Genomic DNA, 69,031 nt, shown 5'->3' with positions numbered 1-69,031 from the left:
TCCTTCAACTTGGGCTTGTCTGCTGTTTCCTCATGATTATTTTTGGCAGGAATACTTCATAACTGATTCTGTATCCTTAGTGTGTAGTATCAAGAAGCACATGTCAGTACATCCCATTATTGGTGATATTAACTTTGATCATTTGATTAAAGTGATATTTGCCAAGTTTCTCCAGATTTGTGGGTTTTTAAGTTCTCACTAGCTGCAGTAAGTAGAAAGGAATGGAGGTGGCCAGAATGTGGGGGGTCTTGAAAGTATCTGGGTGAGAGATGATGGTAGTTTTGTTTAGGGAGATGGTATTGATTTGCCTAAAGCGCATTGTTTTATTAGAGCCAGAACTAGGACTAGAACACAGGTATCCAGATACCTAGTTCTTCTCCCACATCACCAGTTATAGAATCCCTAGTGCCATTAAATCAGGGTTAAAAAGATAAGGGACCAATATTTTAGAAAATCCAGGCTAAGGGAAATTACTGTCCTGCAAACCCCTACATGTGATCAAGGACTCTCCCAAATATATCAGTACATAATGTTTCCCTGAATCCCTCCAGCAGAGTTATTTACTCCCATAATGCCTCATCTAAACTACATACTCCCCCCCCCGCCCCGCCAAAAAAAATAAAAAACAACAACAACCACACAATAATAAACTACATGTTACAAAACCATGTGTAAATTATAAGAACAGGGTCTAAAGTTCATTCATCTTTGGTTCTACAGTTCCTAAAAGGGCCAGGCTCAGTATTTATGAAATGAGTGAATCAGCTCTGAGCTTGTCATAGCAACCAAGTCATGAAGGGAAAGATGTATTTTGTGGCTCGGCTTCCTTGTCTAATCAAAGGAAGCAAAACTGCTTGGTGTTAAATGTTTCTAGAAGAGCAAATATGAGCCAGACTAAAATATTGATGGCATACTTGTTATATTCCCACCTCTGATTTGAAGGAAGAGAGTAAGATTGAGAAGATGGTAATGATCAGGTTCTGTAGCAAGTCACATGGAGAGGCATTTGTTGAGCAACCTCAGAGGCTGTGCTGGGTGGGCTTACCAACAGTGGGAATAAACTGAGGAGGCCATTCCCCAGACAACAAGATCTCAGGAAATTATTCTTTTTATCTGGTAAAATATCCATAACATAAAATTTACCTTTTTTTTTTTTTAGTGTGTGTGTTTTGTTTGTTTGTTTGCTTCTTTTTGTTATGTTTTCCCTTTTTTTCCTGCATTTTAACATTTTAAAAAATCTTTATCATATACTAGAGCAGTGAATGGCGAACCTATGACACGCGAGTCAGAGGTGACATGCAAACTCATTTTTTTGGTTGATTTTTCTTTGTTAAATGGCATTTAAATGTATAAAATAAATATCAAAAATATAAGTCTTTGTTTTACTATGGTTGCAAAGATCAAAAAATTTCTATGTGACACGGCACCAGAGTTAAGTTAGGGTTTTTCAAAATGCTGACACGCCGAGCTCAAAAGGTTCGCCATCACTGTACTAGAGGCCTGGTGCATAAAATTCATGCACTGGGGTGGAGGGGGGGGCGTCCCCTCAGCCTGGCCTGCACTCTCTCGTAGTCCGGGAGCCCTTGGGGGATGTCCGGGACCCCTCGCTTCTTACTGCCCACCTGCTCGCTGCTCCTTAGTGCTGCCTCAGAGGTGGGAGAGGCTCCGCCACCACCACTGCGCTCGCCAGCTGTGAGCCCAGCTTCAGGCTGAGCAGCACTGTTTGTGGGAGTGCACTCACCACCAGGGGGCAACTCCTGCATTGAGCATCTGCCCCCTGGTGGTCAGTGCACATCAACCTGTTGTTCTGGTCATTCTGCCATAACGGCCGCTTAGGCTTTTATTATATAGATTCCTGTGGCATTAAACACAGTCATAATGTTGTGTAACCATCACCACCATCCATCTCCAGAACTTTTTCATCTTCCCAAACTGAAACTCTACCCATTAAACACTAACTCCCCATTTCCCATGCCCCCAGTCCCTGGCAGCCACCATTCTCCTTTCTGTCACTATGTTACTATTTTAGATATTTCATATTTGTTCTGTTATGTCAGGTTTATTTCACTTAGCACAATGTCTCGAGGTTCATTTGTATTGTAGCATGTATCAAAATTTCATTCCTTTTCAGAGCTGAACAATATTTCATTGTGTGTGTACATCACGTTTTATTTTATTCATTCGTCCATCAAGGGACCTTTGGGTTGTTTCAAACTTTTGCTTATTGTGAACAATGCTGCTGTGAACATTTGTGTATACATATATGTTTAAGTTCCTGTTTTCAGTCCTTTTGTATATACCCAGAAGTGGAATTGCTGGATCATATCATAATTCTATGTTTACTTTTTTTAGGGACCACCAGACTTTTCCACAGCAGCTGCGTTATTCTGCATTCCCATCAGCAATGCACAATATTTGTTAATTGAGTGAATGAATGAATCTAATTTCTCTACATTCTCTCCAATGCTTGTCACTTTCTGTTTTATTGTTTGTGTGTGTGTGTGTGTGTGTTTTTCCCCCCAGTTGTAGTCATTCTAATGGATTTGAAGTCCCAGGAGATTTGGACATGTAGGTTAGACCAGAGAGAGAACTTGCTTCTTGGGGAGGAAGGGAACACTAGAGGGTCTGTAGGCACACTTGGGTCTGTCCACATCACAGGCCTCTCAGAAACCAGAAATCTAAAGCTCCTCACATCAGCGCAGGAGCTTGCCCCTCATCTCTGATCCTGACTCCTTCCTGGTCTCTCCCCACAGGTGTCTGGCTACAGCAAACCATGTAATGAGCCATGCCCCGCCCTGGACACCCCCGCCCATCATCTGGGCCCCCACGCTTGGGACCCTGGGAGCGGCCAACAGAGCTATGTTTGGAGACCTATGATGAGCCATCTCAGCCCCCACCAAGCCGCCGCACTAGGAGGCCAGACCCCAAGGATCCTGGCCACCATGGGCCCGAGAGCCTTACCTTCATCTCTGGCTCTGCTGAGCCTGCTGCTGAGCCCCCAGCATGCTGCCTGCTTTGGCGACCTTGGGTGTGGGACTGGTGCCTGGCTGCCTTCTGCTTCCGCCGCTGCCGGGATTGCCTCCAGCGCTGTGGAGCCTGTGTACGGGGCTGCAGCCCTTGTTTGTCCACCGGGGACTCCCCTGATGGGGCTGCCGAAGCCAACTGGGCCAAGGAGCACAATGGAGTGCCGCCCAGTCCCGACCGTGCACCCCCCAGCCGGCGGGATGGCCAGCGGCTCAAGTCAACCATGGGTAGCAGCTTCAGCTACCCTGATGTCAAGCTCAAAGGCATCCCTGTATACCCCTATCGCAGTAACACTGCCCCGGCCCCTGATGCGGACTCCTGCTGCAAGGAGCCACTGACCGAACCCCCACCCATGCGGCACAGCCTGCCGAGCACCTTTGCCAGCAGCCCCCGGGGCTCTGAGGAGTACTACTCTTTCCATGAGTCGGACCTGGACCTACCTGAGATAGGCAGTGGCTCCCTGTCGAGCCGAGAGATCGATGTGCTTATCTTCAAGAAGCTGACAGAGTTGTTCAGTGTACACCAGATCGACGAGCTGGCCAAGTGCACGTCAGACACTGTGTTCCTGGAGAAGACCAGTAAGATCTCAGACCTTATCAACAGCATCACCCAGGATTACCACCTGGATGAGCAGGATGCTGAGGGTCGCCTGGTACGCGGCATCATTCGCATCAGTACCCGAAAGAGCCGTACCCGCCCGCAGACCACAGAGGGGCGCTCAACCCGGGCTGCTGCCCCTGCTGCCATGGCTCCTGACAGTGGCCATGAGACCATGGTGGGCTCTGGGCTCAGCCAGGATGGTATGTGGGGTCCCCTAGGGCTGAAGGGCAGAATGGAGGAGGTTCTGGCCAAGGGAGGGCAACACTGGGGTCTTTGGCCACTATGGGTCCACCCCTCAACCAATCCCTGCTCTTCCTCCTCCTCTTCCTCCTTTTTCTCAACTCGTCTGCATCCCCTAACACGCTCCTTCTATCCCTTGCTACCAACGGTCAGAGTAGCTTCCAGGTCTTGCAGGGTTAACAAGACTCAGGAACCCTTATGAATTTGGACTCTGACCTGTCCAGGCCTAACCAATACACCCACCACTGTGCGTACCCATGAGCACATGCACAAACACACATTTTCTGTCTTTGTTTTAAACAGTTTCTCTAGTCTGGCTAGAGTAGCTCAGTGGTTGAGCATCAACTTATGAACCAAGACATGGTTCGATTCTCGGTCAAGGCACATGCCCAGGTTGTGGGCTAGATCCCCATTGTGGGGCATGCAGGAGGCAGCTGATCAATGATTCTCTCTCATCATTGATGTTTCTATCTCTCCCTTTCCTTTCCTCTCTGAAATCAATTTTTAAAAATTCCACACACACACACACACACACACACACACGGTGAATTGGCCCCATTGTGCTGGGGGCAAAAGTGGGAACTGAAGTTGAAAACTTGTGATAATGACCACTGCCCCCCTCATGTTCCCTTTCTAGAACTCACTGTGCAGATCTCCCAGGAGACGACTGCAGATGCCATCGCCAGGAAGCTGAGGCCTTTTGGAGCCCCAGGTTTGGTCCTGACCTGATGAGGAGTGTGTTGAGGAGAGGGGAGCGCCCTAGGAGCCCCCACATGTCCCTCTCCCAGCTTCCTCCTGGGGTGGGTGAGGATGGGATCAGAAAGGGACGAGAAGCCTGAGAAGCCACAGATGCCATCCCAGTCCTACAAGCTAGCTTAAAGGGTTCACTTGGGAGAGATTCAGGGGCCTGCCCCTGAAGCAGCAGGAGGATGGTTCCCAGAACAGGCAAGCTGGAAGTGATGGGACCCCAGCCTCTAAGCTCCAGGCACTGGGGAAGAAAGTGGAGAGCAGAAGGCCATCCAGCCTGGTGCTGAGGGCACTCTGTGATTTCTGCTGCTGTCTTCTAGGCCTTCACAAGCTCTTGGGAGTGGGGTGGTTACCCTTTTGCAGAGGAAGGTTGGGGCTCAAAGCTTAAGAAGCTGAGTGGGTCGCCCAGCCAGGATCAGACTAACCCAGGCTTAAGTCCATTCTGCTGCTTCTCAGGGGGTTTCTCCCTGCCCCTGGGACCTGGATGAGCTTCCTCCCCTCAGTCTGTTTCCTCCTCTCCTCATCCTCAGGATACCCAGCCAGCCACGACTCATCCTTCCAGGGCACCGACACAGACTCCTCAGGGGCACCCCTGCTCCAGGTGTACTGCTAACCCCCGCTGGGCCCAGTGGCCGCAACCTCTTCTGAGAGAAGCACAGCCTGCAGAATGAAGCGGGGGACCAGGACCCCCTTTGGGAGAGGCAGAGTCCACTCTGGCTCCTCCAACCTTGGCTGACTGGTTCCTGGACCATGTGCATTTCACTGGGCCATGGTGCCCACACTGCCCTGGACCCCCAGCTGGCCTGACCTGTCCCTTTCTTCAGGGGGTCCAGGGGCCATGGAAAGCAGACTTAGGAATTACCTTCTGGGATTGAATCTCTGCTCTACCCCTATAACCTGCCATCCTAACCAATCATGCAGACTTCCCCCTCCCTGTGAGGGGGGAGAGGATGACAGCTAAAAGCAGTTTATCTTAAATGGATTGTGTTAGGGGGCAAGAGGGCCTCTGTTGAATTCGGTGGGCAGTGCCTACTCCATGTTTCATTCTGTTGAGCAGTTTGTTTCTTCATTGATGTTCTACATGCTAACATGACCAATAGTTACAAGGACCTAGAAAATAAAGCTGTCTACCTTACCTTGGCTGTGATATTGCCCTTTCTGTGGTTCAGTTACCTTCTTGATATTCCCAACAATACTGGAGTGGGATCCTTTCACAGAGAGGTCAAGAAATTTAATGGGTCACAAAGCTAGTAACTGGACCTGGACCTGGATTTCTGCCCTCAAGTTGGCAAACTGACCTGCTTGGGGCAGAAGCAGGGTCCTGGAGACCAGCTGGGTACAGAAGGATCCTACTTACCTACTCATACAGAATCTTTCAGCAGTGAGGCCAGAGCAAATCCACCAGGCCAGTTGACTGATGAACAAACTAGGTGTCTGTCCAGGACCTCTGCCCCCACCTCACCTACAGTCCACACAGTCCTTTTTATTGTCCTCATGGGCATCCATTGGAAAGTGACAACTAGACAAACTGTACTTATCTATCCAATTTCCTGTTGGACACACAGGATGGTCCCTTGGAGTTATCATCACTGGGCCCAGTATGTGATAAAACCGGCCCCTTAAGTTGTCTCATCCAGATCAAGGCCTCTCCAAGATTGAAAATGACCACAGTACACTGGAGCCCAGGGATATCACAGAACATAGGACTCCACAGTCCTTCTACCCTACCCTTCACTCTAGAGCACAATTTTCCAAACACAGCCTTGGGAACCACTACTGGCTTTCTCAAAAAAAAGGGGGTGGGGATGGGCTAGCTGGTTTGGCTCAGTGGATAGAGCATCAGCCTACAGACTGAAGGGTTCCAGGTTCAATTCCAGTCAAGGGCACATGCCTAGCTAGGCTGTGAGCTCGATCTGCAGGAGGCAGCTGATCAATGATTCTCTCATCACTGATGTTTCTCTCCCCCTTACTCTCTGAAATCAATTTCTAAAAAGGAGGGGATTGTCATGTTTGGGAAACAGACAAAGCTAAGTACTGCACAGCCTCTTGAAGTCTTCAACAAGCTATGCTGAAATGTCGAAAGGATATACTGTGTTCCAGAAATTCAGGGGTCCCCTTCATCCACAGAGCAAAGTACTCTGGGCGAGTCAACCTAGACCTTCCTGCTGGAACCATAACCTCTGTGGCTACTATACTCAATGACCTCCATTCTCTGGCCAAAGTCGGGTAGGGTGAACTCCAGGGACTGGATTTGGGCAGAGGCAAGCACCTCTCCAGCCCTGGCACTGCCCTGGCAGGTGACTGCGAAGTCCTGAAATCTGTAGAGGTCTGGGTCAGAGGCACAAACAGGGCCCCACTGGACTTTGCTCTGCCCTCCAGGTCAGGTGTCTGTACCACACTTAGAGCAGACTTGAGCCTGGTCGTCCCCCCAGCCTTTTGTGGCTCTCGGCCCCTGGGAAACAACAGTGTGTAGTTTCAGAAACACTTGATCCAGGCTGGAGGACCCACTGCAATTGGAAGTTGTCTTAAAAATGAAAATGGAATCAAGTCCCTGGTCTTAAACTCTGCTGAATCATGGGCACCTATGAGAATCAGACATATGTTCTGGTCCTGTAGCCAGGAAAACTCACCTTTGCTCAGAATTATACACAAACTAAGTCTTGTTTTATTCCTCCCTTTAAGCAATGAGAAACAGCCCCAGAGAGGGGCAAGGACTTGCCCTAGGTCAGTGGTCGGCAAACTGTGGCTCGCGAGCCACATGCAGCTCTTTGGCCCCTTGAGTGTGGCTCTTCCACAAAATACCACGTGCGGGCGCGCACATACAGTGCGACTGAAACTTCGTGGCCCATGCGCAGAATTCGGTATTTTGTGGAAGAGCCACACTCAAGGGGCCAAAGAGCCCCATGTGGCTCGCGAGCCGCAGTTTGCCGACCACTGCCCTAGGTCACATGGCAGAATCACCTAGAAGACAAGCCCCCAGCTCCCTGCAGCAGCCATAGGAGGCCTGACACCCCACCCCCCAGGAAAGACTACAGCAAGCATGTCAAACTCAAAGGCTAACACGGGCCAAATAAATGAGGCATGTGGTCCCCGGGCCGTGAGTTTGACATGCTTGGACTAGAGGGAAGAGAGAACACAGGTGAAATTGGGTAAACAGTTTTAATGTGTAACAGTGTGTCAATTAGTGAAGACAAGACCCCCAAAAGCCCCAGCCCTTCTCCCATGGTGCCTTGGAACATCTGTGCCTGGACCAGTCCCATGCCTGTCCCAACTCTGAGGCCCTTAACTCCCAGGGAAGGGTGGAAAAGGAAGGTGGATGGCTGAAGGCTCAGCTCCAAGAGTTCAGGGAGACAAACAGGCTAGTTGAATTTGGCCTTAGAAAAATCCATCTCTGGATGCTGATCCATGAACCTGGGAAGGGAAATAGGAAGATAGTGAAACAGACTGTCCCTCTCCCCTAAAGTTAGTCCCTTACTCCTAGCCTCCCATGTGAGGTCTAATCTCTTTAGAAACCTGAGCAACCGGAGCCAGGCCAGGCCGGGTCTCTGAGGCTGGAAGCTGAGGTGCCAATATTCGTACTTTTTACCTGTAGATGGCAATGACCATCTATTACCTTCCTTCTTTCCTATCTTCAGGTGGCCTTGGCCTCAAAATTACCTCAGCAAATGATTAGGGTTGGCAAGCTAAGGCTATAAAGCCATAAACTTGGCAGCTCATTCTGGAAGGGGCAGGGCAGCTCCTGTGTCCTACTCAGTGACCCACTTGCAGGTGTCACCCAGATCCAAGCCCCCCAAACCCCCATCTTTAAAGTACTCACTTTTTCAGAATTTCCTGTTTCTTCTGCTCATCTGAGGTGGGCAGCCCCATGGACTTCTGTCTCTGGTCATACATCATCTTTTCCACCATGCTGCGCGTCTCACTGTCCAGGTCTGACAGCTGGGGGCAGGCAGCAGCAGGGACAGGTGAAGCTCTTGGGCCACCTGGGCCTCTCATCTCCCAGTTGAAGCTCCCCCAACCAACCAGGGCTCACCTTGGAGTTCTCGGGGTTGATCTTCTTGGTATTGATCTCAGGATCACTGGACACCAATCGGCTCCACCACTCCATCTTGTTGATCTGTGAGGAGACCCACCGGTCGCTCATTCTATAGCCTAGGAACCCCCCACCAACCCTCTCCCACCCACATCCTACACTTAGGCCCAAAGCAGGGCTATGCTGGGACCTGAGGTATAGAGGAGCAAGACCTCTCTCCTCCACAGCGGCTGGCATGGCTGAGAAGACTGACCCGAATAGTCACAAATCAGAAGCAAAATAAAGCACAGAGGAAGATACCATCCAGGGTGAAGGGAGAGAAGTTACAGAGTGACACCTAGCTGGGACAGGCAGTTTACCAGACTAAAAATTCAGGGAAGGACATTCCAGTTGAAAGGAAGAGCAAGGGTGACTGAGAGGCAGCCATGGTCCGTCAGGTAGGCTGGGACAGGCCTCCTGTGCCATGGGGAGCTCTCCTCGGATGTTTGGCACTTTACAGAGACCATCTTCATTTACTGGTGTTTGTGTCGCATATCGCTTTTTGAGGGAAGGGGAGAACATAGGTGGTCCTGAGGGTTGTTTTCTACGTTTTGTTCATTGTTCTCTCTCCAGTATATAGAACAGTGCCTGGCACATAGTAGGTGTTCAAGTGTTTATTAAACTGAGTGTCGACCTATGAACCAGGAGGTCGTGGTTCGATTCCCAGTTAGAGCACATGCCCAGATTGTGGGCTCATTCCCCAGTATGGAGCATGCAGGAGGCAGCCAAACAATGATTCTCTCTCATCATTCATGTTTCTCTCTCTCCCTCTCCCTTCCTCTCTGAAATCAACAAAAAAATATATTTTTTAAAATGGGACAGCCCTAGCCAATTTGGCTCAGTGGATAGAGCATCGGTTTGCGGACCAAAGGGTCCCGGGTTCAGTTCAGGTCAAGGACAAGTACCTTGGTTGCAGGCTCCTCCCCGGCCCAGGATGGTGCAAGAGGCAACCAATCGATGTTTCTCTCACATCGATGTTTCTCTGTCTTTCCCTCTCTCTTCTACTCTCCCTAAAAAAATCAATGGAAAAATATTCTCAAGTGAGGATTAACAAAATAAATCAATTTTTAAGGGGGGGGGGGGGGAGACAGACATATTTTAAGTATTATGGGATTAAATAAGAAATGTCCACCAGGTCTTCAGCATGGTCCCCGACTGAATGAGCAGGAACCCCTCCCTCTTTCTTCATTAAGACGCAGGCCAGGAGCCTGGGTCTCTTCGCACCTTCTCTAGATGCACCGTCACCACCTTGCCGTCCTCAATGAGCCAGGAACTCTCCTCCACCTTCACCTCGTTGTAGAGCTCCCCATCAATGATCGCAGGCTGCCCCTTGAGCCCCACCCGGAGGTGCTTCCGCTGGATGTCCACCACTACATCCTTCCCCTTCAGCCGGAAGTTCACACGGAAGGGCACTGCCAGCTGCATGGGACAGAGACAGTCAGGAGGGGCCCCCGGCTGGCTCCCTCACCTCTGCCCTGGCCCTGTCACTCACATCCAGCTCCGACAGGGTCTGGGTCCAGCGATAATTGGACAGGTCTGCCCCATTGCCGAGGTTGGGCTTCAGTTTCCCTTTGTCCTTCTCGTCCTCCTCCTCATCGTCCTCAGTCTCCTGCTCACAGTCGAAGTGCTCAGCTACTTACTTGACAGACACAGACTGAAACCCTCTGGGCCAGGCCCAGGACTGGCACTGGACATACAACCACAAAATGAAACAGACCTGTCCCTGCCTACTCCATGGCCCACTGGGAGCCATAGGTGAAATGTGCTTCTGATCTCTGAGAGGAGCTCAGGCTGTTATAAGCATGTGATAAAGGACACAGCTGGGGGGCCATGACAGTCAGAGATAAACCCATAGGACCCAGCTGGGGGTGTCAAGCCAAAGGACTTGGAAAGAAAGCCAAGGAAAACAAAAGGTCACAAGTGACCATGAGCAGGATTGTCCTAAAATAAAACCATGCACGCCCAGCTGGTGTGGCTCTGTGGTCGAGCATCGACCTATGAACCAGGAGGTCACAGTTCCATGCCTGGTGAGGGCACATGCCCGGGTTGCAGGTTCCATCCCCAGTGGGGGCATGGCGTGCAGGAGGCAGCCGTTGATGTTTCATCATTGATGTTTCTCTCTCTCTCCCTTCCTCTCTGAAATCAATAAAAACATTTAAAACAAATTTAAAAAATAAAATAAAACCAGGATGCCTAATGATCAACATCTTTTTTCACCTCAGAACCTCTGAAAAGCCAAATGAATGCCCCAAAAATCGTTTGCGAATCTGGATCTGAGTAAGTGGGAGAAGCTCTGAGGGGCTTGTTGCGCAGATGTGTCAGAGTGACCCACCACAAAGGCCCAGGCTGGACCCCCATACCCCAGGCCACCCGAATGGCACCTGCACAGGCACTGACTGCCCTCTCTTGCTTTGGGGCTTTCTTGCAAAGGCTTAAAGTCAGTGTGTTTTGGGTGTTTTAAACACAAACCCTTTGGTCCAATATCTCTGAGTGAGATCTTGAAGTATGGGGAGGATCACAAAGCTGAGGGAAGGAGGGGAGGGGAGGGCATCCTGGAGACAAGGTAAGGCTATAGCGTCCCTGGAAGTTCCCAACCCCTGGCTAGTCCCAAGCATCCCCAGTCCATCTCACCTGCTTCTCTGGTGAGCCAAGGCTGCCATTCTTGAGCTGGGCCTCATGATTCTCTGCATCCTTTTTCTATGGCAAAGGGCAAAGCAGATGGCAAGAGGGTCCCCTCTTCTAGTGCCAATGGCTGAGGGCAGGGGAGGGAAGCCCACTCTTACCTGGTCAATCTCCAGCTGCAGCCTCTCTGCTTCCTCATCAGTCAGCTCCTTGATCTGAGGCCCAGAGCTCTCTGACTTGGCCTCCTTGGCCAGCCTAGCTGCCCGCTCCGCCTTCTCCCGCCGCTCAGTCTCCTGCCGACTTCTCTTTTCCCGCCGGGCCTTCTGTGCCAGCTGGTTGTGGTGGTTGAAGGTCTGTGTGATGAGCTAGGGACAGAAGTGAAAGCAATGAGCTATCAAGATAGGGACAGTATCCCAAAAGCACAGTCCCATCTCTATCTGCTGGGTGCCTAAGCACGGCACTGCACTTAGAACCCCAGTTTCCTCATCTAGAAAATGGTAAAATACATATCTGATAGAGTTATAACAACAATATCTGCAAATACCTGGCTCAATAGACAGTGGCTACTTTAAGACAACAAAACAGACTTGGCCTGGCTGGTGTGGCTCAATTGGCTAAGCATTGTCCTGTGCACCAAAAGATCGCAGGTTCGATTCCTGATCAGGGCACATACCCAGGTTGTGGGTTCAATCACCGGTAGGGGTGCATATGGAAGGCAACCGATTGATGTTTCTCTTTCCCTCTCTCTCTCTCATCAATAAAAATGTATTTTTTTTAAAAAAACATTCTAACAATTAAGAGTATGAACACTAAAGTTGGACAACCTGGGTTCTAATCCTGGCTTTGACACACACTAGCTATTGAATTTTTAGCAAATTATTTAACCTCTAAGAGCTTCAAAACCTTCATCAGTGAGGATGACTCCCACTCACAGGGTTGTTGTGCAGACGAAATGATCAGTGCTCTGGAAGTCCTTCACTAGACAGCGAAGCTATTAGAACTCCAGACTCAACCCCTCTAAGAAGCTTTTCCTGAGCTCAGGCCCACGGACCCACTTGCTCGGACTGATCTGTCTTCCTCCTGCGTACTGTCCCCAGGACTGCAGCCCCAGCTGTGCAGCACTCCGCACGATGCCCAGCACTGCCACATTAGCAGAAGTCAGAGAGAGCTTTCTTTCTTTTTATATTTTTATTGACTTCAGAGAGAAAGGGAGAGGGAAACACCAATGATGAGAATCATTAATTGACTGCCTCTTGCACGCCCCCTACTGGGGATGGAGCCAGCAACCTGGCATGTGCCCTTGTCTGGAATTGAACCTGGGACCCTTTAGTCCGAAGGCCAGTGCTCTAGCCACTCAGCCAAACGAGCTAGGGCGAGAGAGCTTTCTTGAGGGAAGAGGAGCCTCTTCCTCTCCTCAGCCTGCAAGCTATCCATTTCAAATCCCTCCTCCCACTATTCCTTCCTAGGATGTTTCCAACCCATAACCTGCTAGCTGGCCTCCCTGCTGCCCAACAGCTACCCCAATACTACTGCCACCTGTCACTGCCTGTCAGTGTGGCGTTGGACAAGTGAACAACTTTGACATTTTCTAAGCCTGTTTCCTCACCTGTCATGAGGATCAAATATGACCGACATTTCCTAGAGCCTGGCACAGACCTTGCCTGGATGAGGCTAACCCAATGGCAGCTTTGAGGGCCTGGGAGAAGTATTTTCTCTGCAATAAAAACACAATGGGAGCAATGGCTCCACCTCACTGTTATACTAGTAGCCCTCAAAGTATGGTTTCCTCAACCTGCAGCATCAGTATCACCCAGAATTTGTTAGAAAAGCTAAATCTTAGCCCCCCCCCCAAAAAAAATAATTTAAAAATAAATAAATCTTAGGCCCCACTCCAGACTTAATGAATCAGAAATTTTGGAGGTTGGCCCAGCAGCCTATATTTTTAACCAACCTTCCTGGCTAATTCTCATATACACTGGAGAGTCACATCTGGATTTGAGTTCCTGGTCTACTTCTTTTACCTGTGTGACCCTGGGGAGCATCTTTCTCTGTGCTTCTATTTTTGTCTAAAACTGGTTTTTAGGCTCTGGCCAGGTAGCTCAGCTTCGTCCCGATATGCCAACATTGTGGGTTTAATCTCTGGTCAGCACACATATAAGTCAGCCAACAAATACATAAGTAAGCGAGAGAGAAAAAGTTCTCTCTCTCCCCCTTCCTTCCTCTCTAAAAATCAATCAATAAAAATTTAAAATAAATAAAATAAAAGTAGTCTTGCACAGCTGTTCTTTGCCTAGAATGTCCTTGTTCCTACTCCCAGGTCACCTGGCAAACTCCTACTCATCCTCCAGGACCAGTTCAAATGTTTCCTGAGTTTCACCTCTTCATCTTCGGCAGGCCCAGAAACATACTCAACTCTATGTTGACCCACACACCTGGAGGCCTCACAGGCCACCCACCACGTGATCAGTGGTCAATAAACCATCTTTCAAGAATCTCTGGGCCCGAGATAGAAGGATGAAGGGGTCTGCAAAAGCTGAAAGGACCTTGAAGTACTCCAGGTCACCAAAGTCACCCATGAGCTCCTGATCGAAGGCTCTGACAAATGCTCTGTGACGCCTCATTCATTTGATGCCAATTCCTCTGGCCACCCCCAAATTCCCAGACCCATGCCATACTATAGTAGCTCTGTACTCTACAAAGTTAAAAGGGCACTAGACCCCCCAAACCAACTGGGTTAATAAAATGGGGTGTTTGAGAGAGAGAAATGAGCCACCTGAAGGCCATTTAATATAATTAGTCATGAGACAATTACACCAGCAGAGGCTGTTCCACCACAGGGCCTTGATCCCAAGTCCCTAATCGGGGAGACCTTGAACTCAAGCCATTTGCTAACCAGTAGCCAAGGGTAGGCGGGAACAGGGTCCTGCCCTCTCCCAGCCCCAGTGAATCATGTTACATCCCATCCGTCCTCTTCATTCCTAGCTGTGAGGTTAGGTGAGGGCAGAGCTTAACCACAGGGCAGAGTCAAGACCAATCACAGCAGCCTCTGAAGCTGCCTCCCGGTCTCCTCCCACCATCTTTACCAGTCCCAGCCCCAAGCAGAGACCCTAGGGGTGTGTAGCCTACAGAGGTGCCAATTGACAGGCTGTCACAGTGTTTGTGTGTGTGTGTGTGGGGGGGGGGGGTCAGGGAGGGGGGTAGACACATCTGAAGATAACACACTCCTATTCTAGAACTTCATATAAATGGAATCTTACAATGTATTTCTTTTGTATGCTCATCTTCCTTTAAAAGGCTAATAATATTCCATTATATGTATATATGATGTTTTGTTTATCCATTCATCATCAATGGATGGTTGGGTTGCTTCCACCTGGTGGCTATTATGAACAGTTCTGCTATAAACAAAACTTTCTCCAAAGCCTTGCTTTCAATTCTTCTGGATATATCCCCAGAAGTGAGACTGCTGGATCATATATATAGTTCTAGTCTAATTTTTTGAGGAACGGACACAGTTTTCCACAGCCACACCATTTTACACTCGCACCAATAGTGCACAGGCCTCCATCTCTCCACATCCTCACAAACACTTGTTAGTTTGTGGGGTTTTTTGACGTAAGACATCCAAATGGGTATGAGGTGGTGTCTTTTGGTTTTGATTTGCATTTCTCTGATAATTAGGAAACTTGAGCATCTTTTATAAAAGTTTTTAAAGAGCTACAACAATTCACTTTTACCAGCAATGTCCAAAGAGCAGCCTTTTCCCACATCCTTACAAGCAATTTTTTTGGAAATTTGTGATAGGAAGAAAAGAGCATCTGTTTCTTTAATTTACATTTCCTTGACTACTGTGAATTTGAACATCTGTTCAAATGCTCTTTAGATTTGCTCTTTTTTTTTAAAATATATTTTATTGATTTTTCACAGAGAGGAAGGGAGAGGGATAGAGAGTTAGAAACATCGATGAGAGAGAAACATCAATCAGCTGCCTCCCGCACACCTCCCACTGGGGATGTGCCCGCAACCAAGGTACATGCCCCTGGCCGGAATCGAACCCGGGACCCTTCAGTCCGCAGGCCGATGCTCTATCCACTGAGCCAAACCGGTTAGGGCTAGATTTGCTCTTCTTGTAATTGCCCATTTTTTGTTTATCCTTTTCTTGGCAATTTATAAGAGTTCCTGCATACTAAATCAGCTATTAAATTTTATCTGTCCTCTGCATTGCATTTTCCCAAATCTATTGTTTTTCAGTTGACTTTATATGTCAACATCTCTTTTGCCATACAAGTTTTCAATCTTTGAAGAGACAGATACCTTTTCTTTCATAGCTTCTAGGTTTCTACTTGCAAGCCTTCCCCACACAAGATTATACATAGTTTTGCAGATTTCTTTACAAGACTCTGCTTGATCTGCACTTTATTACAGTTAAACAGATGGAAAATTTTGTTTTTTTACAAATAGCCACTTGTAGCAGTATGACTCATTATATCATCCTTTGCCTACAGAAATGAATTGCCCTATTAGACACATATTAAGCCCTCATATATGCTAGACTTTTCTAGGTTCTCTTTTCTGCTTCACTGGTATAGTTCTCTTTCTGTGCCCATACCATATTGATTTGATCATTATGGCTTTACTCAAATCTACAATCTCTTCTCCATAATTCCTAGCCCCCAAAAGCTACAAAAACTAAAAGTGTTTCTGTACTTTTTGTAAATTTGTGGCATGAAGGTATTTATAGTCTCTTATCTCCCATTTGGAATAAATATTGATAGACATTTCTCTGCAGAAATGTAAATGTGCCCTGGCTGGTTGTGGCTCAGTTGGTTGAGTGTCATCCCATGCACCAAGAGGTCACAGGTTCAATTCCTGGTCAGGGCACAGGCCCTGGTTTCAGGCTCAATTCCCAGAAGGGGGCATGAAGGAGGCAGCTAATTAATGTTACTCTCTCCCTCTCTCTCTAAAATCAATAAAAACTTAAAAAAAAAAAAAGAAATTTTAATGTGCTTGATACTGCTCCTGACCTCTGGATTGTATGAAATGTAGAGTATACACTGTATTGCCTCCTAAAGTCTCAAGAATTCTAAATCCCCAAAGCATCTGGCCCCATACTTATTGAACAAATGAACGACTGCTGGTATTATAAGGTAGTTTGGCCCGCAGAAAAAATGGGAGGTGCTAGTGCTAATACAAAAGAATTTTTGAGATAGAACAGGTCCTATAGATCAGAGTCCACCTTTTCCCATTTTACAGATATGAAAATTTGACAAGACAAGAAAACTGGTGGGAAGTCAACCAAACAACACAAGTAGGCCAAGAACCTGGGACTCCTAGCCCCATGTCTGCAAGATACATTATAGTGCATTCTAGCTCCTGAGAGCCCTGAAGCTACAGAAAAGGTTTGCAAAATGTCTTCTTGTCACTATGTCTCTTAAGTTTAAGTGAAAACAAGTATGGTTATAAAAATCATAGTTCATTGAAGGTGATACCATGATTTACCAATCTTCAAAAATGTACTTACAGTGTGGACTCTCTCTGGAGCATGCCCACCTTTCCCCCCCTCCACCCCCCAGGCATGTTCCTCTTACCTTTCTTTTTAAAAAATCCAACTGGGGGGGGGGGGGGGAATATCCTCACCTGAGAATATGTTTCTATTGGCTTTCTAGAGAGGAAGGGAAAGTAGAAACATCAATTGGCTGCCTCTTGCACATGCCCCGACTGGGGTTCAAACCTGCAACTAGGTATGTGCCCTGATCAAGAGTCGAAGCTGCGCCCTAGCCGGTCTAGCTCAGTAGACAGAGCGTCGACCTACGAACTGAAAGGTCCCAGGTTCTATTCCGGTCAAGTGCACATGCCCAGGTTGTGGGCTCGATCCCCAGTGGGGGACTTGCAGGAGGCAGCCGATCCATGATTCTCTCTCATCATTGTTGTTTCTATCTCTCCCTCCCTCCCTCTTCCTTCCTTTCTGAAATCAGTAAAAATATATTTTTAAAAAAAAAAGAAAAAGAAAAAGAAAAAGGAAGAAACTGTGACGTTCCAGTGCATGGGACGATGTTCCAATCTACTGAGCCACACCAGCCAGAGCTGCCTTTCTTTTCCCTAAACTATAAGGGCCCTTCTTTTGCCTCTGTAACTATTTCCTGAGCCCACGTAGCCTGGTTGGCTCACATCTTCCACAGCTCACTTCCTTTACCTTTGTGACTTTATAAACAAACTTTTGCTTGTAAAAAATAACTTATAACCTAAGGAATCAGAAGGAAGTTCAAGGTCTTTGAACCTCTTACCACAAAATACAATTACCAAATCCTTGAACTTTGGGTCACAATCACTAGGAAGACTGGGATTGGTTGGCTTTGAATTTTCCTATATTTCTGTCTTCTAAGCTCAGTTTCTAACATTTGCCCACTCTCATCTCCCACCAAGGTAATTAGATAAAACCTACACAGTGGAAAAGGAATCAGGAGGCAGGGTGTCAGGGGCAGAAGGCAGTTTTACAACTGCTTTGGCTCTCCCGCAACTCCGCTCAAGACTTTGGCTACCAAAGTGCCACACACCCCAGAGCCAATTTCCTCATTTGTCAAGTGAGGATAGTAACATCTACCCCTTTGGAACTGCTAAAGGATCATGAGAAATAGGGGAGATTAAGCATCTGGCAGGAAGGGCTTCAATAAATGAAGCTTGCTCCCCTTCCCTGACTCTTTGCTCTTGGCATTTTACTTCTGCTCGAGTTGTTCTTATGCTGAAGGAAGGCCAGGTGAGCTTTTCTTCTGAATAAACAGAACTACCAAGGGAACAGCAGCGCCCAATACTCACCTTCTCTGCCATCCCCTCTTCTCCTCCAACGAAAAAGTCTGTTTTGCGTCGTAAGAAGCTGAAGAAAGTGTTCACAAGCTGAAAGACAGAAGACTGGAGCTATGGAGATGTCCAACTGGGAGCACGGCAACTGCACAGAAATCAACTTCCTTAGTCTACGAGGGAACTTAGAGCTTGACTATTTCATCCCTGAGCCTCTCAACTGAGAAATCCTCCCAAACAGGCCTAACCTTAGTCACTTCTGCCAGAAAGCCCAACTTAACCTTACCCATATCACGGGAAAGGCAGATTCTCACTTCTCATGTGTATGTGTGCGCCTGTTTCACATTCCTATGGCCCTAGAGGCAGCCTAAGGATAGGGAGGACTCCTCCTGCATACAGGGCTTAAAAAGCCTGGAGACTTGACTTTGGGTGGTGAACACACAATACAATATACAGATGATGTATAATAGAACTGTACACTTGAAACCTATATAATTTTTTTTAAAATATATTTTATTGATTTTTTACAGAGAGGAAGGGAGAGAGATAGAGAGAGTTAGAAACATCGATGAGAGAGAAACATCGATCAGCTGCCTCCTGCACATCTCCTATTGGGGATGTGCCTGCAACCCAGGCACATGCCCTTGACCGGAATCGAACCTGGGACCTTTCAGTCCACAGGCCGACGCCCCATCCACTGAGCCAAACCGGTTTCGGCTCAATAATTTTTTTTTAAAGAAAGAAACTGGTCTTGTTATAGAGCAGTAATCCTCAAGATGTGGTCCAGAGATCTCAGGACCCAGAGAGACATTAATTTGTCTTTTTCATCTCATTTCCTCACAAGTGTATATACTGTGGAGTTTTCCAGAGGCTACATGACATGTGATATTGCAAGACTGAATGAAGAAGCAGATATGAGAATCCAGCAAAATCTGTTTTCGATTAAACCAAACATTAGAGATTTAGCCCTCAAAAAGTAAAATAATGCTTCTCACTAAATTTGTTTTAGAAACAGTAGTTTTTCATAAAGAATATGTTAACATTAGCATGCAATGAGTTTACTAGTATTGGTGTTATTTTTTTCCAATGAATTAATAAACAAGTTTTAAAAAAAAGCCTGGGGCTAGCTTTCCTCTCCCAAGAGTAAAAAGCCCAAGTACAGTGGCAACCGCTGAGTTATTAGGGCAGAGCCAGGAGGGGAGCAAATGAAGCCACTTCAAAGAAGGTTAAGACCAACAAACTCTGGCTGAGGCACCAGTGTAGCAAGTGAATAAGCATGGGTTTGAGTAGCAGATTGGCATATATTATGTCTGTGACCTTGGGGAAGTTTCTTAAGTCTGAAACAGAAATAGCAGCAGGACCTATTTCTAGGTACCTTGTAAGGATCAAATGAGATGTTGGAGGTGAGGGCCTTCACAGTGCCTGGCCGGGAGCAAGAGCCCTGCTGCTACAGTAACTCACAAATAAGCACCACGAACCAGGGCTTATTCTGTCTACATCCCCAATGCCTGGCACCAAATCTGGCCGAGTACATGCTTAGTAAAACTTTTGCTGAGTGAAAAATCGAGTGGTCACCTAGGGTAAGCACATGTAAGCCCTTTTATTTGCCCAAATGAATGATTCCAAATCTGATGCTACAACTTATTTTAATGGTTTCAACTCCTGCTTCTAATCTAGACACTTTAAATTCATTCAAAAATGAGTTCAGACCCAAATTCAGTTTTGTGTCAACAACTTAGGGGGGAGGAGGGAGAGAACCTTTCCCACTTGCAAATTGGTAACTCTCTTCCCACCTCAGAGGGCTTAGGAGTCTTTGGTCACCATAGGCACCTGGGTGAAAGATGGGCATGGAAAGCTCAGTGAAAACTTGTCCCAGTGAGACAGAGAATCAGCAGCGAACTGTAGAAAGCACACGGGCCTAAGGAGTGTGGTCCCTTTAGGTCAGGAATCTGTTGGATAATCTTGAGCAAGTTCTCTTGGTCTCTCTCTTTTTTTTTTTTTAAACATATTTTATTGATTTTTTACCGAGAGCAATGAAGAGAAATAGAGAGTTAGAAACATTGATGAGAGAGAAACATCGATCAGCTGCCTCCTGCACACTTCCTACTGGGGCTGTGCCCGCAACCAAGGTACATGCCCTTGACCGGAATCGAACCTGGGACCCTTGAATCCACAGGTCAATGCTCTATCCACTGAGCCATACCGGTTAGGGCTCTTGGTCTCTTCACAGAACGAGAGTTCTGGACTGATCTTAATGGGCTTTTCTACCGCTAACTTTCCATGTTTCTGGTCCAAAATATCCAACTCCAGAAGCAATACTAGTTGGTCCATATTGTTCATACACTAAAAATAACTGTGTGCTATTTTGTGTGGTCACTAGGTATGAATTATGCTTTTGAAAAGCTCTAGTAAGCTCCATCAGGCCAAGGAGAGGTTTTTGCTCGGGTCTGAATCCCCAGGTCCCAATCCAATGAGTGTCTGACACACATCAATCATTCAACAAATTTCACTTCAAGACACCACTCTCCTACAAAGATCCAGAAAACAGGGATTCACAACTCTTTTTACGAACACAAAGAAACCGAGGCTTGGAGACATGTAAGGGTCCCAAGTAGGAGTGGTGGAAATCAATTGTGAATCCAGGCCTTTAATTCCCCATTCAAGGCCTAAAAAAAAACACACGCGTTAACATCACCCCGCCCCCCTACCCCTACCCCACACACTCCTCGGCTCGCTCCAAGTCGGTAGCTGCAAATCTCAATGTCTGGAATGGTTCTTGGGGTATTCTTTGCAGGCAGCCATCAGAGAGGAAACGTGGCCCTAAGAATGTGTGAGACTTGGCGGAGGGGAATCGCCCGGCTCTGGGGGTTTTCCAGGGCCGCCGGAGTTGCTAAGACAGGAACTACTGAGCAGGGCCCGGGACTGATGCGAAGGGGACTACACATTAGGCCGGGAGGCCAGACCGGAAGCTGGGGCGCGGGGAGAATGTGGGGAGGGGGGAGCCCTGAAGCTCGGAAGGCCCCAGCGTGAATCTCGGCCCCTGAAGACGGAGAAAGGCTGAGGGAGCCTGGCGAGGGCCGCCGGGGTGGGCGGGCGCCGATAAAGCAGGCCCGGCCGATGCCGCGCGGGCCGTTACCTCCTGCACGCCGCCCTCGTGCTGCTGCGCCATGGCCAGCAACATGCCGTCGAACCGCTCTTCCTCCTGCTCTCCGCCCATCGTGCCGGCCGCTAGCCACGCTCCGAGATACGAGCTCCGCACTGGCGTCTAGCGTCCTCCCAGCTCCTACGTTTCGCGTCCGACCCAACGACTCCAGTCCTCCGCCTTCCGCAGCGGAGCCGGAAACACGCACGCGTCCCGCCGCTCCGGCCCGCCGGCTCGCCCTCTCTTCCCGCCTTCTTCTCGGCTAGCGACCACTGAGCGCGCGGCCAACAGCCCGCTTCGCCGACCATTGGCCAACTTGCTGAGCCAATCAACGAGAGCGTCCAGGAAGCGGAGGGCGGGACCGAGGGCCCGGGAGTTTGGAGTGAGTTGCTATGGTCACCAGACGCTTTGGAGCCTTCGAGAAATCCATGAGCTAAAAGGGGGTGAGGGGAGTGTTCGAAGTTAAAAAGGGACTAACTTTATTCGCCCGCCTTGAGAGTGACCTCCCAGTTTGTAGAATGGTTGAGCTGAAAGTGTCAGTCACCTCTTCCAGTCCCAGAAAGGAGAAGGGACCTGCCCGAAGAACCTGCCTACCTCCGTCATTACAAACTCCGCCATAGGCATACACAAGGTTCAGAAGCACTGGCCCCTGGCTTAAAAGGGCTCTGTGCTTAGTTTAATGCTCTTCTGTTGCAGTCCTGAAATTCTTAATACTTTTTAAACAAGAAACCTCACATTTTCATTTTGCACTAGGCCCTGCAAATTGAGTGTTGTATTCCACCTTCACGCCTGTCTTTCAGGGTCTCTACCCTGATTATTATCCTGTCTTTAACTCTGGTCTCACAAATTTGTTTCCTCTGCATCATTCCCTTCAACTTATTAATATGCTTTAATGTCACTTAACTTTTTACTATTATGTGACCCACTTTCTCTTTCTACCACCACAATTCACAGAAAAACTTGAAAAGATTGCTATATTTGTTTCTCCACTTCCTTACTTTCCATCTCACCTTAGTTTAATCAGCCTTTTCTTAAAAGCCACTGAACAATGTTATAATGATTTCCATCCATGCCAAGTCAATGGACCACTATAATTTTTCTCAGCTGCATTTGACACAGTTGACCCCTTCCTTCTTCCTTAAGAAAACACTTTTTTAATTTTTTAAAATGTATTTTTATTTATTTCAGAGAGGAAGGGAGAGGGAAAGAGAGATAGAAACATCAATGATGAGAATCACCTATTGACTGCCTCCTGCACACCCCCTACTGGGGATTAAGCCCGAAACCCTGGCATGTGCTCTGACCCGGAATGTGACCTCCTGGTTCATAGGCTGATGCTCAACCACTGAGCCACACCAGCTGGGCAACACTTTTTTCCTTAGGCTTCTGTTATGGACAGAATTATGTTGCCCCCAATTCATATGAAGCCCCAATGTGACTGTTTTTGGAGATAGGGCCCTTGAAAGAGGTAATTAAAGTTAAATGAGTTAATAAGGGTGGGGCCCTCATTCGATAAAACGAGTGTCCTTACAAAAGAGAAAGCGATCACAGAGGAAAGATCACATGAGGCAGTTGTCTGCAAGCAGAAGAGAGTGGACTCAGGAGAAAGCAAACACCTTGATCTTGGACTTCTAGCCTCTAGAACTGTGAGAAAATAAATTTCTGTTGTTTAAGTCACTCAGTCTGTGGTATTTTGTTATGGCTGCCCTAGCAAACTAATAGAGTCTGTGTCACCACACTTACCTGGTTTCCTTCCGGCTCACTAACACTCTTTCTCAGTGCCCTGTCTTAACCAGACTTGTAAATGTTGGAGGCTCTGTCCTTTGCTGTCTCCTCTTTTTCTCTCCATACTTTCTCCATTGGTGATCTCACGATATCTCTGGCCTAGACCTCTCCTGAGCTCCAGATTCATCTGACTACCTCCTGGACAACTCCATTTGAATAATTAACAGATATCGCAAAACTCACATGGCTCTGGCTGGCGTGGCTCAGTTGGTTGGAGTGTCGTTCCATGCATTGAAAGGTTGCCAATTCAATTCTCGGTCAGGGCACATACCCAGGTTTCGGGTTCAACCCCTGGTGGGGGTGCACAAGGGAGGCAACCTATATATGATGTTTCTCTCATATTTCCATGTTTCCCTCCTCCCTACCTCTCTCTTTAAAATCAGTAAAACATATCCTCGGGTGAGGATAAAAAATATCACATGGCTTTGAGAAGATGAAAAAGTTCCAGTGATCGATGGTGGTGATGGTTGAACAATGTGAATGTTCTTCATGCCAATGAACTGTACACTCAAAAAATGGTTAAAATAGTAATTTAATGGTATGTATGTTTTGCTGCAATAAAAATATAACTTTATGAAACAATTTGTAATTTTAACTCTGACTAGATATTTGATTTTATTCAAGAATTTTTTAAAAATTAACATGGCCAGCCGAAACCGGTTTGGCTCAGTGGATAGAGCGTCGGCCTGTGGACTGAAAGGTCCCAGGTTCGATTCCGGTCAAGGGCATGTACCTGGGTTGCGGGCATATCCCCAGTGGGGGATGTGCAGGAGGCAGCTGATCGATGTTTCTCTCTCATCGATGTTTCTAACTCTCTATCTCTCTCCCTTCCTCTCTGTAAAAAATCAATAAAATATATTAAAAAAAAATAAAAAAAAATTAACATGGCCAACATCTTTACACCCATACACAAAAATTAATTCCTCCCAAAGTCTTTCCTAATGCCCTCGTCAAGCACACATTGGCCAAAGCCCAAACGTCCACTCATCCACTTATTTGCACAAGCCAAAAATCTAGTCTCATGTAATCCATTAGTAAGTCCTGTCAGCTCTTCTTCTAAAATATCATCTGATTCCACCCCCTCTCACCTGGCTGTCTACATCATCATCATCTCTTGCTTAAATAATACTCCTACAGCTTCCTAACTGGTCTTACCTCCTTTCTTATCCCTTTATAGTCCATCCATTCCTACTCCATCCCACCCCGCCCCCCCAGCAGTCAGAGCAATCTTTTTTTTTTTTTTAAATATATTTTATTAATTTTTTACAGAGAGGAAGGGAGAGAGACAGAGAGCTAGAAACATCGATGAGAGAGAAACATCAATCAGCCGCCTCCTGCACACTCCCCGCTGGGGATGTGTCCGCAACCAAGGTACATGCCCCCGACCGGAATCGAACCTGGGACCTTTCAGTCCGCAGGCTGACGCTCCATCCACTGAGCCAAACCGGTTTCAGCAGAGCAATCTTTTTAAAGGATAAGCCAGACCTGTCGCTTCCTTGCTTAAAATTAGCCCTTCATGGATTGCCATTGCATTCAAGATAAATTCCAAAGTACTGACCATGGCTTCCAAGGAGTAACATCATTAGGGCCTTGTCCCCCTCTCGATTCCCCGTCAAGGCATATGCCCGGGTTGCAGGCTCGATCCCCAGTCGGGGGTGTGCAGGAGGCAGTTGATCAATGATTCTGTCTCATCATTGATGTTTCTATCTCTCTTTCCCTCTCCCTTCCTCTCTGAAATCAAGAAAAATATATTTTTATAAAAGAAAGGCACTATTAGAGGCAGACTTTCTGTAAAGCTAGTGAAACTCGAACTTTAGGGCCTTGTACTTGCCTGGGCCCATTCAAGACACTAGGAGAGGCCCCAGCACTGTCTTCTTAAGAGTCATGTGTATATTTTTCATTTTTCTTTTTAAATATATTTTTACTGATTTCAGAGAGGAAGGGAGAGAAAGATAGAAATATCAATGACAAGAGAGAATCATCGATCAGCTGCGTCCTGCATGCCACACACTAGGAATCAAACCATGACCTCCTGGTTCATAGGTCGACGTTCAACCACTGAACCATACCAGCCAGGCTATGTTTTTCTTTTTAATTTGAAAAAATAAAATTATAAAACTACAATTGGCTCAGACCACTGTGTCTTCCCACTCTAATCCTGCTTCCCAATATGAATGATTCTCAAGACACCTGGAAGTATGTGGGTAGTAGAGGAGCAACAAGGATATGTGTGGAACAAAAGCAAAGCTGTGAAAAATCCTATCAATTATCACATTTCATATTGAGATCAACTAAAAAAAATCTCTCTTATAAGGAATATGCAGCATATACAATTATAAATGCAGCATGCTCTGTTTTGCTTTTGCTTTTGCTTTTTTGTAGGAATTACACAAAGTAGAATTTATCAAAATTCCTGCTACAAACCTATAAGCAGTATTACAAGTGGCATATTCATCTATGTGTGAAATGGCATGTTTATGTATCCTGACTATTAAGAATGAAATATTTTTATCAAGCATGCAAGAGAAAAGAGAGATTCATCTATTCTCACTGGAGAAATTTATTTTTAAAAATCATTGACAGTTTGCCCTAACCGGTTTGGCTCAGTGGATGGAGCATCGGCCTTCGGACTCAAGGGTCCCAGGTTTGATTCCGGTCAAGGGCATGTACCTTGGTTGTGGGCACATACCCAGTGGGGAGTGTGCAGGAGGCAACTGATCGATGTTTCTGACTCTCTCTATCCCTCTCCCTTCCTCTCTGTAAAAAATCAATAAAATATATTTTAAAAATTTAGATAAAATTGACATAAAGCTAATCATTAAAAAAAAGATCATTGACAGTTTTACCTCCTCCTCTTCCTTTCTCGTCCTGAAAATTTTCTAAAAATACATTTTATTGATTTTTTACAGAGAGGAACGGAGAGGGATAGAGAGCTAGAAACATCGATGAGAGAGAAACATTGATCAGCTGCCTCCTGCACACCCCCCACTGGGGATGTGCCCGAAACCAAGGTACATGCCCCTGACCGGAATCGAACCTGGGACCCTTGAGTCCGCAGGCCGAAGCTCTATCCACTGAGCCAAACTGGTCAGGGCTCATCCTGAAAATTTTAGTCCTAAAACTATTAGGTAGGGCAGAATAGGGTAGAGGTATGTGCCAGAGGGGGAAGGAGCCACAGTGGCCCAAGTGGAAGTCAGAGCCCCAGCAGGGTGAGGAGGGCGTCCACGAGGAGCGGTGACCTGGCATGGGGTGACAGGGACTCAGCAGGGTGAAGAAGGGGACCCTGAGTGGGAGGGGGCAGCCTGACCCAAGATATCAGAGCCCAAGTGGGGTGAGGTAGGTAATTCTCATGGGATGGGGTGGGCCAGAGATGAGAGATTGGTTACAAAGAGGGGCTTGATCCAACAAGTTAATAAATTAAAAATAATGGAGGCCGGATTTCTCAGTGTCAGAGAAGGGAGGTGTAAATACAGAAAGGTGAAAACTGGAATAAATCCTATTATGGTGATTTAGCATTGCAGATAATAGTCTGACCTCATGTATTTTATTTTATTTTATTTTATTTTATTTTATTTTATTTTATTTATTTTATTTTATTTTTCTGGTTAATCCTCACCCAAGGATATTTTTCCATTGATTTCTAGGAAGAGTGGAAGAGAAAGGGAAAGACAGAGAGAAACATCAATGTGAGAGAGAAACACATCAATTGGTTGTCTCTTGCATATGAGAAGCCTGCAACCAAAGTACGTGCCCTTGATCAAAATCGAACCCGGGACCCTTTGAGTTCGATTTTGTAGGAATTACACAAAGTAGAACTTATCAAAATTCCTGCTACAAACCTATAAGCAGTATTATAAGTGGTCTGCAGCCGACCTCCATCCACTGAACCAACCTGACTAGGGCTCATGTTTTTTATTACATATATGTATAGGTATAGAACTAAATAGAAATGTGTGTGTGTGTGTGTGTGTGTGTGTGTGTGTGTGTGTGTGCAAGCACATGCACCTACATTCCTTAGCTCTGGGAGGGTCTGGGAGCAGATACACCATAAAAGCAATGAGCAGATCTTGGTTTTTAAATACTATTCTCCACTAAAAGATTAAATTAGAGCTTCTTGGAATAGTGGTTGACTTCAGGGGCTGGAAAAACGACATCTTGTTATACCAGAAAATAAAGGGTGTTCAGAGAATGATGGGGAATGTCAAAAGGATATAGACTCCAGCTTGAATGGGACTCCCATTGGCCAAATCTGTGACAACCTGGCATCAAAATAAATAAGGATAATAACAGATTACATACCACTGAATAAAATAGGAGACCATGAGTTCATACCTAAATACATGCACGCATATGTCCATCTAGCTGGGCCAGGGTCTGCACAGGAGCATTGGGTCACCCCTGGGGACAACATGGCCAAATCATTGCAGCCAGCTTCTGCCCAGGCTACAGCTGATCTCTGCTTGGCCTGGAGCAGGTCGGCTCAGCAAAAGCATGTCTTCGAGGAGTCCAGCGATGTCAACATCTCCAATGATAGGGCGAAAGAAGAGGTTCCCCAAGCAAGCTGGGTGGAATGGACTTGAGGGTGGAGGCCATGAGGAGGACACGGGCCAAACGGCCTTGGCCTGCTGGGCACCAGGGCTCCAGGACCTTACATAGTGCTCGATGAGCCTCCTGCTGCAGATGCCAGATGTGGGAGGAGGCATGGAGGCCTGGCATGTCTGTAGGCAGAGGGTAAAGAGGGGTGATGAGCTCCCCACTCCCTGCCACCACAGTGAGACTGGCCCCAGACCTGAGGCCACAGCTCAGCCTTTGAGGCCCATTACTACCTCCTCTATTTACTTATTTATCATTTTGTTCATCCATCCATTTATGGAGGGGCAGTATAGAGTAATGGTGAAGAGCCAGGCTGCCTGTGGCTAGTGGCAGAACAACATTTCTGCCTAGATCATAGGTGGGCAACATCTTCAGACAAGGCAGTATCAAGGTGGGGGCCCAGGTAGCCACCAACTCTGAGGAACTCAGGCCACACAGCTCTGCCTGCACAATTGGGCCAATGGGTCCAGAAGATCAAGCAAGGACTTTGAAATCAGACAGATCTGGGCTCTCACTCTTCTTAGTGGCATGACCTTGGGCAATTCACTTCACCTCTTTGAGTCTTAAAACGTAAAAATCTTACTTGTGGGGAAGCCCTGAATATTCGAGTAGAAAGTTCCTGGCACATAGTAGGTATTCAATAAACAGCAGCCACATTTTATTATCATTCTGCAAGGGCTTCTCAGCAAATACAGCCTCTCAGGAGTTCTAGGAATCCAGACTGGGGAAAGAGAGTTCTTAAGGATCTCATTTCTGCAGGGCCCCCAGAACTGGAGTTAGAGGAAGGGGCCTCCTAAACTGCACAGTGGGCAAAGTCCTTCCAGCCCCCCAGGATCCTGGCTCCCTTCCCTGTAGCCTGTTCCTTACCAAAAAACAGGAGCTGAGCCCCAAGGTTAGGCAAACAAGCTAATGATAAGGCACTTCCAGGTTGGGCCTTGTATTCAAGGCTTGTCTAGCTCTGGAGCTGACAGCACAGCTTAGCAAGGGTCCTGCAGGCACCAGCAGGGACACCTGCCATGGCCACCTGCTGAATGTGCACCTGAGGCCTTGGTGCCCTGGTACAGCTTGGGTTAATGACCCTGTTTATCCACTTGAGTCATCCGATAAGGGATAGCCGGGACAGCGAACGGGCGGCCCCGTGCCCTGCACCATCCACTTCATTGACTAAAGTGATATCAGGGCCACGTGGAGCTTCCAAGTCCCCTCCCCCAGCACTTCCCCACCAGTCCTGCCAGGGTCAGTGTGTGGTGGTTGTTTTTTTTTTTTTTTTTCAATGAACATGACTTTCTAGAGTCAAGGTTGTTGAACCATTCCCCCCTCCTACCAGTAGGGATATAAATAGCACCCACAGCACAGATCAGAGGGCGGGAGAGCTGGGAGGAAGGAGGAACAGATTCTCAACCATGAACTCCAGCCAGCCGGGGACCTGTCCATGCCAGCATGCTGCAGGGCGCCCAGCCATTCTGTATGCACTTTTGAGCCCCAGCCTCAGGGCCAGGCCTGCTGTGCCCCCAGCCCGTATGCATTGCCTCTGCAAGCAGCACCGGCCTGTCCAGCTGTGTGCTCCTCATCGCACCTGCCGGGAGGCCTTGGACGTTCTGGCCAAGACAGTGGTCTTCCTCAGGAACCTGCCATCCTTCTGCCAGCTGCCCTTCCAGGATCAGCAGCAGCTGTTGCGGGACTGCTGGAGCTCCCTCTTCCTGATTGGGTTGGCCCAAGACACTGTGACCTTCGAGGTGGTAGAGGCCCCGGTTCCCAGCATACTCAAGAAGATCTTGCTGGAGGAGCCCAGCAGCAATGCAGGCAGCGGCCAGCAGCAGGATCTGCCTCGGCCCTCCCTGGCTGCGGTGCAGTGGCTTCAGTGCTGCCTGGAGTCCTTCTGGAGCCTGGAGCTGAGCCCTAAGGAGTATGCCTACCTGAAAGGGACCATCCTCTTCAACCCTGGTGAGCTCCTGGACACTCCAGGATGAGGGCCAAGGCTGGAGGGGGGCAGGGCCCAGCCAGGGAAGGCACCTTCTAAGGGTTTGGCATTTGTTATCTCTTTGTGTCCTTATTACAGCAGTCATCTCATGAAAGAGGCTCAGAGAGGCTAAGTGACTTGCTGAAGGTCACAGCCAGGTAGGGGCAGAAATCAGGTCTGTTCACACCAAAGACTGGCCCTTGCCATTCTGCCCCCCAAAATTTTCCCTGACCCACAAGGAGGGTAGGAGTAGGAGAGGGGCAGGGGGCAGATTCAGCTGTGCTTCAATCACAGGTAATCGGTGGGTTCAGAAAGATCATATAGAGGAATGAAAGTGAGTGGATGTGCGGGGGGAGAGGTAGGAGCCTTTATAAAATTTGGCGAGGAGAGCAATGGATAGAGGTAGTGTTCTTTGTAATCTGGAGAGCATCTAGATGATAAGTCCTCACCACGCACCACGAGGCCCTTAAGAAATGTGTAAATTATAGTAATTAATTATAATAATAGTAGGGAAATACTCCTACTACACTTACCATATGTTAGACTCAATTCTATGGTTTTACATATACAGCTCATAACAAGTCTAAGAGACAGGTATTTATATCCATTTTATTTTATTTTATTTTTAAAATATATTTTTATTGATTTCAGAGAAGAAGGAAGGAGAGGGAGATAGAAACATCAATGATGAGAATCATTGATCGGCTGCCTCCTGCACGCCCCCTTACAGGGGATTGAGCCGCAACCCCGGCATGTGCCCTTGACTGAAATCAAACCCGGGAGCCTTCAGTCTGCAGGCTGATGCTCTATACACTGAGCCAAAATGGCTAGGCTGTACCTATTTTACAGATGAGGAAAACAAGGCACAGAGATGACATAATTTGCCCGAGGTCACACAGCTAATAAATGATAGCCTGGGATTCAAACTCAGGCAGCCTGGCTCTTCACCATTACTCTATACTGCCTCTCCATAAATGGATGGATGAATAAAATGATAAATAAGTAAATAGAGGAGGTAGTAATGGGCCTCAAAGGCTGAGCTGTGGCCTCAGGTCTGGGGCCAGTCTCACTGTGGTGGCAGGGAGTGGGGAGCTCATCACCCCTCTTTACCCTCTGCCTACAGACATGCCAGGCCTCCATGCCTCCTCCCACATCTGGCATCTGCAGCAGGAGGCTCATCGAGCACTATGTGAGGTCCTGGAGCCCTGGTGCCCAGCAGGCCAAGGCCGTTTGGCCCGTGTCCTCCTCATGGCCTCCACCCTCAAGTCCATTCCACCCAGCTTGCTTGGGGACCTCTTCTTTCGCCCTATCATTGGAGATGTTGACATCGCTGGACTCCTCGAAGACATGCTTTTGCTGAGCCGACCTGCTCCAGCCCAAGCAGAGATCAGCTGTAGCCTGGGCAGAAGCTGGCTGCAATGATTTGGCCATGTTGTCCCCAGGGGTGACCCAATGCTCCCAGAGGAGGCAAGCCTGTACCGACCCTGGCCCAGCTAGATGGACTGCATGAATCCTCACTCAGCCACACCCCATTGGTTTGGACATAGTGCTCCAGCTGTCTGGCTGGCCCTTGGTAGTCCCCAGATGCTCTGGACCAAGACTCCTATCCTCTCCTGGAATGGCAATGGAAGCTTAGACTGCCCATTGGGCAGACATCCTACTGACTTTGTACAAAACTGACTTAAGTTATTGGTTTTTGTAATAAAAGGTTTTACATCCATGGAGCTGACACTGTGGAAGGGACCTTTGTGCATGTGGAAGGGACCTTCTCATCTCAGCCCCCAGCTCCCAGCCCCTATCAGAGGGAGCCCAAGAGGAAGGAACCATGAGGGATGCAGGAGCCAGGCCTCAGAGAACTGGGATATTAATTTCAGAGTAGATGATTTCATTTCTGGGGATATTTATTTTGCATGGGTCTGAATCCAGAGGATAGGATCAGTTCAGGACCCCATCACCTTCTTGTCTTTATCTTTGGGGGGAAGGGGTTTCTCTTTGTCCACAAACCCCTCACTGATCCATCCCCTCCCTCAGCTCCTGCCCCCTGCAGGCTCCCTCTCACCTCAGCAAGTGTCAGATCATAGCCAATAAAGAAAACTGAAACAGACAAGGTCACTGGAATTTCTGTAGTTTGGCATCATTCACTTCCCCCATGCCTCTAGACAACAGAAGAGGATGGTCCTTTGTTCTCCCCATGGGAGGGGTCAAGGACACCCAGGGCTGGCCTGGCAGCTGCTCAAAGGTCAAGGCAAGCAGAGATTTAGCTGCACATTAGCTGTTAAAGTCTGAAACATTTCCATGACAGCTGGTTCACAGACACTGCCCAAGCTCCCCCAGCTCCCTTGCACTGCCCCTGTATCCCTCCCAGTCCTTCTCCTGGAATCCGTTCCCATTGTCCAGCAACTAGAGAGACAATGGTTGGCATGGCATGGCCTCCAGGACTGCTCCATTCAGGGCACGGCTTGTGTCTGGACTGGTCAATCTCTATTCCTCACTGGTTGCTAAATATTTTGAATAGCATCCAGGACAGGGTGACTGACCTGCAGGGTGGACAGGAGGGAATGATAACAACACACATGCTTATAGGACCCCCTTTCAGACCTCCTCCTTTCTCTGGCAATAAGGCCTGCCTCAAACAGGTCCCACCCCCTTCACCAACACAGTTTGAATTCTTCTCACGGGGACAAGTTAATTATTGCCCAATGAGAGGTCATTCACTCAGGGACAACAGTCTAGGAGCGGAGCAGCTGAATTGGCCCTGTATGCATTATAGACAGCCAGTGGCAACGGCAAGGCCCCCCTGTCCCTTACCCTATCACCCACTCACCACTCAGAAACCCAGAATGAGACAGAAACACACAGTTCAGATCCCACACACAACTCAGACACACACGAAGACACATACAACTCAGATCTATAGCTCTCTCTCTCTCTCTCACACACACATACACTAAGACGTACAACTCAGACACACCTACACAGATCCATAAAATAGACCCTCCATCTACCCACACACAGCATGGAAATACAGACACACTTACTCAATGACATACAACAGACCCAACCAAACACGTTCACACCACAGAGAAATGCACCCAGGCCAGATGATCACACATACACCCCTGCACCCAAGGGTGGGACACACAACATAGAGACACCCTCACATCAGGATGTGTTCTCCATCTTTTTTGTGTCACAGTAAAAGGAAAAGTGACCCCAAAATAGGCAGACCTGCATCTGCACATCTACCAGGTCTGCTCAGAGGCTGCAAATCCAGGCCAAACTGCTCTGCCTGGCATTTTGGGCCTCCACTAACCAATCACCCCCTTTCCCTATGGTGACCCCAATATCCACTCTCCTCTCAACCAGATCATGCCCTGTTCAACAGCTCCTCCTAGCCAGGACCTAATCAAATCCCCAAATGGAAACATCCTTTAGAGCCCAGAACGAGTCCTGCATCTCCCCAACCCCTTATCCCCCTCCAGACACCCCAGACCCAGACCTCAGGCCCTTCAAGCACTTCTCTCTGCCCTGCCCTTACCAACATTTTGGCACACACCACCCCCTCTCACCTTGCAGATGCAGGAGGCCATTCTTTCCAGAGCAGACGCCTTGTCTCCCCATAGGAGTTTAGGGATTTGGGGCCATGTTATTGTTTATGTCCCTTCACTACCTGATCCCATGAATTTACTGTTGCACCTCTTCGAACCCTCAGGCTGAGTCTTCGGCCTCTTCCTCTCCTCCAACCTTGAACAGTCATTAATTAGAAGGCACTCCTCTCCACCTCCCACCCCAGCCTTTCCCCCTCAACTTATGTTTCCATCATCCAAATAACTTCCCTTATTAACCCTACCTTGCCCCTTTTCAAATTTCTTCCCTACCCCTCCCTGTGATTTGGGAGCTACACTTAAGTCTGTTTCTTGTCTGTATCTCCAGTCACTTCTGACACCATTCCCAAGCTACCTGGGAGAAACACAAAGACAAATATAGCAAAACTAAAGAGAGAATTGTAGGACAAGGCAGCACGGAAAATAATGCTTCCTCTGTGAAACTGAAGGCTTTCCAAAGGTGGGGGACTGTCTCTCCACTATCAGCATCTTCGGAGTGGGACCTGTGTCTCATCAACCAGGGAGAGTAAGAAGGAAGCAGGCTCAGACAGGGTTGAAAACTTATTCAAGTCCCGCTGATATGTCTCTGTGGTTGAGCATTGACCCATGAACTAGGACTGTGATGGCGAACCTTTTGAGCTCCGTGTGTCAAAATTTTGAAAAACCCTAACTTAACTCTGGTGCCATGTCACATATAGAAATATTCATAATTTTTTTTTATATTTGCAACCACAGTAAAAAAAAATTTATATTTTTGATATTTATTTTATATATTTAAATGCCATTTAACAAAGAAAAGTCAACCAAAAAATATGTATAAAATGAACAAAAACAGAAAAACAACGTACATTTAGGAAAAAAAATTATAATAAAAACAATGATAATCAAATGGTACGAAAACTAGAAATTAGTGACTTTTTTGGTGCTGAAGTTTGTCTAATTCTTCGATTGCAGGTTCGTACTTGGTGCACTTCAAGGCCAAGCAAGCGCCACTAACTTCATCTGTTAGCCAGTTTCTTTTGTTTGTTTTAATATTATTTAATGCTGAGAACAAAGTCTCACAAAAATATGTTGATGACAAATTGTTAGCAAAGCCATTGCTAGATTTTTTATGTCGCTAAAAGTGTCAGGTACTCTGTTCCAAGCACTCAAAATTTCTTGTTCGTAGTTGCACTCTTCTTCTTTATTCAAACGATTTCGTTCCAGATTTTCAAGTTTCAACCTTAAGTCGACACACACATGTCCAAATGCTACCTTGAAAATCTGCAAGTTGCATCTCTAAATCATCAATTTGCATCCATTGGAAATCCTTTAATTCCAAAGTACTGTAAACAACTACATCCGGATACTTAATTATTTTAATGGTCTGTTCTAGGCTTCTAAATTGGTCGAATCTTTCGCTGAACTGTTCAAATAACGAGTTTACTATATTCTGGTACATAAGTATGGACTCCATTACACCTGCCGTAGTGGCCTTCTTAAAATACTTTTTTATACGAAGAAAATACTTATAAGTTTTAGTTTCAATATCTCGCTTCAAAATTTTAAGTTTACTTTCAAAAGATTTGATGTATACAAACATAACGTCAATACTTTTGCCAAAACCTTGTAATTTTAAGTTAAGTTCATTCATATGAACAGAGAGATCTGTAAAAAACATCAAATTGCTGACCCACTTATGATCACTGATCTGAGGAAAGTTTGCCAGATCCTTATTCTCAATAAATACCGTAATTTCTTCAAAGCACTCCACAAATCGCTCAAGTACTTTACCTCGACTCAGCCATCTCACATTATTGAACATCAGTAGTCCACTGTAGGTTGAATCAACTTCCTGTAAAAGTGCAGAAAATTCTCGCTTGTGAAGGGGTCAAGAAGCTATAAAACTTACAATTTTTGTTACAACTGACATTAAATCATTCAATTCTGAGAATCCCGATTTGGCACACAACACCTCCTGATGGAAAATGCAATGAAAAGGTACAAGTGGAGCTCTAACCGATTTGGCTCAGTGGATAGAGCGTAGGCCTGCGGACTGAAGGGTCCCAGGTTCGATTCCAGTCAAGGGCATGTACCTTGGTTGTGGGCACATCCCCAGTAGGGAGTGTGTAGGAGACAGCTAAATTGATGTTTCTCTCTCATCAATGTTTCTAACTCTCTATCCCTCTCCCTTCCTCTCTGTAAAAAAAATCAATAAAATGTATTTTTTTTTAAAAAAAAAGGTACAAGTGGATGTCTAATAGCTTCCATAAACAATTTCAGGAAGCCCACATTTCTTCCCACCATATTTGGTGCCCCATCTGTTGTGACTGACACAATTTTAGAGATATCAATGTTTAGGTCACTGAATGTTTTTATAACAACCTTACATATTTCGTTTCCTGATGTACTTATTGGCACTGATTCTAACTTTATCAACTCTTCTCTTATTGTGAGACCATCAGAATATCTAGCACTAATGGCCAACTGAGCATTTGATGTGACATCAGTTGTTTCATCAAGAGAAATCGAAAAATATTTACAACTATTTGTCTTTTTTTAATTGATGTTGTACGTTTTTGTTAAGATCTATTATTCTGTCTTTGATAGTATTTCTACTGAGTGGTAACTCAGAAATTCTTTTAATAATATCATCTTTATTTTTCATATCGTGAAATAGAGCTGGTGCACATCTTAGAAATGTTTCCTTAATAAATTCTCCATCACTGAGGGCTTTTCCATGCTGAGCTATGAAGTGAGCAATACAGTAACTTGCTGATGTTAAATCTGTAGAGCATCTTACAAATTTAATGATGGAATTTGATTGACTTTTATAGAGGTGTAGCTGCCTAGAAATGTATTCCTTCCTTTCATCGATACTTTTTTTCAAGAGCTGACAATGATTAGTTTCAAAATGTCTCTTTACATGTCCACGAGTTCTGCTTACTACCATTTCATTACACAGTATGCACAATGATCTGTTGTTTCTGTCGACAATCCCGTACATCTCGGTCCATATGTCTTGAAAGGGTCGGCTATTGCTACTTCCACTTCCTTTATCATTCAATCTTGCTTTTTTATTTTTTTGATTCTCCATCACAAGGCTGCAAAAATAAATAAATATAAATCATGGCGTTTGTTATAAAAGGTTGATAGGTTTCTTACCTATTAACTTTTTGCAGTGTTGTTGCACTGACTCCTGGTGCAAAACAATTCAAAGATAGTATGTATAACCAACAAATATATGATGCTGTAATCAATTATCCGACACGCAGAATGTCTCATCGAGCACTGTTGCACTATATATCTTTTTCTTCTAATCCTCCCACTCCTGTCTCCTAACGAACATGGCGATCAAGTGCGTCTGTTTGCCGAACGCACCCGAACGCACGGGAAGCTTACCCAAGGCACATGTTGACAATAACGAGGCCATTTCCAGAATTGGACCAGTTTTGTCACTCGAGTAAAAATAAAATGTCATGAGTAAAGATTAATCTCTTTATAGTGCAATTCTTGACCTTTTTATATTAACATCAATATTGGAACAATGTGTCTTGGATGTTTTCACTTACATGTTTACATCCGGTTTTAGAATTGCATTATTGCCGAAACCGGTTTGGCTCGGTGGATGGAGCGTCGGCCTGCGGACCGAAAGGTCCAGGGTTCGATTCCGGTCGGGGGCATGTGCCTGGGTTGCGGGCACATCCCCAGTGGGAGATGTGCAGGAGGCAGCTGATCAATGTTTCTCTCTCATCGATGTTTCTGACTCTCTATCTCTCTCCCCTCCTCTCTGTGAAAAATCAATAAAATATAAAAAAAAAAAAAAAAAAGAATTGCATTATTGATCATGAGTAACGTGAGTAATAATATTACTCGAGTGATGCCCAACTCTGGCCGTTGCGAGAGACAGATATTTGAATTATGCAGTTTTTTGTCTCTGTCGATGCATGTCACCCAAAATGAGTTCGCGTGTCCTCTGACACGCGTGTCATAGGTTCGCCATCACTGTACCAGGAGGTCATGGTTCAATTTCCAGTTAGAGCACATGCCTGGGTTGCAGACTTGATCCCCAGTAGGGGGGATACAGGAGGCAGCCGATCAATGATTCTCTCTCATCATTGATGTTTCTATCTCTCTCCCCCCTCCCTTCTTCTCTCTGAAATCAATAAAAACATATTTTAAAAATTAAATTTAAAAAATGTTCTCAAGGTCTGGGTAGATCACTGTGCTGGGATTTGAACACAGGCCTGTGGGACTCTGGGATCATGCTCTTGGAGTGAGTCACGGCCAGGGTCAGGCTGTCTGGAGCCAGCTCAGCCACTGTTCACTGACCATCTGCCTTTCAGCCTTGATCTCTGTCCTCAGGTCCAGACAGAGATGACTCACTAGGAAGCAGGGTCAGCCTCAGGTACTATTTTATTATTATTATCACTATCTTCATTAGCCAAATCATTGACTGCTTATTAAGCAGTTAGGCAGTGACGTGAGCTATGCCCTGCACTGACACACCCTGGCCTTGGAACAGTCACATATCCTAGAATTGACAATGCCACAAAAAGCCAACACGCACACACCATCCATCCATCCATCATTCCATCATTCCACATTTCTCTTGACATCCACTTGTGCCAGACCCTGTGCTAGATGCCAAGTGACACAGAATAAATAAGATACAGTCCCTAATTTCATTGAACATCCTATCTATGGCAAAGAGACACACATAAGTAGTAATTGTAACACAGAATGATCTGAAGTGTAATAGAAGGAATACTACAGGCAGCAGGAGATAAGAAGAGGAAGTGATTAAATCTGCCTGGGGCGGGGCGGGGCGGGGCGGGGGGGGGGGCGGGGTGTGAATCTGCCTGGAGGTGGGGAAAATGCTTCAGCCCAGTGGTGACTGCTCTGACCTAAAGAGAATGAATAGAAGTTTTCCAGGCAAATCAAGGGAAGAACATTCCAGATAGAGGGGATGGTAGGTGCAAGGGCATAGATGTATCAGAGAGCAAAGGTGCTTAGCTAACTACAAGTGGGCTGGGGCCGCTGGGGCCCAGGGCAGCAAGAGATGGTAGACAGAGACCATGTCACAGAACAAGGGAGCAGAGAAAGGCAACCCCAGTGAAACTGGTTGAGGTGACAAGGATAAGCTCTGAGAGAAATCAAGACTAACAAAGGGGATCACCCATTCCTTTGCTGGTCATTCTGGGTATCTACGAAGCATTTATTGAAAGCTGTGCTTAAACACATTACATGGATTAGGTTATTTAATTCTCATAACAACTCTGTGCTGGAATTACTATCATTATCTCATTTTATGGATGAAGAAACCAGGGCACAGAGATGTTAAGTAACTTGCTCAGGTTGCAGTTAATAAGTAATAGAATCAGGATATGAACTCAGGTGGTCTGGATTTACAGTCTATCTATGCCCTTAAACCAGTGGTTCTCAACCTGTGGGTCGCGACCCCTTTGGCTGTCAAACGACCCTTTCACAGGGGTCGCCTAAGACCATCCTGCATATCAGATATTTACATTATGATTCATAACAGTAACAACATTACAGTTATGAAGTTGCAACGAAAATCATTTTATGGTTGGGTCACAACATGAGGAACTGTATTTAAAGGGCCAGAAGGTTGAGAACCACTGCCTTAAACACTATGCTATTATGTGTCATTTATTTTATTTTATTATTGTTTTTTCGGTTAATCCTCACCTGAGGATATTTTTCCATTGATTTTTAGAGAGAGTGGAAGGGAGGAGGAGACACACACAGAGAAAAACATCAAAGTGAGAGAGACACATCAATTGGTTGCCTCCAGCATGTGCCCCGACCAGGGCCAGGGATTGAGCCTGCAACCGAGGTAGGTGCCCTTGATTGGAATCGAACCCAGGACCCTCAGTCCACAGCTGAATGCTCTATCCACTGAGACAAACCGGCTAGGCATGCTATTTTGTGTCTTTAAAGGTCAGGGATGGCTCTTCCTGTCTCTCATCATGGCGCAGGATCAAGGGGAAAAGGAGAACCCCATGCGGGAGCTGCGCATCCGCAAGCTCTGCCTCACCATCTGCGTCAGGGAGAGCGGGAACGACTGACGTGGGCAGCCAAGGTCCTGGAGCAGCTCACGGGCCAGACCCTGGTCTTCCCCAAAGCCAGATACCCCATCAGGTCCTTTGGCATCAGGAGAAATGAAAAGATTGCTGTCCACTGCACAGTCCGTGGGGCCAAGGCAGAAGAAATCTTGGAGAAAGGTCTAAAGGTGCTGGTAGGCCAGGTTTCAGCATCGCAGACAAGAAACGCAGGACCGGCTGCATTGGGGCCAAACACAGAATCAGCAAAGAGGAGGCCACGCGCTGGCTCCAGCAGAAGTATGAAGGCATCATCCTTCCTGGCAAATAAATTCCCGTTTCTATCCAAAAGGCCAATAAAATGTTTTCAGTGAAAAAAAAAAAAATGAAGGTCAGGGATGATGAATTAGAAAATAAATACCAGCACCTAAACTCCTTCCCCTCCCCAGGGCAGAATGAGAGTGAAAATATAGTCTTGGTTACCTTTGGTTTTGCATTTGTTGTTTTTGTTTTAAATATATTTTCATTGATTTCAGAGAGGGAGGGAGAGGGAGAGAGAAATAGAAACATCAACGATGAGAGAGAATCATTGATCGGCTGCCTCCTGCAGGCCCCCTACTGGGGAATCGAACCCGAAACTTGGGCATGTGCCCTTGGCCGGAATCGAACCTGGGACCCTTCAGTCCGCAGGCTGACGCTCTATCCACTGAGCCAAGCCGGCTAGGGCAGTTTGTATTTTTGAATCTTTATATAAAAAGAATCTTTATCTTTATATAAATAGAATAACTTTTCTGACTTGCTTATTTCCACTCAACATTATATCCCTGAGATTATTAGTACTAAATGCCAATATTTTTTTCTTATAAACAATGAAGCTATGAATATTCATGTACGCTGTCAAATAAAAACAAATCTGGACTTAGTAGGAGAGACTTTACTTGAAATGATTATTGAAAGGGATTATTGCAATAGAAAAAGGGAAGCTTTTGCAATGGGAGAACACTCTGATCATAAGATCTACACGTGTTTCAAGGGTTAGGCAAAAAAGTTATTCTTTCATTGGGAGGAGTAAACAAGGCTAGAAAGAACTGGGTGTGAGGATGTGGTATGACCTTAAGTGGCAGGATGGGTCAGTAGATCAGAGAATGTTTACCCTGAAGCCAGACTATTCTCTGGAGGGGCTGGTTAAGGAGGGGTTGTTTGCTGGGGGGGGTCACAAAGTTCAGGGACCTGGGGGAAGGAGCAAAGCTTAGTTCAGTTAACAAGCCTTTTTAAAAATTATTTATTTATATTTTTCCACTGATCTTTTAGAGAGAGTGGAAGAGAGAAAGAAAGACAGAAATATCAATGTGAGAGAAATGCATCCTGCACCAGCCCCCACCAGGGCCAAGGGCCGGTTGGAGCCTGCAATCAAGGTAAGTGCCGTTGACCAGAATGGAACCGGGGACCCTTTGGTCTGTAGACCCACACTCTATCTATCCACTGAGCCAAACTGGCTAGGGCCTTAACAAGCCTTTTGTTGTGATTGATCAGTGAGGTCAAACAGTCCATCTAAGTGTTTATGAGGTGAGAATTGGAATTTGGACTCTCTCTATTGCAGCGGTTCTCAACCTGTGGGTCGCGACCCTTTGGGGGTCGAGCGACCCTTTCACAGGGGTCGCCTAAATACATCCTGCATATCAGATATTTACATTACGATTCATAACAGTAGCAAAATTACAGTTATGAAGTAGCAACGAAAATAATTTTATGGTTGGGGGTCACCACAACATGAGGAACTGTACTAAAGGGCCGCGGCATTAGGAAGGTTGAGAACCACTGCTCTATTGTCATAGGTAAACAAGGGGGCGCCCATAAATTTTATCTGTCATAGAAGGGTGTTTCTTCGCAGTAACCTATGTTTCAGAACACAGAAGAGTGGGAGGGGTTTCATAACCCTCCCTATTTTCCAGGATCACAGGGTTGGTAAAGTGAAACAACGTCAGGATATCTCCTGATAAACATAAGCAAGAATTTCTTTAAAGTATATACTTATAAGTGGAATTGCTGGATCAAAAGATATGTGTAACTTCACTTTTACAGAGCAATGCCAAATTGTTTTCAAAGTGGTTGTACCAGTTCATACTTCCACCAACAGTGTATGGTATCTCCACGTGCTCCACATTATCACCAACACGAAAGGATTAAAATATTTTTTGCCAGCCTGGTGGATATGACGTGGGTCTTATTGCCTTTCCTTGATTAATGAGATTGAACACTTCGGACCACTTTTCAACTGGATTATCTTTTCTTACTGATTTGTGTAGGTCCATTAATATGTCTTGGAAGATAAATGGATGAACGACCTTAAAGTCTCTGAAATAAATGAGATTAAGTTTGGAAGATTCCCCAACAACTAAAAATCCTGAAAACTACGCCTCCCACAGGCTTCTAATTTGATTCTCAAGAGTTTATGAAAATCACCTCACTTCTCAGGTGATTTCCCCCATCATCGTCGGCTTCTCTCTGCAGAAAAAGTACCCGAACAACTTATCCGGCACCTCTCCAGTTCCAGGTTCCACATCCACAGCCTCGGCAGCCTGATCAGGATCACACACTTGTGACACGGACCCCTGCGTCACTCGTGGCGTTCTCGCGAGACTTGGTTCCGTGGATCACGTGACAGCCCAAGATGGCGGTGCCCGGCGAGGCGGAAGAGGATGCAGCCGTTTACTTAATAGTGAGTGGCATCCCCTCGGAGTTGCGCTCGGCCCAGCTGCGGAGCTACTTCAGCCAGTTCCGGGAGCAGAGCGACTGCGGCTTCCTTTGTTTCCATTACCGGCACCGTCCTGAGCGGGCCCCTCCGCAGGCTACCCCCGCATCTGCCCTAACTCCTGCCGGCCAGAGTCTTGCGCAGCCTTCAGTCACCGACGGCCGCACGCGGGACTCTGTCCCCGTCCAGACCCGCACCTGCTGCTGTGTCGTCTCCGTACGAGGGTCCGCTCAAGCCCAGAAGTTTCTTCGCATGTATTCCGGCCGCCAGTGGCTAGATTCTCAGGGGACTTGGTTGCCCAGTCGTTGTTTCATCCGCAAACTTCGGCTACCTACTGAGGCAGCAGGTACGGCTGGGAAAGATAAATAGACAGGACCTGGAACCAGGCACGTTTCTCTGTCTTTAAATATATTTTTATTGATTTCAGAGAGGAAGGAAGAGGGAGAGAGAGATAGAAACATCAATGATGAGAGAGAATCATTGATCCGCTGCCTCCTGCAAGCCCCCCTTTCTCTATGCAGCGGTTCTCAACCTGTGGGTCGCGGCCCCTTTGGCGGTCGAACGACCCTTTCACAGGGGTCGCCTAAGACCATCCTGCATATCAGATATTTACATTATGATTCATAACAGTAGCAACATTACAGTTATGAAGTAGCAACGAAAATAATTTTATGATTGGGTCACAACATGAGGAACTGTATTTAAAGGGCCAGAAGGTTGAGAACCCCTGGGGGGTTGATTTTCAACTGACACAGAAGGATAAAAAGAAAGTCAGGTTTCTAATCCTCTTATTATCTTTATCTCGCTCTCCTCCTGCTCCCCACCCATCCTCTATTAGCAAGATACAAATGAAGAGACAGTTTCTTTTCTCAGGACAGCTCCTATTTTCATTGGAAATCACTTTAATGGGGAACAGGAAACAGTGCGGAACCTTTTAATTCATTCAACAAACCTAGCTTATATTGTTAGGCCTAGTGTTCCTCTAGCTCAGTGGTTCTCAACCTTGGCTGCACATTAGAATCACCTGGGAATCAAAGAAACAGAATTTCTGGAGGATGAGGCCCAGAAATCAGGATTTTAAAAAGATTCCCAGGTGATTCTAATGTGCAGCCAAGGTTGAAAACCACTGCTCTAGCTGGTAGGCAGAGAATTGGACACATTCTTGTGCACACAGTCCAGAGAGTTGTAAAAAGGTAATTGTCAGAGATGCCATTCTCATTATTAATATTTACTGAGCATTTCCTGTGTACTTACTATGCACTATTCTAAGCCTTTCATTTTTTTTTTTATTCCTCACAACAATACTATAAGGTAGGCTCTATTGTTACTCGTGTTTTATAGGTGAGGAAACTGAGGGGTGCAGAAGTTATGTTGCTTGCCTAAGGTTACAGAGCTAGTAAGTGGCAGAATCACAATACAAACCCAAGCATTTTACTTCAGAGCCTATGCTGTTTGTCACCAAGTGCTATGAGAAGATAGAGGAGGGAGAAACTGATTTCTGATAGGGATCAGGCTTTTCCTCTGGATCTTGAGAAAGATAACAAGTTTGTGGGGAAGAATGGTGTTCAAAGTAAATGGTATTTGAAGAGACACAGACAGAGATGTGAAAGCTCATGAGACTTTCAGGGCATGTTAAATTGTTTCATGTGCTGGAGCACATGATATGAAGGTGTGCAGGGGCTGACAGTTGGTGGTAGTTGAGGATCAAAAGATCAACAGGAACCAGGTCTGGAAGAAATGTGTGCTCAGCTGAAGTGATGAGAAATGGCATGAAATTACTAGTTGGTTCTGGTCAGGGAATGGAGGAAGGGATTCTGGGATTGTGAAAGGGAGGAACAACATTGGACTGAAGGATTTAAATCTTGACCGACTTCTGGCTCAAGTGTTGTGGAGGCTTCTAGGTTTCAAGAGCCATTCTTCTCTCTCCTTCCCAAGGTTTGGGCTCCTTTCCCTTCAAGACCCGGAAGGAACTGCAGAGTCGGAAGGCTAAGAGTGAAGCCTTCACTCTCGCTGACCTGAGGCAACTGCCAGAGCTGAACCCACCAGTGCTCATGCCCAATGGGAATGTGGGGACGCCCCTACAGGTCTTTTTGGAGTTGATCCGGGCCTGCCGCCTGCCCCCTCGCATCATCACCCAGCTGCAGCTCCAGTTCCCCAAGACAGGCTCCTCCCGACGCTACGGCAATGTACCATTCAGGTATGAGGATTCAGAGACTGTGGAGCAGGAAGAGCTTGTGTACACGGCTGAGGGTGAGGAAATACCCCAGGGAACCTGCCTGACAGATGTACCAGCCAGCCTCTGTGGAGACCCTGAGGAAGAAGGGGAAAAGGAGGAGGAAGAAGAATCACACTCAGATGATGTGAGTACAATGAGCCACCCTTCCTTGCTGGCAGCTTAGAGAGGCCAAGGCATTAAGAATACCACTCTCGCCCTGACTGGTTTGGCTCAGTGGCTAGAGCATCGGCCTGTGGACTGAAGAGTCCCAGGTTCGATTCTGGTCAGGGGCATGTGCCTTGGTTGCAGGCACGTCCCCTGGGGGGGTTGTGCCAGAGGCAGCTGATGGATGTTTCTCTCTCATGGATGTTTTTGACTCTCTATCCTTCTCCCTTCCTCTCTGTGGAAAATCAATAAAATATATATTTAAAAAAAAAAAAAAAAAGAATACCACTCTCACCCAGTGGGTGTAGCTAAGTGGTTGAGCATCAACCTATGAACTGGGAGGTCAAGGTTCGATTTCCGATCAGGGTATATGCCTGGGTTGCAGGCTCCATCCCCACCCAGTAGGGGTTGTACAATAGGCAGCCGATTGATGATTCTCTCTCATCATTAATGTTTCTATCCCTCTCTCCTTTCCTCTCTGAAATCAGTTTAAAAAATAATAACTCACCCATGTCCCTAAAGCTCCAAGCAGAGTTGCCAACACATCTGGACCACATCCTTGTGTGGTACTGTCTTGACTTTTCTCCAGCACCTGTTCTGCAGCAGTGATTCCTGAGGTCTCTTGAAATTTAACCCAGACAGGGGCTCCCAAGATTTCAAACCATGAGTTATCTTATCATTCCAGAAGTCCAGTCAAGCAATTGTAAACATATTAGCCACACCCACTGGCCCACAGCAGTCTCACTGGTCTCTGAACTCAGTTTTAACTGGTACCCCCTGTTGAGGTCTTTATACATGACTAGAGGCTCAGTGCACAACATTCGTGCCCTGGGGGGCGGGTCTCTCAGCCCAGCCTGTGCCCTCTCACAGTCCGGGACTCCTCAGGGGATGTCCACAGGCCTAAGCTAGTAGTCAGACATCCCCCAAGGGGTCCTTAGCACTGCTGGGGAGGTGGGAGAGGCTCCTGCCACCGCTGCTGCTGCTGCTGCTGCGCTCACCAGCCATGAGCCCAGCTTCTGGCTGCACGGCTCTCCCCCTGTGGGAGAGCACACTGACCACCAGGGGGCAGCTCCTGGGTTGAGTGTCTGCCCTCTGGTGGTTAGTGCGCATCATAGCATCCACTGTTCCGTCGATTTGCATGTTAGCCTTTTATTATATAGGATATCACAAAGAAAGAAGGGACAAGAAGTAATACCTACTGTCTACTGTGTGTCAGGCCCTTCACATAACTTAGCTCCTTTAATCACCCCAACAACCCTGTGAGGTAAGTACCACTATCCCCAGTCTACAGCTGAGAAAACTTGGGTTCATAGGAGTAAAGTGATTTGCCCAAAATACACCAAGAGAGTGGCAGAGCCACCATTCAAACCCAGCTCACCACACCATACAGCCTTTTCAGATGCTGGCTCTCTCTTTTCAGGGAGGTTTAAGGCTTTTTGAAGGCAGGAAATGGTCTTAGACTATTTTTGGAATCCTATGATAGTCACTATGTTTACAATTGCTTGACTGGACTTCTGGAATGATAAGATAACTCATGGTTTGAAATCTTGGGAGCCCCTGTCTGGGTTAAATTTCAAGAGACCTCAGGAATCACTGCTGCAGAACAGGTGCTGGAGAAAAGTCAAGACAGTACCACACAAGGATGTGGTCCAGATGTGTTGGCAACTCTGCTTGGAGCTTTAGGGACATGGGTGAGTTATTATTTTTTAAACTGATTTCAGAGAGGAAAGGAGAGAGGGATAGAAACATTAATGATGAGAGAGAATCATCAATCGGCTGCCTATTGTACAACCCCTACTGGGTGGGGATGGAGCCTGCAACCCAGGCATATACCCTGATCGGAAATCGAACCTTGACCTCCCGGTTCATAGGTTGATGCTCAACCACTTAGCTACACCCACTGGGTGAGAGTGGTATTCTTTTTTTTTTTTTTTTTAATATATACTCAGGCCAGCTCCATGTAGGCTGTAGAACTTGAGGGATGAGGAGGATTTTACCAAGTAAAGAGAATGTGGTGAGAGAGAAGAGCAGATATTTCAGGCAGGGGGAACAGTATGACCAAAAACACAGAAATAAGAGTGAATCAGGTTTGTCAGGGGAAAGAGCCATGTTGAGAAACGGATGGAGAGATGTGTTGGTCAAGACCTCAAGGGCCTAATATGTGTTGCATCTTGGAAAGATTTGGAGGAATGATGCTGAGGGCCCATCTCATGGGCCTCCTGTACCTTGAGCTGCCCTCCTTGTGGGCATAAGGTCAGGAAGCTAACCTTAGCGTGAGGCATGTCACCTCTCCCCTTTTTCCAGGACGATGACCGTTGTGAGGAGTGGGAACGGCATGAAGCGCTGCATGAGGATGTGACTAGGCAGGAGCGTACCACTGAGCGGCTCTTTGAGGAGGAGATCGAGCTCAAGTGGGAGAAGGGCGGCTCTGGCCTGGTGTTCTACACAGATGCTCAGTTCTGGCAGGAGGAAGAAGGAGGTAATGCTGGCACCAGACTAGGGCAGGAGTGTTCCCTGTTGCATTTGCTCTGGGCTTTATGTTCCTCAGGGCATAAAGAGTGACAGTGGGCCCAATAAAAGGCTAGGAAAGTAGCTAACCTTGACTGTATATAAGACCAGTCATCCTTTTTAGGGGTGGGGGGATCAGTGGAGTGGAAAGTGCCCTCCCACAATTCTGAATGCCCCTCCCAGACGAGAGATTTAAAACTACTATCAAAAGCCCCAAGTTCGCCGAAACCGGTTTGGCTCAGTGGATAGGGCGTCGGCCTGCGGACTGAAAGGTCCCAGGTTCGATTCCGGTCAAGGGCATGTACCTGGGTTTGTGCAGGAGGCAGCTGATCGATGTTTCTCTCTCATCGATGTTTCTGACTCTCTGTCTCTCTCCCTTCCTCTCTGTAGAAAATCAATAAAATATATTTTTAAAAAAAAAGCCCCAAGTTCTAGAACATATGTCTAAGTCTAGATTTAACTCTCAACAGAACTGAGAGTCCTTTAGCTCACTCTGTTTGATGCTCTTATACCTGCAGACTTTGATGAACAGACAGCCGATGACTGGGATGTGGACATGAGCGTGTACTACGACAGAGGTACTGGGCCAGGGGTTTTGTTACTGGGACGTGAAACTGGTGGTCTTGCAGTGACACTTTATCAGACCTGCTTAGCAAAGGCTAAGACAGAACATCAGTTCCTTGGGGTAGCTCACTGAGATGGTTCCTCTCAAGATATCTCTAGTTGAGTGCCTTAAGTGCTGGTTGTAGGCAGAGCCTTTTTCTTTCTTTGTGAAGCAAGGACAAGTAGGGATAGCCCTCAGGGAACTCTGCTTCTGGTGGGCAGACCCTGGAATTGTGGGCATTGGTAGCTCATGCTCTGGTGAAGAATTTAGATTCTGGAGTCAAAAATGACCTGGGTAGGGAGAGGGGAAGACCTGGGCTCTAAATCTGTCTCTGTTGGCTCTTTGACTTTTCTGCACCATAATTTTCTCATTTGTAAGACTGGAGAACCATGGTTCCTATTCTTGGTAAGCTCCCAGTCTAATGAGAAAGAATTATAAGGTAATAAAATCATCATAAAGATGAATATGTAAATCTTGTGAGGTCTTAGACACCTGGTTTCCCTCCTTCTGCAAACTGGGCTCTGCTTCCTTAGATGGTGGAGACAAGGATGCCCGAGACTCTGTCCAAATGCGCCTGGAACGGAGACGCCGTGATGGCCAGGAGGACAGTTCCGTGACTGAATGCCAGGTGGGCACCTTTGAGCGCCACACCAAGGTGAGGATTATGCCCAATCCATTGACCTCTCTTTTCCTTCTCTACCCCATCCTTTCTCTTCCGCCCTGCCTCTGCCCTCCATAAGAGCTCTGTCTCTTGAGTCTTTTCCCTTCCCTCTGCAGGGCATTGGGCGGAAGGTGATGGAGCGACAGGGCTGGGCTGAAGGCCAGGGCCTGGGCAGCCAGTGCTCAGGGGTGCCTGAGGCCCTGGATAATGATGGCCAGCACCCCAGATGTAAGCGTGGACTGGGGTGAGTATGACAGGGATTTCCCTGGGGGTCCAAGCTAACCTTTCAGTTGTAGCCTGGTTCCCCCTTTCCTCTGGCTTTGAGATTCCTAGAGAGTGAACTTTATAGAGTCAGAAGGAAAAAATAGGTCTGGATCTCCTGGTGGGGTCATTATTCCCAATCTGACCAGTTTGGACTTGATGATTGCCTTTGGGGAGTGACTGTAAGTTACGGAGTGGTGACAGTTGTTCTAAACTTTGTGCACTATTTAAAATGAAAGCATTGAGGCCCCTGGTTACTGGCACTGTCAATGAACGGATAAAGCAAAAGTCCAGATTTAAAGGCTCTGTCTTGGGGACAAACCAGATATGCAGTAGGTATTTCCCTGTCCTTTCCCAACCCCCTTAACTGGGGTTTGAGAGCAGCCCTCTCACCGAGAGCCCTTTTTAATCCAGGTACCACGGAGAGAAGCTACAGCCATTTGGGCAACTGAAGAGGCCCCGCAGAACTGGTTTGGGACTCATCTCCACCATCTATGATGAACCCCTGCCCCAGGACCAAGGGGAGTTGCTGCTCCGACGCCAGCCACCCACCAGCATGAAGTTTCGGACAGATATGACCTTTGTGAGGGGTTCCAGCTCTGCCTTTGACAGCTTCTCAGAGCCTGAGTGACGAGTTCAGGGACTTCCTTCGTCAGGATCTCTCATTACTGCCCTGGCCTTTTCTCCCACCGAAGCAGGAAGAAGTCTGGGAGCAGCAACTTGCCGCGCTCCTTCACGGTGCTTTGTTCTGAACTTGCCTTCTGGCTCTCTACCTCAGGGGCATTTTTTCAAAAAAGCCCCCTATCCTCCCCTTTGATATTAGGACTTAATGACCGCTCTTCGTTGATCTCCTAATCCTGGTCCGTTTGGGCTTGCCCCTGTCACTTCCCCCAGTACCTTGAAAAGCTGGATTGACTGAGGTTATCGAGAAAGGGACCTGGAAGAGAAGAGGATTTGTGGTGCTCGGAAGAGACGGTTTTGGGGTGGGCCTTCCACTGCCTCTCCCCCTGACCGGCTGGGACTAGACGGCAGAGAATCCGCGGGAGGTGGTCCGGACCTGCGATCGAATGGTAGAATAAAGAAGTTTATGACCGGATTTCTTTCTCTTCTAATTTGGGCCTAGAGGAAGGTTGGGTAAATCCCGAAAAAGTTTCCTTGCCCCATACCCCAACCCATCTCCTCGCTGCTGGTGAAATGCTGCGCGCCGCCACGACCTTTGGCGCTAAGCTGTGTCGTCACCGTGAGGGCGGGACTTCCTCTCCGGGACCCTGTCATTTCCGACGTCTTCCGGAAGTTGCTGGTGCGCTCAGTACCGGGCTGTTCACTCCGCGTTGCCCGGCTTCCTGCTGGTCCACCGTCGGCAACTCCGGGGCACCGGCACCGCGCCACCCCCCGAAGAGCACGTTGGGGATCCCGACGCCCTCTTGTCTCTGGCGCGTCGCCCGCCTTGTTTCCCCGCCGAGCTTTCCTGCTGCGCACGGGGCCGAGTGCCACCCATGGCGGGGGCCGCTCGGACGCCGGCCTTTGGACAGGCTGTGATCGGCCCGCCGGGCTCGGGAAAGACCACATACTGCCTGGGCATGAGCGAGTTCCTGCGCGCGATGGGCCGGCGCGTGGCGGTAGTGAACTTGGACCCGGCCAACGAGGGGCTGCCGTACGAGTGCGCCGTGGACGTGAGCGAGCTGGTGGGTTTGAGCGACGTGATGGACGCCCTGCGGCTGGGGCCCAACGGCGGCCTGCTGTACTGCATGGAGTACCTGGAGGCCAATCTGGACTGGCTGCGTGCCAAGCTTGACCCCCTCCGCGGCCATTACTTCCTCTTCGACTGCCCAGGCCAAGTGGAGCTCTGCACGCACCATGGCTCCTTGCGCAGCATCTTCTCCCAGATGGCCCAGTGGGACCTCAGGGTGCGTCTTGGGTCGGGCCGGCCCATTTTGCAGATGAAGGAACTAAGACAGGGAGGGCATGCCACACACAGCGAGGCAAGGGCAGAGTTGCTTTGGACTATAACTGGTATAATTTCGAATTCTGGCTCTGCCATTGACTCACTGTGTGATCCTGGGCAAGTCAGTTTATCTTTCTGAATCTCAGTTTTCTCATCTGTAAATGGATGTGTTAGCACCCAATTTGGGATTATTAGAAGTATGGAAGGAGTTATGTGGAAAACAGCATGGCAATTGTTGTGAGTTGGGGGCAAAAGTAAGTGAAAGATTGGAGTCAGATGTAGTGGGAATTGAACCAGTTGCCCACTGGGAGGCTCAGCCCAAGGCATCTTCTAAGAAAAATGCCCATATCTCCTGGGAGAAGGGAATGAGTGCGGCATTAGAATGAAACAGAAGGAAAAGACTAATGGGGAAGACTGGCACTCTGTCCTCAGGCACTCCTAATCTGATGGGGGAGAGATATAGGCCCTGATGTTCCCTACCTCCTCAGGCCACTCTCATCCTGTCTCTCCCTCCCCTCCCAGCTGACTGCTGTCCACCTGGTAGATTCTCACTACTGCACAGACCCCGCCAAGTTCATTTCAGTACTGTGTACCTCCCTGGCCACCATGCTGCACGTAGAGCTGCCCCACGTCAACCTCCTCTCCAAGATGGACCTCATTGAGCACTATGGGAAGCTAGGTAAGTGCTCCTGTCTGGGCCAGGCAAGGTGTAGGCCAGTGACTGGGCTGGAGTGAAGCAGAGATCTCAGGTGAAGGAAGTTTCCTCCAGGGACCATGCATGGCCTGGTGATCATAGCCACAGTCAGGTGCTGACCCCTACCCATTTATTTTGTCCCATTTACTGTTCTGAGTTTCGGGGGGACAAGGAAACTATAGATGGTAATGTGTATTATGAAGGAATTAAAACAAAATGATGGGACAGTGAGTGGTGGGGAGTGAGCAGTGCCATCTGAGCTGAGAACTGAATGGTGAGGAGCCAGCTAAGGGCGAACTGTTCCAAGCAGAGGGACTAGTAGTGAGTAAAGGCCCTCAGGTAGCAAAGAGTTTTTTGTTTCCAAGGAAGGTGGGGGCAGGGTAGCTGAGACAGTGTTTAGGGGAAGGGTGGTAGGAAATGAGGACAGAGAGGTTGGCAGGGACCAAAACTTGTACTATTTAGACACAGAGGCAAGTCATTGATGAATATTAAGCTAGGGAATAACACAAACTGAAAAGGTCATTCTGGCTGCTTTGTGAATGAATTGAAAGGGGCAAGAATGAAAACAGCTCCTTTTGTATTTTTGTAGCAGCCCAAGCAGTGTGCTGGAAGCCGGTCCACCCTTGCTGCTTGACACAGTCGCTGCAGGGAAGAAACATCTGCATAGCTTATGTTTCAAGGGACCTGGCGTATATGGCATATGTTTGCTCCCCCTCTTAACGCTATGTGTTTTAAACAGGACCACCTCCCCGAGAAAGGTTGTTTCCCAGGTGAGGATTTTTCCCTGGAGTTAGGGAGGGAATAAAACCCCTTAACTAAGTGCCAAGCGGGTAGTTAATCACTTTAACTACGAACAATCATGCTTAAGCTACATAATCTTTACTTAGGATAATCTTCTTCAGTTACTCCCTTGTAGCTTAATAGAACAATAGAGTAACCTTGGAGTGGAGATAAGAAACGCCCTAACCTTTCGAATAGAATTGATAGGATTAAAATCAACTGGTATAAATACAAATGTAACAAGACAATAAAGACAGAACTTGGATCGATCAACGAGGTGGCATCAGCTGGTTCGAGGCGATTCGAGTATGATAGAGGTGGTTTGCAACGACCGTCTGGGGAAGAAGGTCCGAGTGAAGTGCAACACCAATGACACCATCGGGGACCTGAAGAAGCTGATCCCCGCCCAGACGGGGACCCGTTGGAATAAGATTGTGCTGAAGAAGTGGTACACGATCTTTAAGGACCACGTTTCTCTGAGCGACTATGAGATCCATGATGGGATGAACCTGGAGCTTTATTACCAATAAAGCAGAACTCCTTCCTCGTGCCCAGTTCCCCCCCGCCCCTCTCCTCCCGCTCTCAGCCCCAGCACTGGTATGGATGCTTGTTTTTAAAAAGTCATGTTAATAAAAACGTAGAACAGGAAGAAGAAGAAAAAAGACAGAACTTGGCTGGAGATCCTGGAGAGAGAACATCGCTATGATGATCAACTGAACGCTGCCTCCGTGTCCTTCCTTCTTCGCCGACTCCGTCCACACCTATGGGAACCCCTGGACCTGCTGGGGATGGACCCCAACAGCAGTGGTGGTGGGAATGGAGAAAATGAGATTCAAAACTTGCTCAAGAAATAGGATTTGGCCCTAACCGGTTTGGCTCAATGGACAGAGCATTGGCCTGCGGACTGAAGGGTCCCAGGTTCGATTCTGGTCAAGGGAGTGTGCAGGAGGCAGCTGATCGATGTTTCTAGCTCTCTATTCCTCTCCCTTCCTGTCTTTAAGAAATCAGTAAAACATATTAAAAAAAAAAATAGGATTTGTTTGTGCATTGGACCTGGAGACAGAGAAATTAAGAATGACACTCAGGTTTCTGACTGAGCCAGTGTACAAATGAGGGTGCCATTTGTCAAGGTGGAGAAGATTGAGGAAAAAGCAGGCTGCTGAGGCAGGGGAGTTGAATAAGGACCCTATGGCCAGCATTTCTTTCCTGCAATATTAGTGCTCTGCTGAGCTGGGGCATCAGTTCCCTAAATAGCATCTCTAGCCACAAAGAACAGCTGAAGTGAGCAGTAAGGGAAGTCATTGGGAGAGTGATTGTAAGGGCCTTGTCCAGCAAAGGCAGGACATGGAGGGATGTCAGCACTTCCTGGTCAGAGTCCTGGTCCATCCTTTGGCAAGCCCAGAAGCCCCATTTTACCTATGTGCAAATTTGTAGTCATCCAAAGCTTCTCACCCCCTTCACAGCCCCCACCAGGTGGAGGAAACAGCTACATGGTGGTCTTTAACCTTCCTAGCTCTGACTCTTGATAGGCATCCTCACAAAAGGCTGGTTAGCAGATCAGATGAGGCCATTGAGGCCTTACATCAGGGGTCCTCAAACTACGGCCCAAGGGCCACATGCAAATACAAATATTGTATTTGTTCCCGTTTTGTTTTGTTTTTTTACTTCAAAATAAGATATGTGCAGTGTGCATAGGAATTTGTTCATAGTTTTTTTTAACTATAGTCCGGCCCTCCAACGGTCTGAGGGGCAGTGAAAAAGTTTAAAAAGTTTGAGGACCCCTGCCTTACATGAATCACACAGCTAGTATGTTAGCTGAGGTGAAATCTAAACCCAAGTGTACCTGGCTCCAGTTTATTAATTCTCATTGAGAAACCTACCTGTCAAGCAACCCAAGAAGTTTGTTGGAATGCTCAGGACGTTCTTCCTTGTAGTGGTGTCAGTTTCTGATTAGAGCTGATTAGAGCATGGAAGTCAGAGCACACGAGTGAGTGGATCATCTCTGACAGCCTGTTTCCTTGGCTCACCTGCCGAGTAGCCCAACCACTTGAGTTTTCCAGGCTGAAATGGGCAGTGCAAGCCCACTTTACTTCTCTTAATGGGAAGTTTGTAGACATAGAACTGAGTCAGAAACCCCAGAGTCATCTAGTTTGGTTTGCTCATTTTACATTAAGAAGGAACTGGCCCAGAAAGGGAAAGAGATTTACCCAGACACCACCCTGCTAAAGTCCTTACAGTGTGTGCTGGGTCCTTGGGGTACTACCTGACTCTGAGCTTCATGAAGGCGGCACCAAGCACTGTACCTGGTACATGTTCGGTATCATTATTTGCTACCACTGATCAAGCACTTCTTTGTACCAGGCACAAGGTTCATAGCATTTAATTCTCATAGCAGTCCCATGAGGTGGGTATCTGTCCATAGCGCTAGTAAATGACGGAACCAGCCAGTGAGAGAATGAAGGCAGAGGAAGGAAGAAAAAATAATGGTTTCTGTCCTTGGGGCTTTAGCCTGATGCCACCTGTTCCTGACTGGTTTCTCTCCTTAGCCTTCAACCTGGACTACTACACAGAGGTCCTGGACCTCTCCTACTTGCTTGACCACCTGGCTTCTGACCCTTTCTTCCGCCACTATCGTCAGCTCAATGAGAAATTGGTGCAGCTCATTGAAGACTACAGCCTGGTCTCCTTCATTCCTCTCAACATCCAGGTACCATGGACTAAGAGGCCTATTCCCTTGACTATAGGCTCTGACAGTGCCTTGGACCTCTCCATGCCAAGAGTACAGGAGGCTTTGAGGGCTCAAACAGTGGTCTTTGTCCTAGGTCATGCTATCTTTCGGTCCCCTTGGTTTTGGTACCAGGGGCTCTGATGGGCAGGATTCCACTAAAGAGGTTTGGCCTTATCTATTCTGTGTTGCTGGGTCCTCTCCACATGTTCCCTGAAAGTCACCAGCAAGGAACTTGATCAAGGTCAGGGATAAGTCTCTCAGGCTCCTTCAAGATGAGCAACTGCTTATTGACTTTGCAAAGTAGTACCCAGTCCCTGTGCCTCTCACCTTCACCCTGCAAAGATAACCTGGGAGACTCCCGTGCATGTTTGAGTCCTATCTGCAGTACGTGGACTTGAGCAAACTTGTCTCTTCCCTTTTTAATGCCACACTCTTCTCTAAAAATGAGGTTAAACCTATGATATTAATCCTAGCTACCACTTACTGCAGGTTTTCTCTTTTTTAAAATATATTTTTATTGATTTCAGAGAGGAAAGGAGAGAAACATCAGTGATGAGAGAGAATCATTGATTGGCTGTCTTGTGCACACTCCACACTGGGATCGAGCCCGAAACCCAGGCATATGCCCTTGACCAGAATCGAACCCGGGACCCTACAGTCCACAGGCCAATGATGTATCCACTGAGCCAAACCGGCTAGGGCAGTTTTGTTTTTTTAAATAATTTTCTTTTTTTCTTTTATTTTTATTGATTTCAGAGGGAGAGGGAGAGGGAGAGAGAGATAGAAGCATCAATGATGAGAGAGAATAATTGATCAGCTGCCTCCTGCATTCCCCCCACTGGGGATCAAGCGGCAACCTGGGCATGTGCCCTTGACCGGAATCGAACCTGGGACCCTTCAGTCTGCAGGCTGACGCTCTATCCACTGAGCCAAACCGGCGAGGGCCAGGTTTTCTAAACTAGGCATTGTGGTAAGAACTGTAATACCTTGTTGTTATTAATCCTCACCCAAGGATATTTTTTCCATTGATTTTTAGAGAGAGTGTACGGGAGGGAGGGGGAGACAGAGAGAAACATCAGTATAAGAGAGACATATCGCCGAGACCGGTTTGGCTCAGTGGATAGAGCATCGGCCTGCGGACTGAAAGGTCCCAGGTTCGATTCCGGTTAAGGGCATGTACCTTGGTTGCGGGCACATCCCCAGTGGGGAGTGTGCAGGCAGCTGGTCGATGTTTCTCTCTCATCGATGTTTCTAACTCTCTATCTCTCTCCTTTCCTCTCTGTAAAAACTCAATAAAATATATTTAAAAAAAAAAAAGAGAGAGAGAGAGACATATCAATTATTTGTCTCCCGCACACCCCCTAACCGGGGTCAGGGATCAAACATGCAACACAGGTATGTGCTCTTGACCCAAAATCGAACCTGTGACCCTTCAGTGCGAGGGCTGACTCTCTAACGAGAAACACCGGCCAGGGCTTTAATGCATTATTTTGATCTTTCCTCCCTATCATGTGATGTATGAATTGTTCTTATTACTTTTCTGTGGATGAATAAATAGGTTACATGCATATTTATTCGGTGCCTACTGCTAGCTAAGTACTGTGCCAGGCACTGGGAATACCTCAACCTTGCAGATTAGTCGAGTAGGGGAGGCAGATGAGTTAATAACTTGTAGTAGTTAGACGGTAGGATCAGAGCTACAATAGGAATAAATCCAGGGGACTATGGTTGTGCATAGAAGAGCTTACCTATTCTAAATTAGGCGGGGTGGTGGTCAGAAAAATGGGATGTAGCCAGGCCTCTGGGAACAGGTAGAACTACTTCAGGCCAATGAAGCTGCATATACAGAGACTTCATGAGGCAAGATTGAGGTGGGGGTTGGGGGCTGCAAGCAGTTTGGTACAACTTCAATTCCACACCCCTGTTTCAGTCTCAGAGCTGTTTTTCTCTTCCCTGCCCAGGACAAGGAGAGTGTCCAGCGAGTCCTGCAGGCTGTGGATAAAGCCAATGGCTACTGCTTCGGGGTCCAAGAGCAGCGAAGCCTGGAGGCCATGATGTCTGCTGCAATGGGAGCTGACTTCCATTTCTCCTCGTATCCTTGCTCGATAGCCTCTTAGCCACAGCCAATGGGGATGGAGGGTGGGGTAGTGTGTGGGACTCAGGAATAGCTACTTATACCTTTGTAGATGTCTGATTCATTTTGACCAATTGGGCTCCCTGGTGACTCTTTCATGTTCAAAGGCTGGCCCCTTAGACAGCTTCAGGGTTGGTTGTACCTTAGGACAAGGGAAGATACTAATCAGAAGGAGCAAAAATACAGAGACCCAGGAATGAAAGGGCATTGGTTTTGAGAGAGGTAAAGGGTTCAGTTTGCCCGGTGTCTTGAGTGTGAAGGGGAAAGGAGGGGGTGCAGGCTGGCAATGGGGGTGCTTCAGTGCCCTGCTAAGGAATGTGGACTTCGGCTCATGGGCAAGCAGCAGGACCAGCATAGTGGTGTTGCTCAGAGTGTGGCATGAACAAATGTACATTCTTGAAAAGCCCCTCCAAGTGTGGGAAATGCATTTAAGGGATGTGATGGGGGGAAAGAGAGTGATTACAGTTTCTAGAAGAGAAGAGATGAAACAGTAGTGAGAATAGAAGTGTGTGAATTGGAAAAATATTAAGGTGATAGATGGTTATAAGGTAGAGGTAGAGCAGAATTCAGACTGCCGATTTCTGGCTTAGATAGTGGTATGAGTGGTTGTGCTAGTCACTGAGGTAAGAAAAGAAAGAGGAAGGTTTGTCAGTTTGTCACGGAGATGGAAGGGATGGGAGCTAGCAGATGTGCCATGCTTGAGGGGGATCTGGGACAGTCAGCTGTCTGGGAGGCAGCTAGACCTTCTAAACTGGACCAGTGGGGGTAGAGCTGAGGTCATGTGTAGGTGTCTCTCATGTCACAGAGGCTGCATGTGAGGTAGGACAGGCTTTCTAGGCTGGTTTCAGAGATTGGGCATTTACACTGCTGGAGACAAGGCAGGGGTGGGGGGGTGCACTCCAGAGTCCTTGTGTAGGGAGGAAAATAGTTCCATCCAACACTTACTGATCTGTGTCAGGCCCTTTCACACATGGGAAACAAAGTTCACGGGGAAGTAGACTAGTTACAGATGATGGCACTAGAGTGTGCAATAAGTACCTGAAGAAAGGATATAAGGACCTGCCTCACACAACTTGCTGCTTATGGCAAATTCAATGGCATGTACTCAGCAAAAAAGGGGAGGGGTACTTTCAATAGAGTTGTGATATTTTGCACAATGTACATGACTTTATGCTGTCACATTCTACTCATAAAACCATGTACACCAAGCATGTCAAACTCAAAAGGCTAATACGGGCCAAATAAACAAGGTTTAAGTTTATGTGGCCACAAGAAAAGCAGCTTTAATCTTCATAGAAACATAGGTTTATTTCAGTAGAAACATGCTGAATACAAAGGGCTGAAATAAATGAGTAATTATTAACATAAAATAATAGAACATTTTAATAAAAATTAATATTTTTTTCTTTTTTTTTAAATTAAATCTTTATTGTTCAGATTATTACATTTTTTCCTCTTTTTTTCCCCCCATAACTCTCCTCCTCCCAGTTCCCGCCCCACCCTCTGCCCTCATTCCCCATCCACTGTCCTCATCCATAGGTGCACGATTTTTGTCCACTCTCTTCCCGCATCTCCCACACCCCTTTCCCCCACAAGAATAGTCAGTCCATTCCCTTTCTATGTCCCTGATTCTATTATGATCACCAGATTATTTATTCACTTGATTCTTAGATTCACTTGTTGATAGATGCATGTTTGTTGTTCATGATTTGTATCTTTACCTTTTTCTTCTTCTTCCTCTTCTTAAAGGATACCTTTCAGCATTTCATATAATACTGGTTTGGTGGTGATGAACTCCTTTAGCTTTTCCTTATCTGTGAAGCTCTTTATCTGACCTTCAGTTCTGAATGATAGCTTTGCTGGATAAAGTAATGTTGGTTGTAGGTTCTTGGTATTCATCACTTTGAATATTTCTTGCCATTCCCTTCTGGCCTGCAAAGTTTCTGTTGAGAAATCAGCTGACAGTCGTATGGGTATTCCCTTGTAGGTAACTGAGTTTCTTTCTCTTGCTGCTTTTAGGATTTTCTCTTTGTCTCTTGCTCTTGGCATTTTAATTATGATGTGTCTTGGTGTGGTCCTCTTTGGATTCCTTTTGTTTGGGGTTCTCTGCGCTTCCTGGACCTGTAAGTCTATTTCTTTCACCAGGTGGGGGAAGTTTTCTGTCATTATTTCTTCAAATAGGTTTTCAATATCTTGCTCTCTCTCATCTTCTGGCACCCCTATAATTCTCATGTTGGTACGCTTGAAGCTGTCCCAGAGGCTCCTTACACTATCTTCGTATTTTCGGATTCTTTTTTTATTTTGCTTTTCCAGTTGGGTGTTTTTTGCTTCTTCGCATTTCGAATCTTTGACTTGATTCTTGCGCTCCTCTGGTCTGCTGTTGGGTGTCTGTGTAACATTTGTTATTTCAGTCCGTGTATGCTTAATTTCTAGTTGGTTCTTTATCACAACATCGAGGGTCTCATAAGATTTCTTGTAGATCTCATTAAGTTTATCGGCAGTTTCTGAGTATTTCACTTCAGCACTGCGCCTCCTCTGAGTCTGGGTATGATATTCTCTTTCCTCCTAGTTGTAGAATTTCCACTCAGCCAGCCTTCCTGTGGTTCTGGATGATGTCCGTTCCGTCTTTAGGTGTATTTTTGAATTGGTTGTTCAAGGCAGCAATCTCCCGCGTTAACCTATGCCGCCATCTTGGTTTCTCTCAATATTTTTTTCTTGATCATTAACTTACCAGACACTGAATAACTGCACAAATTAATAAGTATAATGCAAATAAACCTATTTTCCTTGCTCTCCTAAAGCGAAATATTTCCTGTTGCGCACACCAAACAAGTCAGTACAGGACTAATGACGTGGCAATCGGCTGCTAAAATATTCGCTGCTGGTATTAGTGGAGAGAAATGGTGCACCTGCACTTAAGGCACATAAGGGAAGTGAATGCAACACAATTACAGTAATCAGTCATTAGCGAACATTGTAGTTTGTTATTAATAATTATGTATAACAGGATATTGTAATAATTAAGTTACGAAGTTTTTATTAAAATGTTTCTTACATACCGTTATGTTGGCTGGGCTGCAAAAATACTCATGAGCCTCATGCAGCCGATGGGCCGCAAGTTTGATATGCTTGATGTATACTGTATTTAATAAGTGATTTAAGGAATTTTAAGGTTTGTTTTGTTATTGTTCTGATTCCCTGAATTGTTTTCGTTTTTAATTTTTCAGTTACAGTTTACTTTCAATATTATTTTGTATTGGTTTCAGGTGTACAGCCTAGTGATTAGATAATTATATACTTTACAAAGGAATTTTAAAGGTATTTCTCACCATATACATTTATGCTGCTTTTAGATTCTACCCCCCTCTACCATCCCAATTTTCTTAAGGTTCAACTTTATTTTCTGTATTAGGCAATTCAGGATTGGTATAAAGATGGGAAAATCAGCTCTACTGAAGAGTGAGTTGGTAAAGAAAGCTTCAAAGTGGTAGTGACATTTGATTTGCATCATCTCAAAGTGAGGGTTAGCCAAGTTGATTAAGAGAAAAAGGGAATTCAAGGCAAAGAGAACAATGTATACAAAGGCATAGGAGTTTAAGATTGAGACATGTCTTGGGGGGTTTGCAAGTAGAATGGTGACTTGTGGGCAGGATAGGACTTCTGGCTGGGGAGCAGTGATAGTGCCAGGAGGTAGGCAGGAGAACTCCGGGTTCATGTGCCCTGCTCAGGAATGTATGCTTCAGGCCAGAGATAAGGCAGGTTTGATATTCCAAAACAAGCAGATGATCCTCAGGACTGACTTGCACAGGAACAAGGCATTACCTCCTGAGGAAAAGTGAAGGGAAGTGCGCACAGGTTCAGAGTCAGTTTGTGTCGGGTTGAGATGGATTTGATGGGTGGATCCATGAGATGGTAAAGAAGGTCTAACCTGAACATCATTTGGTGGGCTACATACTCCATTTGCAGGATGTTATTTAATTTTTATCCAATCCCCTTTTATAGATGAAGCAGTTGGAGCTCTGAGAATGGTGACCCCAACGTCCCTCACTCAGCTTGTGTTAGAAGAACCGTTCAAATCTCGGTGTCCCTGGTTGTAGAATCTCAGTTGCTGACACTGGAGTCATTTAGTAGAGCAGCCATGGTGGCCAACATGGTCAACCCCTATCTCCCACTCAGACCCCAGACCCTGACCTCAGGCCAGCCAGTCTCACAGGGTTCCATCAGCAGTGTCATGGTCTTTGTCTTCGTGAATCTGATTTGTGTCCTTACTGCTGTCCCAGAGAGGTAGAAGGCACCCTATGGCCCAAGCAGAAATTTTTTTGTTTTCTTTGTGCTCACTTGCGTTCTCTCCTTTGGCAGAAGAGAAGTCACAAACATTTCTTAAGCACCTACTGTCTGCCAGGTGTCATGCTAAGCACTCTATTCATTGTCTCATTTGATCCTCATAACAACTCTTGGTTTACATATGAGAAAAAGGACACAGCAAAATCAGGATTTAAATCCCCATGGCCTGGCGCTGAGTGTGTGTCATAACAACAGAGTTGAAGGGTTAGCATTCTGGTCTTTTGATCCTCAGCAATGCGGGGAAGAGGAGCATTTGAGTCTCGTTGCTTTGATAGGCTTCTCAGACCCAATTGGTCCCTGTTGCCTGAAGCTATAATTATGAGGAAGGGAGAAGGATGGAAGTACTCTGCCAGACATGGTTGGAAGGCGGGCATCAGTAGAGGTCAGATCCTGCCCAGACCAGTTTCCCACCCTTGCCCATGCTATGATCCTTGACATATCTCTTAGCACCCTGGGAATCCAGGAGAAGTACCTGGCACCCTCAGACCAGTCAGTGGAACAAGAAGCCATGGATCTGTAACAACAGGCTGGGCTCTGGAGAACAAGACATAACCCAGCACTGGAGAAAGCTGTAGCCCCAGCTCAGCAGGCTGTAGACCCAAGAGCAGTCCTCCCAGCCAGAGCTGGAAGGCTGATGAAGAGACACCCAGCCCTGCAAAGGACTTCTGGCCAAAAGTCAGACATGCTGCAAGCAGAGCACCCACCACACCCTCGGTGCTCATGAGCTCTGGGCACTGCCACCAGGAATTCAGCACTGGCCCCTCTCAAACTATTGTGGAATGTGAATACAAGAGTTTATTTTCTCCTACATGTTGTGACTTTCAAACTTACTTCAACCTTCCAGGGAGCTGGGGTAGAATGAGTGAATGTCACCTTCCCTCAGAAGAGTTCTATTTCTTCATCTAAGGCAGTATTTCCCCAAAGAACAGGATATTACCGGAGGTTTAACACTTATTCTCCAATGATGCACTTAGGTTAATCTCCAGTTTTAACTGATTCTGATGCTTGAGGTTTACAGGGGATACTTCTTAGCTAGATCTCAATGTTTCATTTTCATTATTCATTTTGCATTTTTATTCTATTTTTGGCAAGTGCTAGCTAGTTTCCATTTATAGTAGTGATTAAAAGTTTACTTTAAAATGAAATTATTTATACAAAATGCATTGTTTAAAGAAAAATATTAAGTATATAATATGGCATGAGGGGCATGGCAAAAATTAAGGTGGTTTAAAGTTGGAAATACTGGTGATTGCTTTCTTTGCTCTTCTTGTAACTGGTTGGGTGCAATTTATATTGGAAACCAATAGGTGGCACCCCAGGTCTAGTTTTGCAGTTGTAGCTTGCAGCACAAGAGGGACAGATGGCTGTTGTACCGGAAATCTTATTTGCAGATACTTGGTCCTGTTAACACACCATGAAGGGCTTGACATTTTACAAAGTGCCTTCATACACATGGTCCTCATGTGGTTCACACAGCAACTTCTAGAGATACAAACAAGATTGGGACTATTACTAAGCCCCACTTTACACATAAAGGAAACAGATGAGTTTGAACTTCAGTCAGCCTAGCTCTCTCCTAGTTCACTTTGCTGACTTCTTAATTGCGGATACTAATGGTGAAACATTATGGCCTGTATCCCACAGGATTTGAGGCCAGTTGGAAGAAAGAATTTAGACACCTGTAGAGTATTACTGAGTCGCAAATCAAGGGGAAGATAGGTCACTGGTGGTTTGGGCGGTTTAGGAAGATCTATTCAGAAGTAGCCTTGAGATGGCAATGACAGCTCTGCTTTCCAGCTTTGACAGCCAGAGCAGAGTGAAGGGCTCTGAGGAGGCTCCTGTGGCTGGAACAATATGAAAGGAGCCAACCTCCGCTCCCACGCCTAGCCTTATAGGGGATAATGATTGGGTGCTGCTTCCTCAGACTCTTTCATCTGCAGAGTTCAAAGCACCTCATTCCTATTAATACCCTGCACAGTAGGTAGAGAGTATCAACAAAGCAAGCCAGGGAAACTGAGGCCAGGAGTCACAGCCTGCGGCTGGCTGTGAGTCACCTATGGGGCCTGGAGCCCAGGAATCCTGATGCCGTGGCCACTGGACAAATCCCTCATCAGAGAGTGAGGATGGATGCTGTGTTTTTTAAAATAGTACCAATAGCTGTGGTCTTGGGTTGTTTTTCTTTTTTCTAAAATATATTTTATTGATTTTTTACAGAGAGGAAGGGAGAGGGATAGAGAGTTAGAAACATTGATGAGAGAGAAACATCGATCAGCTGCCTCCTGCACACCCCCCACTGGGGATGTGCTCGCAACCAAGGTGCATGCCCTTGACCGGAATCGAACCTGGGACCCTTGAGTCTGCAGGCCGACGCTCTATCCACTGAGCCAAACCAGTTAGGGCTGTTTTTCTTTTTTAATATATTTTTATTGATTTCAGAGAGGAAGGAAGAGAGAGAAACATCAATGAGAGAATCATTGATCGGCTGTCTCCCACACACCCCGACTGGGGATCGAGTGTGCAACCTGGGCATGTGCCCCTGACCAGAATCGAACCCAGGACCCTTCAGTCCACAGGTCAACACTCTATCCATTGCACCAAACCAGCCAGGGCTGGTCATGGGTTTTGATGCTTACTCCATCATGGAGGCCACAGCTATCACCAAAACAAACCAGTTGGAGAGAGGTGTCATTAGAACTTTATGGGCTCGTATCCAAGCACCCTGAGCATTTATTCTCTGCAGTCATGGAGTAGACATGGATGGAATAATCCAAAACTTTATTTTCAGGCATTGGTATGACAGCAAGGGTGTTTTCTCTGATGTTGCTCTCTCCACCTCCCACTGATAGCAGAATGATTTTCATGTTGGGGAGGGATAGCACAGTGCCAAAAGGACTGTGGGCTCCAGGTGAGGTCTGTTCATCATGAAATGTATAGGGTAAGAGAAAAACTGTCCTCCAGTATGGCTGGGATAGGGCAACTGTCCTTAAGATTTCTTTTTTTTAAATTTAATTTCCTGATAAAAATAGCAAAGTGAAAAACTTGGAAAATAAAATTAGGCTCATAATCCCATAACAGAAATAAAAATATAATCTATAACAAATTTTATATTGAAATGTATATTTTATTTTATTTTTCTATACATACAGAGGGATAGTTATAGCATTTATGTAAGATATATTATTGCTTTGTAACCTGCCTTTTTTAGTTGACACTATTTAATATAATTAAAAATATGAAGACCTTTTAATGTTTACATGATAATATTCTGTGGTATGGCTACAATATTGTTTACTTACTCAAATTCCCATGGTTAGCCTATAAGTCGTTACCAATTTTTTGCTATTGTAAATAGTGCTGTCTGAATCTTTAACTTTTTTTTTTTAATTGATCTTAAAGTGGGAAAGAGAAACATAGATGTGAAAGAAATACATGGATTGGTGGCTTCCCACATACGCCTGGACCAGGGATCAAACTTGCAATCTAGGTATATGCCCTGACCAGCAATCGAACCCACTGGACCTTCTGGTGAACTGGACGACACTCCAACCAACTGAGCCACACTGGCTAGGGCTGAGTCTTTGTCTTTTAACTTATGATAAAATCCTAGAAATGAAAAAGCTGATGTTTTCCAGGTTCTGGATTCATTTGCCTTCCAGAAAAGTGCCACTTTACATCTCACAGACACTTCCTCAAAATGCCTCTCTCTCCTAAGGTACCTTAGAAGGGATCTTCTTGATCATCTCTGCTTATCACCGACATTAGGATAAATGCATTTCCTGGCTCTGAATTGGAGCTCCAACAATTGGGAGATAGCATTTGGAACTTATCAGAGACCACAGTTAATTGCAAAGGCTTCTAGACCAAAGAGGCTTAGGAGTGAGGGTGATGCCCTTGAGTCCCACAGAGCTAAAGCACAGCCAGTCTGCTCTCCACTGTTTCTGAATTAGGAAAAAGCTCCCCTCCAGTCAGTCGGCTGAGTTAGGAAGCCTGATCCCAGTAGGGGATGGGGGAAGGTTGATCTTGGAGAGTCTCTGTCCTTTCTCAAGGCTCCTGAGAAGGGAAGGGGAGTGACTTCAGACCCATCCCAGCATTACCAAGGCCCACCCGGTTTTTGAAAGTAGTGGGGAGGCCCAACTGCCCCAGACGTCTGGAAGGAAACTAGCAAGCTGAGTAGCCCCCTTCCTGCCCCTCCCCTTTTCTTGCCCCTGTGCATTGAGCCTTTACCCAGCCTGATCTGGGCTGCCCACTCCGACTTCCTATCCCCTGAAGAAGGAAGAGTCCCAAATTAGCACATATCTCAATGGCATTGGGCCTACTGAGACCAGGGGAAGTCATAAGTCTCATTTACAACGGACTGTCCTTCATTTCCTGCCAGGAAGCCCCAGAAGTGCAGGTGTCCAGGGAGCTTAAGACTGAGGAGCTGTGAAGGGATGGGCTGGGGACTTGGAGCCCAACTAAGATGAAAAAGAAAGATGAATATTGATAAAAATGTGCTGAACTAAAATACAGAGCAAAGCTGGAAATTTCTTTCCTCATCCAAAACCCTGAAGCAATGGTGGAGGAGGGAGATGAAAGGCCCCTTCAATCTATCCCAAATGAACGCAAAATCTCAAGAAGTGTGCTTTCTGTGCAAATACAGCTTTCTTCACACTAATTGGAGCCCTCTTCCTGTATATTCATCCTGGAACCTGCACATTGCTCTGTGGAATCATATAAACTGCACAGAAGGGATATTGGGACATGAGTAAGATTTCTCCCAACTCAAAGCATACCAGTGTTTGCACAATCTATTCTGACTTAAACATCTGTCCCCTGTACATTCAGAAAAGGAAATTCAGGATGACTTTATTCTGGAGAAAGAAAGGGGGGGGGGGGTGTCTTTCTCCTTCCCTCCATTCTTCCCTCCCACCTTCTCTTTCAACATATATTTCTTAAATGCCGTAATCTGATGTATGAAGTACTGTATGTAGCCACAGATTGAAGACTCCATGAGTTCAGAGTCTGGAATCTCCCTCTTATCTCCAGACAAAGAGTTAAATTTCCCAGAGAACAGTAAGGAGAAAATTGGGTGGAGATGAGAGATGAATCAGCCTTTGACATACCTGTCTACTGCCCCCACAGACATTCCTGGCCCCTGACTCACTGTGTAGGTGGGGCTGGGGGGTTCTGAGAGGAGGGGGACCTATTCCACAGAAACCTGCCTTCCCCCCTCCCCCTCCCCCCCCCCTCCACACACACAGCAAGGATTGGGGGATAAGTAGACCCTGTGAACAGGTGAAGAATTGAAAAGGAACAAAGAATGTAACCACATTAAGGAAACCTTAGCTTGGTAAAGATCAGGAAATTGGTCCACTACAGTTTTTTTCTCAAGACAATTCCTTTCTGCTGGGCCCTGGGCTGGCATTAGATTGAGAGTAGAGTAAGTCTTTCTAGATTCTTAGAAGCAGGGCAGCATAGCATAATGCGGTTCTTTTCAAGCTTATTTTTAACTCACAATACAGACATGTGTGTGGCTATTGTAGCCATATGTGGAAACGGGAAACCCTGACCACTGGTCTCCTGCCCTGTGGTAGTTTCTGGGGAACCCTCTGAACACAATTTGAAAACAGCTGTTGTAGTTTAAAAATCATGGACTTTGGAGTCAGATCCATTCCATTCCCCAGGTACATTATTAGGTTATTTAGCTGCACTGAGCCCCATTCTCTTCATCTGCAAAACAAAGATGATAATAGCAGTCATGTCTGTTGCTATTTTAAAAAAAATTATTTTGAGAGAGAGAGACATTGATTTGTTGTTGCACTTATTCATGCATTCATTGGTTGACTCTTTAAATGCCTGACCTTGGAGTCTAGCCTTGGCGTGTAGGAACAATGCTCTAACCAACCAAGCTGCTCGGCCAGAGCCCACTGCTATTGTTACAGTACTCTGTTCTCTAGGAAGAAGCAGGAGTGGGGTACTGTTGGTCAGAACAATCTTGGTGAAAGCATCTGAAATCAGGTTTTCCCCAAAAGGCACTGGACATTTGGACCTTGGACGTGTGTGTATAGGAGTATCTTGCCTTTCTAGAAGGAGCCACAGTGGCCTCCCTAGGGTGCCTGGTTGGTTCTGGGAAGGCACTTTGAACCCAATGCCTTGCCCTCCATCACCTGTGGATCTACAGAGCCAATTAAGAGTGGTATCTCCCCTAGAAAACCTTAAGTTGCAAATTTTCCCCATATCAATCAAACTCTTGAGAGCGAAAGATCTTTGTAAGCCCTGGGCCTCCATTTCCTGGAGGATAGGTACTCTGGCAGTGCAGAAAGGATAGGACTGGGATTATTTGAATCTCTGTGAGCCGGTCTCTGTCTAGAAGATAGCCCTGCCTCCTCTCAGAACCAGCTATATTTCTATTTCCACAACTGAGGACCTGGCACTAAACCGGATTTCCAGGCATTTGGGAGGATGGTTTTAAAACTAAGTTCTGAGCACCTTTCTGTACACAAAACCTTGAGACACAAGTTTTTGAGACAGCTTGAGTGTACACAGTCTTGAGACACTGGGGGAAGAAAGGGACAAAGTTACTTTTGAATAATGGGACAAAGTTATTTTTTTAGAGAGCTTTCTGAGGAGACAATAAATAAACCCAGGACATACTTACAAACCCAGGGGTAGAATCGAGTCAATATGAAATCATAACTGAATAAATGCACTTAATGAATGTACCTATATAAATTAAAGGAGTTGATAAGAGAGCACAGATCCAAAGCTCTGTATATGTTAAAGGGAGAGGGAAGCTGGGTAGTCACGTTTTGACCTGAAGCTGGGCTTTGAAATTTAGAGGTTATAACAGGTGCTCAAGTGGAAAGGATAGTGTGAAGGGGAGAATGGCCACCATGAAATTTCCAGGGGAACCTGCTTTGCCTTTTGGGACTGATTTTTTTTAGAGAGAGAGAAGGGAGAGGGAGAGAGAGAGAAACATCATTGTGAGAGAGAAACATTGATCAGTTGCCTCCCATATGCACCCTGACTGAGGATTGAACCCACAATCTGGGTATGTGCCCTGGTGGAGAATCGAAACGGCGACCTTTCAGTGCATGAGACGACATTCAGCCAACTGAGCCACACTGACCAGGGCTTCTGGGACTGATTTTTAAAACAGATATAATTCACACACTATAAAATTTATCCTTCTAAAGTGTACAGTTCAGTGTCTTTTATATATTCATAAAATTGTACAAATATTACCCCAGTGTAAATCCAGAACATTTTGTCCTGGCTGGGTAGCTCAGTTGGTTAGAGTGTCATCCTGATACGTCAAGGTTGTGGGTTTGATCCCCAGCCAGGGCACATACAAGAATCAAGCAATGAATGAAAAAAATAAGTGGTACTACAAATTGATGTTTCTCTCTCTAAAATCAACTTTAAAGCAAAATAAACAAACCTGGAACATTTCATCACTCCAAAAGAAACTCTGTACCCATTAGCAGTAGAACTAAATTTCTAAAACAGCAATCTAGGCCAGGGAAAGATGGCAAGAAATACTCACGGAAACCCCACTCTGGGTAATAGTAAGAACATTTTACAGACCCCTGGCTCAGTTGGTTGAATGTTTCTCTCCTTCCCTTCCTCCCTCTCTGAAATAAAAAAAATAAGTTTTACAGAGATTAAAACATAAAAATAAAAAGGTCTGGGACCCTCATGGTCTGGTGCCAAAGCCAGCTCACATTTAGCCATCTGATTTGATGATGTTCCAATCCACATCATAAACTTTAAAAAAAAAAATCTTTACTGTTGAAAGTATTACATATGTCCCCTCCCCCCCATCGTCCCCCTCCAGTCCATCCCATCCCACCCCCACCCCAGGCCCCCATCTCCCCATTGTCAGCATCCATGGGGTATGCATATATGCATAAAGGTCTTTGGTTGATTACCTCCCCCCCCCACCTTCCCCCGCCTTCCCTCCAAGATTCCACACTCTATTCTATGCTTCCATGTCTAGATCCACTCTATTCATCAGTTTATTTTGTTAATTAGA

General features: G+C 46.5%; 6 protein-coding genes and 1 pseudogene across 9 annotated transcripts in view; 6 read left to right on the top strand and 1 right to left on the bottom strand.

Moving 5' to 3' along the window:
• Window positions 1-5,746, top strand: part of KDF1 (keratinocyte differentiation factor 1) — a 9,398-nt gene extending 3,652 nt beyond the window's left edge. For both annotated transcript variants that reach the window (XM_036349437.1, XM_036349436.1), the window contains exons 2-4: window positions 2,754-3,824; window positions 4,502-4,576; window positions 5,142-5,746. In XM_036349437.1, the coding sequence (XP_036205330.1) occupies window positions 2,786-3,824; window positions 4,502-4,576; window positions 5,142-5,224 (1,197 nt within the window). In that variant the 5' untranslated portion in view covers window positions 2,754-2,785 and the 3' untranslated portion in view covers window positions 5,225-5,746. The remainder of the gene's footprint in view (window positions 1-2,753; window positions 3,825-4,501; window positions 4,577-5,141) is intronic.
• Window positions 5,747-7,756: 2,010 nt separating this feature from the next.
• Window positions 7,757-21,463, bottom strand: NUDC (nuclear distribution C, dynein complex regulator). The gene is made up of 9 exons (XM_036350636.1): window positions 21,234-21,463; window positions 18,116-18,193; window positions 11,464-11,667; window positions 11,312-11,377; window positions 10,173-10,289; window positions 9,905-10,099; window positions 8,642-8,725; window positions 8,429-8,547; window positions 7,757-8,022 (listed from the first exon to the last, which is right to left on the bottom strand). The coding sequence occupies exons 1-9, from the start codon at window positions 21,312-21,314 to the stop codon at window positions 7,971-7,973; spliced, it is 996 nt and encodes a 331-aa protein (XP_036206529.1). The 5' UTR covers window positions 21,315-21,463; the 3' UTR covers window positions 7,757-7,970.
• Window positions 21,464-28,989: 7,526 nt separating this feature from the next.
• Window positions 28,990-30,999, top strand: NR0B2 (nuclear receptor subfamily 0 group B member 2). The gene is made up of 2 exons (XM_036350673.1): window positions 28,990-29,561; window positions 30,701-30,999. The coding sequence occupies exons 1-2, from the start codon at window positions 29,021-29,023 to the stop codon at window positions 30,997-30,999; spliced, it is 840 nt and encodes a 279-aa protein (XP_036206566.1). The 5' UTR covers window positions 28,990-29,020.
• Window positions 31,000-39,140: 8,141 nt separating this feature from the next.
• Window positions 39,141-39,612, top strand: LOC118675888 (annotated as a pseudogene).
• A 2,253-nt stretch (window positions 39,613-41,865) lies between these two features.
• On the top strand, window positions 41,866-49,488 carry GPATCH3 (G-patch domain containing 3). Of its 2 annotated transcripts, XM_036348789.1 has the most exons (7): window positions 41,866-42,324; window positions 43,914-44,338; window positions 46,663-46,837; window positions 47,385-47,444; window positions 48,004-48,125; window positions 48,248-48,375; window positions 48,807-49,488. In XM_036348789.1, exons 1-7 carry the CDS (start codon window positions 41,898-41,900, stop codon window positions 49,021-49,023), a joined length of 1,554 nt encoding a protein of 517 aa, XP_036204682.1. In that variant the 5' UTR covers window positions 41,866-41,897; the 3' UTR covers window positions 49,024-49,488. The 2 variants fall into 2 exon arrangements, with proteins under 2 accessions (XP_036204682.1, XP_036204683.1); XM_036348790.1 differs by lacking the exon at window positions 48,248-48,375.
• Window positions 49,489-49,625: 137 nt separating this feature from the next.
• Window positions 49,626-65,173, top strand: GPN2 (GPN-loop GTPase 2). 2 transcript variants are annotated; one of them, XR_004973960.1, is made up of 6 exons: window positions 49,626-50,299; window positions 50,860-51,016; window positions 54,358-54,518; window positions 56,501-56,631; window positions 61,465-61,798; window positions 64,414-65,173. XR_004973960.1 is itself a non-coding variant. In XM_036348791.1 (5 exons), exons 1-5 carry the CDS (start codon window positions 49,889-49,891, stop codon window positions 61,535-61,537), a joined length of 933 nt encoding a protein of 310 aa, XP_036204684.1. In that variant the 5' UTR covers window positions 49,626-49,888; the 3' UTR covers window positions 61,538-61,825. The 2 variants fall into 2 exon arrangements, 1 of the variants encoding a protein (XP_036204684.1); XM_036348791.1 differs by lacking the exon at window positions 64,414-65,173 and having other exon boundaries at window positions 61,465-61,825.
• LOC118675889 (ubiquitin-like protein 5) lies at window positions 51,947-54,345 on the top strand. The gene has a single exon (XM_036348792.1). It carries the CDS (start codon window positions 52,120-52,122, stop codon window positions 52,339-52,341), a length of 222 nt encoding a protein of 73 aa, XP_036204685.1. The 5' UTR covers window positions 51,947-52,119; the 3' UTR covers window positions 52,342-54,345.
• Window positions 65,174-69,031: the final 3,858 nt, after the last annotated feature.

Source organism: Myotis myotis, unplaced genomic scaffold, assembly GCF_014108235.1.
Source record: "Myotis myotis isolate mMyoMyo1 unplaced genomic scaffold, mMyoMyo1.p scaffold_m19_p_2, whole genome shotgun sequence".
Classification (NCBI taxonomy): Eukaryota; Metazoa; Chordata; class Mammalia; order Chiroptera; family Vespertilionidae; genus Myotis; species Myotis myotis.
This window is presented reverse-complemented; position numbering and strand designations above follow the sequence as displayed.

Bases quoted from the DNA above. Each gene is read 5' to 3' on its own strand.
- NR0B2 (XM_036350673.1), top strand. From the start codon at position 29,021: ATGAACTCCAGCCAGCCGGGGACCTGTCCATGCCAGCATGCTGCAGGG. The intron at 29,562-30,700 runs GTGAGCTCCTGG...CTCTGCCTACAG, and splicing joins GACCATCCTCTTCAACCCTG to ACATGCCAGGCCTCCATGCC.
- NUDC (XM_036350636.1), bottom strand. From the start codon at position 21,314: ATGGGCGGAGAGCAGGAGGAAGAGCGGTTCGACGGCATGTTGCTGGCC. The intron at 18,194-21,233 runs GTAACGGCCCGC...TCTGTCTTTCAG, and splicing joins ACGAGGGCGGCGTGCAGGAG to CTTGTGAACACTTTCTTCAG. The intron at 10,290-11,311 runs GTGAGATGGACT...GACTGTGAGCAG, and splicing joins TTGGCTCACCAGAGAAGCAG to GAGACTGAGGACGATGAGGA.
- GPATCH3 (XM_036348789.1), top strand. From the start codon at position 41,898: ATGGCGGTGCCCGGCGAGGCGGAAGAGGATGCAGCCGTTTACTTAATA. The intron at 42,325-43,913 runs GTACGGCTGGGA...CTCCTTCCCAAG, and splicing joins GCTACCTACTGAGGCAGCAG to GTTTGGGCTCCTTTCCCTTC. The intron at 48,376-48,806 runs GTGAGTATGACA...TTTTTAATCCAG, and splicing joins AGATGTAAGCGTGGACTGGG to GTACCACGGAGAGAAGCTAC.
- LOC118675889 (XM_036348792.1), top strand. From the start codon at position 52,120: ATGATAGAGGTGGTTTGCAACGACCGTCTGGGGAAGAAGGTCCGAGTG.
- GPN2 (XM_036348791.1), top strand. From the start codon at position 49,889: ATGGCGGGGGCCGCTCGGACGCCGGCCTTTGGACAGGCTGTGATCGGC. The intron at 50,300-50,859 runs GTGCGTCTTGGG...CTCCCCTCCCAG, and splicing joins TGGCCCAGTGGGACCTCAGG to CTGACTGCTGTCCACCTGGT. The intron at 56,632-61,464 runs GTATCCTTGCTC...CATATCTCTTAG, and splicing joins GCTGACTTCCATTTCTCCTC to CACCCTGGGAATCCAGGAGA.